General features: G+C 47.9%; 3 protein-coding genes, 1 long non-coding RNA gene, 1 other non-coding gene and 1 pseudogene across 8 annotated transcripts; 4 read left to right on the forward strand and 2 right to left on the reverse strand.

Moving 5' to 3' along the window:
• Positions 1 to 14,810: 14,810 nt before the first annotated feature.
• LOC109744022 (putative receptor protein kinase ZmPK1) lies at positions 14,811 to 17,597 on the forward strand. The gene has a single exon (XM_020303114.4). It carries the CDS (start codon positions 15,052 to 15,054, stop codon positions 17,464 to 17,466), a length of 2,415 nt encoding a protein of 804 aa, XP_020158703.1. The 5' UTR covers positions 14,811 to 15,051; the 3' UTR covers positions 17,467 to 17,597.
• An 816-nt stretch (positions 17,598 to 18,413) lies between these two features.
• On the reverse strand, positions 18,414 to 23,025 carry LOC109744020 (uncharacterized). 4 transcript variants are annotated; one of them, XR_012186987.1, is made up of 3 exons: positions 20,327 to 22,289; positions 19,815 to 19,879; positions 18,414 to 19,058 (listed from the first exon to the last, which is right to left on the reverse strand). It is a non-coding gene; the product is annotated as an uncharacterized lncRNA (long non-coding RNA). The 4 variants fall into 4 exon arrangements; XR_012186988.1 differs by lacking the exon at positions 19,815 to 19,879 and having other exon boundaries at positions 18,414 to 18,656; positions 18,752 to 19,058; positions 20,327 to 22,286; XR_005757222.3 differs by lacking the exon at positions 19,815 to 19,879 and having other exon boundaries at positions 18,414 to 18,656; positions 18,757 to 19,676; positions 20,327 to 22,264.
• Positions 23,026 to 39,773: 16,748 nt separating this feature from the next.
• Positions 39,774 to 39,845, forward strand: TRNAK-UUU (transfer RNA lysine (anticodon UUU)). The gene has a single exon. It is a non-coding gene; the product is annotated as a tRNA-Lys (tRNA).
• A 3,769-nt stretch (positions 39,846 to 43,614) lies between these two features.
• LOC109744025 (DNA damage-repair/toleration protein DRT102) lies at positions 43,615 to 44,903 on the reverse strand. Its single transcript, XM_020303117.4, has one exon. The coding sequence runs from the start codon at positions 44,740 to 44,742 to the stop codon at positions 43,792 to 43,794; it is 951 nt and encodes a 316-aa protein (XP_020158706.3). The 5' UTR covers positions 44,743 to 44,903; the 3' UTR covers positions 43,615 to 43,791.
• A 1,018-nt stretch (positions 44,904 to 45,921) lies between these two features.
• On the forward strand, positions 45,922 to 47,622 carry LOC109744012 (putative receptor protein kinase ZmPK1; annotated as a pseudogene).
• A 14,741-nt stretch (positions 47,623 to 62,363) lies between these two features.
• On the forward strand, positions 62,364 to 64,314 carry LOC109744009 (pentatricopeptide repeat-containing protein At3g26782, mitochondrial-like). Its single transcript, XM_020303103.3, has one exon. The coding sequence runs from the start codon at positions 62,432 to 62,434 to the stop codon at positions 64,031 to 64,033; it is 1,602 nt and encodes a 533-aa protein (XP_020158692.2). The 5' UTR covers positions 62,364 to 62,431; the 3' UTR covers positions 64,034 to 64,314.
• The last annotated feature ends 7,582 nt before the right edge of the window (positions 64,315 to 71,896 follow it).

Here is a 71,896-nt window from a genome sequence, read left to right on the forward strand (position 1 = left end):
TTAACTAAGGTGGCTACTGCTTATCCGAAACTTCAGCTATTAACTTCTCAAGATGAGCAATCTGAGATTTCAAACCATCAAATTCTTTAGACGTATCATCGAGCTCTTTGTTAATATAACCCATAAAGCTTTTTTGTTCTTTAAGCTCGTTTCTAAAGAAATTATTATGCTCAAATTGTAAGGCCATAAAACTCCTAACGTTGCTTTTGATCTCTTCTAACCTTTTAAGGTGAAGATCACCAAATCTAGGTAGGGTCATCGTGACAAGCAAGCGATCCAACACGCGAGCAAACAAGAAGCAAGCGAGAAAAAAGGCGAACGGAAAAGAGAGGGCGAATAAAACGGCAAGGGTGGAGTGGGGGAGAGGAAAACGAGAGGCAAATGGCAAATAATGTAGTGCAGGAGATAAGGGTTTGTGATGGGTACTTGGTATGTTGACTTGTGTGTAGACTCCCCGGCAACGGCGCCAGAAATCCTTCTTCCTACCTCTTGAGCACTGCGTTGATTTTCCCTTGAAGAGGAAAGGGTGATGCAGCAAAGTAGCGTAAGTATTTCCCTCAGTTTTTGAGAACCAAGGTATCAATCCAGTAGAAGGCCACGCACGAGTCCCTCGCACCTACACAAAAAAATAAATCCTCACAACCAACGCAATAAAGGGATTGTCAATCCCTTCATGGTCACTTACGAGAGTGAGATCTGATAGATATGATAAGATAATATTTTTGGTATTTTTATGATAAAGATGTAAAGTAAAGAAAGCAAAATAAAGACGGCGCCTGAAATAGCTTGTTGACGGGAGATTAATATGATGGAAAATAGACCCGGGGGCCATAGGTTTCACTAGTGGCTTCTCTCAAGAGCATAAGTATTTACGGTGGGTGAACAAATTACTGTTGAGCAATTGACAAAATTGAACATAGTTATGAGAATATCTAGGTATGATCATGTATATAGGCATCACGTCCGAGACAAGTAGACCGACTCCTGCCTGCATCTACTACTATTACTCCACACATCGACCGCTATCCAGCATGCATCTAGAGTATTAAGTTCATAAGAACAGAGTAACGCTTTAAGCAAGATGACATGATGTAGAGGGATAAACTCATGCAATATGATATAAACCCCATCTTGTTATCCTCGATGGCAACAATACAATACGTGCCTTGCTGCCCCTACTGTCACTGGGAAAGGACACCGCAAGATTGAACGCAAAGCTAAGCACTTCTCCCATTGCAAGAAATATCAATCTAGTAGGCCAAACCAAACTGATAATTCGAAGAGACTTGCAAAGATAACAAATCATACATAAAAGAATTCAGAGAAGATTCAAATATTGTTCATAGATAAACTTGATATAAACCCACAATTCATCGGTCTCAACAAACACACCGTAAAAGAAGATTACATCGAATAGATCTCCACAAGAGAGGGGGAGAACATTGTATTTTGATCCAAAAAGAGAGAAGAAGCCATCTAGCTAATAACTATGGACCCGAAGGTCTGAGGTAAACTACTCACACATCATCGGAGAGGCTATGCCCCCTCCGACGGAGCGCCGGAAAAGGCCCCAAGATGGGATCTCACGGGTACAGAAGGTTGCGGCGGTGGAATTAGGTTTTTGGCTCCATATCTGGTAGTTTGGGGGTACGTAGGTATATATAGGAGGAAGAAGTACGTCGGTGGAGCAACGTGGGGCCCACGAGGGTGGAGGGCGCGCCCAGGGGGGTAGGCGCGCCCCCCTACCTCGTGCCCTCCTGGTTGATGTCTTGACGTAGGGTCCAAGTCGTCTGGATCACGTTCGTTCCGAAAATCACGTTCCCGAAGGTTTCATTCCGTTTGGACTCCGTTTGATATTCTTTTTCTGCGAAACTCTGAAATAGGCAAAAAACAGCAATTCTGGGCTGGGCCTCCGGTTAATAGGTAGTCCCAAAAATAATATAAAAGTGCATAATAAAGCCCAATAATGTCCAAAACAGAATATAATATAGCATGGAGCAATCAAAAATTATAGATACGTTGGAGACGTATCAGTGTTTTACCAGACGAGCTATGATGGCGCAGAAGTGGCCATCATCGCCGACTACCCCGGTCTTCTTCGTGCTTCACAGGTAAGTAAACAAGAAACACCTCCTTTGAAAGGGTGCTCATACTCTGCCTTACCCACCGCATTGTCGCGCGTTTTACAGGGGAGGCGTTTGACGATACCGAGGAAATCGGTTCCTGCGCCGGGCAGGCCTTCGAAGAGGAGGACCGGTGAAGGCACCGCCGGGCCCTCGTCGAGGAGGTACGGATAAATATATTTTTCAGTGGCCGTGCCCAACTGTGACCTATGCGCCTGTTTGATTACAGTAAAAAGGTTCGCCGAACTGTGTCCGGGGATCCGGCCAGCGCGCTCCCAACAACCAAGATTTAGATCCAGTCGGGGAGACGGGAGCCGATGTAGGAACAAAGCCGGACTACCCCTTGGCCGAAGGTTCGGACAATATGTCTGTTACCAACTCGGAAGTAGAGAGCGCCATGAATCATCGGCGCTGCAGAGCTGTTTTACGAGACCCGAAGTTCTCGGACGAGGCATTTAATGCCTTTAGCTCGGGCGATGCATACATCCGAGCTGCTCGAGACGGGCTTAGAAAAGCCACGAGGCAATATCTGACAGATGTGCAGGTAAGTTTTCTTTGCCAAAAAAGGATAGCCATATACCCGTAGCCCCCGGGACTGAAAGCAGTTGGTACAACTGATTTAAGGACCATTGTATGACCAGGTTCTTACAGAGAAGAACAACCTGCTGACCCAAGAGCTGGAAAAATGTCGGGCGCAGCTAAATGCTGCTACCGCCGAACTAGAAAAGTCCAAAAAGGCGTCGCCTGGTAATTTTCCCCTCCATCAAGAAAATATAATCATATGCCATTAATGCGAACAGTCCTGCCTATATCATGACATGATTGTCAGAGGAACTCAAAGAGGCGCTGGAAGTCGCGCAAGCGAATGAACAAGAAGCCAAGAGGCTACATGCTACGGGCGACCGTGTGCTGAAGCAGGCCATTGTTGAGAAAAACCAGCTCCAGGATTGCAAAACCCAGCTAGGTGAAGAGTTGAAGGATGTGCGGGCCCAGCTAGCCAATTCCGTGAAGGAAAACAAGAAGCTACGGGGCGGCATATTCAGTATGTGTCTGAACTATTGTTAAAGTAGTTCGGAGATAGATAGAACTGATATAATTATGATTGCAGGTATATTGACGGGTCGTCCTGAAGAGGAGGTGTCTGGATCAGCTGATGATCTGCTGCAAAGACTGTCGCAGGTGCACGAGCATGCTCGGCTGGCCATGCGGAGCGTTGCCAAGGCCTTATGGCCATCCGCCTCCCCTCCAGGAAGTATGGAGGAGCTTGTAGAGCTGTTCAAAGGAGCGCGACGGCGTATCCGATTATGGAAGATATCGGCCTGTCGAGAGGGTGCGCGAGAAGCTTGGGCCATGGTGAAAACTCGGTATACCAAGCTTGATCCTAATCACATGGCGCGGGTCAGACCGCTAGGGTCGAATGGGGAAGAAATTCCCGTTAGTTTAGTGTATGACCAAGTAGAGGTGGCCGCCAAATATTCCCAACAGGATTGCAAGTTAGACCGCATGTTGGACGGTATAGAGAAGGAAGTGTTTGAGTCCCAATGACTATGTACTTTCCTTACCCTATGTAATTCTAGCTGAATTGTATAGCATTTGTCATGGCAGACCTTTTCGCTTCAACCTCCAGACTCGATAGTGCGGAGTGTTTCCAAATACCCTCGCGGCCGAATAGACCGGGGTATGCTTGGAAAACTAGGCGTAGGGGGTCATAGTTGCTTGAAGAGACAAGTTGTATCCGGCTAGTTATGTTATATTACATTGAGATTGTAAGAAACATCTTCCAGGGAGAATAGTTCCGTTAAGGGTTCCTTTCCCTGGGTGTGCATGCATTAGTAGACATGTCCGAATTGTGATGTAAAAATCACAGTGTGTATAGCTTCTGGGGGTTCACAATAGAGTGAGTGCAAAGAGTATTTTTCATCCACCGACCGAATATTCCCTTAAGAACGCTAGCTTTCGGCTTCACCCAGTCTGAGGTACACATCCGGATAACCCGGCAGTAACAATCGCAGAGGTTCTCCCTTTACCACCTAGCCGAACAATCGGGAACGTAGGGGTAAGCACAGGAGCCAGGCAACCTAGCTTGGCAAAAACTTAAGTCATATCGATGCATATAATGGTGAAGAAAAGACATACGGGAAGAACGCATATGTATGATGAGCTTGATGCTCGGAAAAATAGTATTAACAAGCTTCTGTTAAAGAAGCCCCCAGGTATGATGGGCGTACATATGTAAGAATGTGTACGTCAGCAGTGTTCGGTCGAGCCGAATGAGAGCTTTAAGGCGAAAAGAAGAATTGTGTAAAATGGAGAAAAAGTAATGGAAACTATAGGGGAGAAGGAGACTAACAAAGAGTTTGGCGCTAGGCATAGAACCTTCGGAGTCTGGCCGCGTTCCAGGGGTTCGGCTCTAGGCGATTGTCTGATGCGTCATGAAGACGGTACGCTCCTCCGGTAAGAACTTCGTCAATTATGAAGGGACCCTCCCATTTGGGCTTGAGTTTGTCCTTTTTCTTCTCCGGCAAGCGTAGAACGAGTTCGCCAACATTGTAAGTCTTGGCCCGTACTTCGAGCTCCTCCTCCAGGGCGTCTAGGCTGTCCTGCCGATCCAACTCGGCCTCTTTCTCTTCATACATACGCACTCGAGGTGAGTCATGTATAATATCGCAGGGCAATACAGCCTCTGCGCCGTACACCATGAAGAAAGGTGTGTATCCGGTAGTACGGTTGGGCGTGGTCCGCAGCCCCCAGAGTATGGAGTCAAGCTCCTCGACCCAGTGTTTGTCTGATTCTTTCAAAGACCGCACTAGCCTGGGTTTGATGCCGCTCATAATAAGACCGTTAGCTCGTTCGACTTGACCGTTTGTTTGCGGGTGGTAGACAGAGGCGTAATTGAGCTTAATGCCCAGATTAGCACACCAGGTTTTCACCTCATCAGCTGTGAAATTGGAACCGTTATCAGTGATGATGTTGTGCGGTACACCATAACGATGCACCACATCGGATATAAATGCGATCACTGGTCCGGACTCGGCCGTTTTGACTGGTCTAGCCTCTATCCACTTGGTGAATTTGTCCACCATGACCTGCAGATATTTTTTCTTATGGCTTCCCCCTTTAAGGGGTCCAACCATGTCCAAGCCCCAGACCGCAAAGGGCCATGTAATGGGGATTGTTTGTAGGGCGGTTGGGGGCATATGGCTTTGGTTGGCGAAGAGTTGGCATCCAACGCAGCGCTGGACGAGGTCCTGTGCGTCTGCCCGGGCCGTAGGCCAATAAAATCCTGTCCGGAAGGCCTTTCTGACAAGTGCCCGGGCTGCGGCGTGGTGCCCACCGAGACCGGCGTGAATTTCTTCCAAGAGTTGCCGCCCCTCTTCCTCGGAGATACACCTTTGAAGGACTCCGGTGGTGCTTTTCTTGTAGAGCTCTCCCTCGTGAACTTTATAGGCCTTCGAACGCCGGACGATGCGGCAAGCCTCGTTCTGATCTTCTGGGAGCTCCTTCCTATTAAGGTAGGCCAAGAATGGTTCGGTCCATGGGGCAATTACTGCCATGATGAGGTGGGCCGATGGTGTTATTTCAGTGGCTGAGCCTCCGATGATATCAGCGTGTTCGCTATCTGTGTTTGTGTTCGGAATGGGACTGTCGTTGCTGTCTCCCCCTTGCCACACCACGGATGGCTTAAAGAGCCTTCCGAGGAAGATGTTAGGTGGGACGGGGTCGCGCTTAGCGCCGATGTGAGCAAGGACGTCTGCCGCCTGATTACTTTCGCGGGCGACGTGATGAAATTCGAGTCCCTCGAATCGAGCTGACATCTTTAAGACGGCATTGCGATAAGCTGCCATCTTTGGATCTTTGGCATCAAAGTCTCCATTAATTTGGGATATTGCGAGGTTTGAGTCCCCGCGCACCTCTAGGCGTTGTATGCCCATTGATACGGCCATCCGAAGGCCATGTAGCAAGGCCTCATATTCGGCTGCGTTGTTGGAGTCTATGTATAATATTTGGAGTACGTACTGGACAATATCTCCTATGGGGGACGTTAATACGACGCCCGCCCCGAGCCCTGCCAACATTTTGGAGCCGTCAAAATGCATCACCCAGTTGGAATATGCGTCGTACTCTTTAGGGAGTTCGGCCTCTGTCCATTCAGCGACGAATTCAGCCAGTACCTGGGATTTGATGGCTCGACGTGGTTTGTACGTGATGTCGAATGGCAGGAGCTCAATGGCCCATTTGGCAATCCGGCCCGTTGCATCCCGGTTGTTGATTATATCATTGAGGGGCACTTCGGAAGCCACCGTGATCGAGCACTCCTGAAAGTAGTGTTGCAATTTTCGCGATGCCATGAAGACTGCATATGCTATCTTTTGATAGTGAGGGTACCGGGATTTGCATGGTGCGAGGACGGTGGATACGTAGTATACCGGCTTTTGGAGCGGAAATTTGTGTCCGTCATGTTCTCGTTCGACGACGAGCACGGCGCTCACCACTTGATGTGTTGCCGATATGTATAGCAACATGGGTTCTCCTGCATTTGGTGTAGCCAGGATTGGATTGCTTGCTAGGAGGGTCTTTATTTCCTCCAGTCCGGCAGTCGCCGCGTCTATCCATTCAAAGTTATCCGTGCGCCGTAAGAGGCGATAGAGCGGGAGTGACTTTTCTCCTAGTCTGGAGATAAAGCGGCTTAGTGCTGCCACGCATCCTGCCAGTTTTTGGACATGTTTGAGGTCTGTTGGTGTAGCTAACTGTGACAGAGCTCGGATTTTGGCCGGATTTGCTTCGATTCCTCTATTGGAAACTATGAAGCCCAGCAGTTTTCCAGCGGGGACGCCGAAGACACACTTCTCCGGGTTGAGCTTAATGTCATATGCCCGGAGGTTGTCAAACGTGAGACGTAAGTCGTCTATTAGTGTTTCGACGTGCCTAGTCTTAATGACGACGTCATCAACGTAAGCTTCTACCGTCTTGCCGATCTGTTTCTCAAGGCATGTTTGGATCATGCGCTGGTAGGTGGCGCCGGCGTTCCTGAGCCCGAAAGGCATGGTGTTGAAGCAGAATGGCCCGTATGGGGTAATAAATGCTGTTGCAGCTTGATCGGATTCCTTCATTTTTATTTGATGGTATCCGGAATATGCATCGAGGAAGCACAACGAGTCGTGTCCTGCGGTGGCGTCAATGATTTGATCAATGCGGGGAAGGGGAAAAGGATCCTTAGGGCAAGCCTTGTTGAGATCCTTCAAATCGACACACAGGCGCCAGGATTTATCTTTCTTTGGTACCATCACGAGGTTTGCCAGCCAGTCCGGATGCTTGATTTCTCTAATGAATCCGGCCTCGATGAGCTTGGCCAGCTCCTCCCCCATGGCTTGTCGCTTGGGTTCGGAAAAGCGCCGCAGTGTCTGCTTGACTGGTTTAAATCCTTTTAATATGTTGAGGCTATGTTCGGCCAACTTGCGTGGGATCCCTGGCATATCTGAAGGGTGCCAGGCAAATATGTCCCAGTTTTCGCGCAGGAACTCTCGTAGTGCGGCGTCAACTGTTGGTGTCAGTTGAGCTCCGATAGATGCTGTCTTCTTGGGGTCCGTTGGGTGGACCTGGAATTTGACTATTTCTTCTGCTGGTTTGAATGAGGTGGATTTGGGGCGTTTGTCGAGGATCACATCGTCCCTGTCCACTGTGGAGCGTAGTGCAGTTAATTCTTCGGCCGCGAGGGCTTCGGATAGCGCTTCCAGGGCCAGGGATGCGGTTTTGTTTTCAGCGCGCAGTGCTATGTCCGGATCACTGGCGAGAGTGATTATACCGTTTGGTCCGGGCATTTTGAGCTTCATATATCCGTAGTGAGGTATAGCTTGGATGCGTGTGAAAGCATCCCGCCCCAATAAGGCGTGATATCCGCTGCTGAAAGGGGCCACTTGGAAGGTTATTTCTTCGGACCGATAATTCTCTGGCGTGCCGAATACCATGTCAAGTGTGATTTTGCCCGCGCACCGCGCCTCCCGACTAGGAATAATTCCCCGGAAGGTTGTGTTACTTTGTTTGATGCGGCTCCTGTCTATTTCCATTTTATGGAGTGTGTCCTCATAAATGAGATTTAGTCCGCTGCCACCGTCCATGAGGACCTTGGTGAGTTGAAACCCATCCACGATGGGGCTGAGGACTAATGCGGCTGGTGCTCGTATTGTTCTGTACTTTGGTTCGTCACCGGCTTTGAATGTTATAGCCGTGTCGTTCCATGGGTTTATTACAGCAATTTGGCAAACTTCGTTGAGCTCGCGAAGTGCCCTTTTGCGCTTGCTATTTGAAGCGAATGTCTCACAAACTGTCAGTACTCTTGGGTCGTCATCTTCTGGGGGGTATTGTTCCGGGGCGTCCTTTATAAGGATGTCCTCGCCGCTCTTGGCTACCTCTCGTAGTATCCAACATGCTCTAAGGTTGTGGGTTGCCACGGTATCTGTTGTTGCATGTATTTTGCATGGGCCATCGAGCCACCCTTCCAGAACGGTGCCATGCCGTATGGCGGCTTTGTGTTTTTTGACTGTGGGACTAGGCGTGCCACGAGGGTACGCCCTTTTGCCTGTAGGGGGAGTTGGGTTGGGGCTGGTGGTTCCCAGCGAGTTGCCTGAGTTTCCCAGGCGCTTTCCATCGCGCAGTATTTTTGTACGATGATTGCTAAGTCAGCAAATTTCAGTATGCAGCCGCGATTGATGGCGTTGAGGATTCCTTCGTCCGCGCAATATTTGCAGAACGCCGATATTGCGTCCTCGTCACGGCAATCTTTTACCTTGTCCTTGACAAGGAGGAATCTGGCCCAGAAGTGGTGGACCTTTTCCTGAGACTGCTGTTTTATGCTCATGAGAGCCTCTGTGTCCGGGTGGGTGGGTGGAACGAAATCCGAACCCTGGCCCGATTTTGGATCCGGAGTTTGAAGATCTACCGGCCCTGGCAGTTCGGGTTCCGGGATATCGACTGATTCTTTAGGCTCATCGTCCAACTCCATGTTCGGGGGACGGGGCATGCCTTTCGGCCGGAGAATGTCCGGCCCTTCAAGATCGGAGATCCGGACATAGTTCGTCTTCAATATAGTAGAAGAGTTGCTCCGCTCCTCGACTACCGCTATTTGGTGGGTGATCGGCGGAGTTTTAATTTCTCTCTGGTCGGGTTTAAGCCCAACCCGATCGTAGTCTGTAGCGACCCCCAAGGCGGCCATGCGATCCAGGAGTTCGTTCAACGACGATAACTCCGTTGGTTCCATCCGGGCGGAGTATTCGGGATCAACACGGAGGCGATTTTCGATGACTTGAGAAGCCATCGTCGGCTTAAGGGCCGATCCGGCGGTCATGACGAAGCCGCCCAGCCGGAGGGTTTGGCCTGGGGCCAGGGTTCCTCCGGAGATGATATTATCCTTGAGAACAAGGCGAGCCATCAACCCTCTTGGCGACGGCACAGTGGAACTCTCAATGAAAGCACCAATGTCGATGTCAAAACCGGCGGATCTCGGGTAGGGGGTCCCGAACTGTGCATCTAGGATCGATGGTAACAGGAGACGGGAGACACGATGTTTACACAGGTTCGGGCCCTCTCTATGGAGGTAATACCCTACTTCCTGCTTGATTGATCTTGATGAATATGAGTATTACAAGAGTTGATCTACCACGAGATCGTAATGGCTAAACCCTAGAAGTCTAGCCTATGTGAATATGGTAATGAGTATCCCCTTTCCGGACTAACCCCTCCGGTTTATATAGACACCAGGGGAATCTAGGGTTTACATGGAGTCAGTTACATAAAAAGGAATCTTCATAGTTGGTCGCCAAGCTTGCCCTCCATGCCAAGTAGAGTCCAATCCGGACACGGTGCAGTCTTCGGCCTTCATGTCTTCACAGCCCATCAGTCCAGCCCACGGATAATAGGCCGGACGCCCGAGGACCCCTTAGTCCAGGACTCCCTCACCCCCCAAGCCCAATCCGAATTGGGGTGGGGGCCGGCCCCCCTTTCCTTCTCCCTCTCTCCTCCTTCCTTCCTCTCCTACTACAACTAGGGAAGGGGGAATCCTACTCCCACCGGGAGTAGGACTCCCCCCTTGGGCACGCCATGAGAGGGTCGGCCCTCCCCCTCCTCCACTCCACTCCTTTATATACGGGAGAGGGGGGCACCCCATAGACACACAAATTGATTGTTTAGCCATGTGCGGTGGCCCCCTCCACAGATTTCCACCTCGGTCATATCATTGCAGTGCTTAGGCGAAGCCCTCCGCCGGTAGCTTCATCATCACCGTCACCACGCCGTCATGCTGACGAAACTCTCCCTCGACCTCAGCTGGATCTAGAGTTCGTGCGATGTCACCGAGCTGAACGTGTGCAGATCGCGGAGGTGCCGTACCTTCGGTGCTAGGATCAGTCGGATCGTGAAGACGTACGACTATATCAACCGCGTTGTCATAACGCTTTCGTTTTCAGTCTACAAGGGTACGTTGACAACACTCTCCCCTCTCGTTGCTATGCATCACCTAGATGGATCTTGCATGTGCGTAGGAAAATTTTTGTAATTACTGCGTTCCCCAACAAAATGGCTAGTTGGCCGAGAGGATTGCATGTGCGTTGTATCTTCCTCCTCCATTCCCCTTCTCTCAAGCTTGTAGCTCGGATTTGAATTCCATGATGAAATAGAGAGATAGATCCCCTAACACATTGCCATTGTCATTTGGCGGTTAAACAAAGATACGCCGGTGCCAACAATCATCCATGCACGTCGGCAGGATCGGGCAAGTGTGCAAGATGACTTCTGGCTTGCACGGGCACGCGTTGAGCCTTTTGCAGTCACAGCGCATAGCTAGCTAGCCCGTGTCTCCAGTCTCTAGTTTCTTTGGTACATGGTGATCTTGCGGGATCTGAGCACGTACCTGAAAACCTTATTAGGGTAAGTAGTATGGTTACTACTGCTGCTGGATTAACAAATCAGTCCGGTGGTTCTGGACAAGCACATCTAGCATGTTTCATGTTATCTAGCACCTTCATGTTATCTTTGTTTTTACGTCCTGATCTATATCATCCCCATAGGAAAATCTCACATGTTGTACTCATATTACTTTCTCCGCATTATCTTTCCAGTACACATAGTTATACGGGACAATAAGACAACAGATGACCTACCTTTGGTACATTGACAGACCATCGATGAACAATGCGTGCATGCACGTTGTGTATGCATGGTTGATCAAGACTCGAGATCCATATGGTCGACAATAAGTATGGCCAGACAAGTAGCTGGAAGTTTTACCATGGACACATATGTGTAAGCATTAGAGCATCTCCAGCCGCGCCCCCCAACAGGCCCCCCAGGATGACTTTTTTCGCGCCGGCATCGAAAAAAACCCCACACACGCCCCAAGACGCCGAAATCCGCCGGCTCGGCCCGTTTTTGGGCCCGGCGATCCAAGGCTGAACCCAGCACACTGGGGGCGCTCGGGGGCTCCAGCGGAAGGAAAAACCACGCCTGGGCCACACTGTCAAGGCAGGATACCGGCCGTGCAGGGCGGGATACCGGCGGCTATGCGCCCACCACGCCCGTCAGGTGTTCGGCGATTTGTCTGCTCGGCGATGGACTCGGACGAGGAGGAGGCGCTCGAGGTGCTGCTGGAGGAGGAAGCCGATGTCAACGTCTATGACAAGGAGCATCTCATGGTCCTCGCCGGCCTGCTCGCGAGCAATGAAAAGCCGCGGCGAGGTGGCTCAGCGCCGGGGCGGATGAAAGCAAAGATCCGGCATCGTCTGGAAGGCTATTGCATGCTCTACTCCGACTACTTCGCCGATGCTCCATTGCACGGGGTCAAATTATTTCGGTGTCGTTATTGGATGAGCCGAAAGCTTTTCCTCAGGATTGTGAATTCCATCCGGGAGTTCGACAGCTACTTCAAGTGCAAGAAGGATTGCACCGGCAAACTTGGATTCACCTCAATCCAGAAGTGCACGACAACTATGAGGATGCTTGCATACGGAGCTCCCGGTGATTCACTCGATGACTATGGGCGCATGGCCGAGTCCACAACCATTGAGTGTTTCTACAAGTTCTACAGGGCAGTGGTGGCAGTGTTTGGACCACAATACTTGCGATCACCCAATGCTGAAGACACTGTTCGGATCCTAGCACAGAATGCAGCAAGAGGATTTCCTAGGATGCTTGGAAGCATCGACTGCATGCATTGGAAATGGAAAAACTGTCCATTTGCTTGGCAGGGGATGTACAAAGGCGCCAAAGGTGGTTGCAGTGTGGTACTTGAGGCAGTGGCCACACAGGACCTCTGGATTTGGCACTTCTTCTTTGGTATGCCAGGAACTCACAATGACATCAACGTGCTGCAGTGCTCCCCTGTCTTTGCCAAGCTTGTTGAAGGTCATTCTCCTCCGGTGAACTTCGAGGTCAATGGGCGGCACTACAACAAGGGATACTACCTAGCAGATGGCATCTATACGAGATGGTCTACATTTGTGAAGACTATCTCAAACCCTGTGCCATGAGGTAAGAACTCCCACTTTGCGAAGGTTCAGGAGGCTTGCAGGAAGGATGTCGAGCGGGCATTTAGTGTGCTCCAATCTTGATTTGATGTTGTCCGGTACCCCGCTCAGACCTGGTCAAAAGATCAAATGTGTGAGATCATAACTTGTTGTGTCATCTTGCATAACATGATCATTGAGAGCGAGCAGGAAGAGCCAGTGTTTGACACTAAACCATATTACAGGCAGGGTCCTCTAGCCCAAGTTGATCACCAGCCACCGGCAACCTGGACGGCCTTCCTCAATATGTGTCAGGAGATCCGAGACCCACAGGTGCATCAACAACTGCAGCAGGATCTGGTGGAGCACCTATGGAGGCTCAAGGGCAACACCTAGCTCGACGTGTGATGAAATATAAGTTTTTATTTGTTGAACTGTATAATTTGTATTGAACTATTTGTTGTTGAACTATTTGATTTTCTATGATGAATTATGTGATAAAAATTTACTTCTGTTGAATTTGCGCCGAAGCACGGCGAATATGGGCCGATAGCGGGCCGATTTTGTGCCGATAATGGGCTGAAAAGCGGGCAAATTTGCGCCATAACGGACCGATATCGGCGCCTAGGGGCGACATGGGGACGGCGACTGGAAACCCAATCGCCCCCAAGCCGATTTTAGCGCCGGTTCGCCAACAGGCGACGATTTTTCAAGCCCCCTGAGAGACGAACGGCCGGAGATGCTCTTATATGGCGATGCAGAGTTCAGTCGTGGGGGGCTTGCCGGGCTTGGGTTGTTTATAAGATAACTAAGGCCCAAAAAGTTCTGACTGAAGAGCTCCTATGGATAGCATGAAGATGCTTGATTTTAAGAAGGGTGTCCGTCGCCGCCTCACTGTCCTTTCCCTTCCCTAGAGGACGCGATTCTGAGATAATAGAGACCATTTAAATATATAGTTAGTTGGATGGCATGAAATGGTTTCCTCAATGGCAAGTTTGTTACGACTAGTCTGTAGCGCCCAAGATAAAGCATTAAATGTTCCCAATGCTAAGCCACGTTGCTACTCGCGTGCGTTGTTGAGCAACACAAGAATCTCTACCAGCGAATTAGGATTCCAATTTGACCAAAACAATCTCATACGCATCTCCACGGGAATTTTGCGGAAGCACATTGGAACAGAATGTTGTTGGTGTTTTTCGGAGCTCCACATAAAGCGCAACACCCATAGCCCGGCCGTGACATTTTGAAGCTTAGTAGGAGAGAGAAGAAGGTCCACTCCGCTTGCCAAATGAATATACACACTTTGAGGGGGCACGCGAGTAGCCCACAAAGCCTTGGCGTACCGAACTTTGGGCCCACAAACCAGCTTGGCGTAGGCAGATTTGACAGAGAATATGCCCGAGGGATCCAGCTCCTTATTGATTGCGTATTGGTCATCATCGAGGGTAATGTGCTCAATATAAGATTGTAGGATGTCTAGGGCTAAAATTCCGCCCTTGATGACAAACAGGGTAGGATATAAAGCGTAAAGTGGCTTGTCCAAAACCGACGCTGAGAGCCGGGATTTGGTATTTGTCCCGTAGTGAATTTACAAAATAATATGATTATATTAGCAACTTAGCGTAGTATTGTAGTAATACTGGATAATTGCGTATAAGGTCTAGTTCAGTATGTATGGTAGTAGAAGTTGGGCTAAATGATCCATTTTGCTCATTGTGTCATTGTGTATTGGTTGGTGGTTGAGCTACAAAGCATCCATATAAGCCTATAGTAAAAATGGAAATTCCATATTCATGGAAACGGAAAGTTTCAGTTCCACGTCTGTTCCGCCCGAAAACCTGTTCTGGTTTTTTCGCATAAAAAAATTCATTTCCATTTTTGTTTTGCAACTGTTTTCATTTTTTCTCTGGAAAAGCGGAAAGTTTGCACTCCGTTTTCACCTTACACCAATGATTATGTAAACTACTCTAGACGAGTAGGTGTAGCAAAGCTCGTAAGAAGGTGATGAGATGATTCCCAGCCCAAGTGGCTGAAATTAATTGAATTAAAGCAAGAAGAGACGTGTGCATCGGGGCTCTGCAGGCTCAACTTGCACCGGGGCAGACTCAACTTGCACTTGGATAGCCAATGCAAGCTCCCTCGTACAAGTTGCCATGGTATGATATGGTACTATGGTGCAGGAGTGAGTCACAACTCACAAGTCCATTACACAGTATGGAAACGATCGTAGCAGCAGTCTAGTCTCGGCTCCGCTCCGCTGGCGTATACACATACAGAGTTAGTTTAAGGAACACAAGTGGCCTGACGTAAAACAAATATAAATAGGACTAGTGGAACTACAGGTAGTATGAATGCATGCTTGATTCTTGGCGATTGCTTCCCATGCCGACCAGCTAAAATACCTCACATCCATCACAGCATCCACTTCATGAATCATGGCTAGATTCGTTAGTCTTCTTCTTCTTGTTCCGCTGCTGCGCTCCTGTGCTGCAGCATCGGCGGGAGTAGGACACACGCTGGGCGCCGGGTCCTCCCTGTCCGTGGAGGACCACGAGCGGCCCTTCCTGGTGTCGCCGGACGCCACCTTCTCCTGCGGCTTCCTCCCAGCCGGAGACGTCGTCGACAACGCCTTCTACTTCTCTGTCTGGTTCACCGCGGCCACGGACCGGACCGCCGCCTGGACGGCCAACCCCGGCGCCCCCGTGAACGGCCGGGTCTCCCGTGTATCCTTCGGCGACGGCGGCAAGCTGGCCCTCGCCGACGCCAACGGGACGACCGTGTGGGACAGCAAGAACGCCGGCAACAAGCACTTCACCGTCTCCCTCCTCGACACCGGCAATCTTCGGGTCCTGGACCCGTCCACCGGCCGTGCCGTGTGGCAGAGCTTCGACTGGCCGACGGACACCCTGCTCCCGTCGCAGCCGCTGACCAAGGACACGAGGCTCGTCGCTGGCTACTACTCCCTCTACTACGACAACGACAACGTGCTGCGTCTCTTGTATGACGGCCCGCAGATCGCCAGCATCTACTGGCCTGACCGGGATATAGGCGTGTTCGGGAGCGGCCGGACCAACTACAACAGCTCACGCATCGCCGTCCTCGACGACACCGGCGTGTTCCTCTCCAGCGACAACCTCCGGGTCGAGGCCTCCGACGTGGGCGCCGCCGGCGTCAAGAGGCGGCTAACCATCGAGCAGGACGGAAGCGTGAGGATGTACAGCCTGGACGCCGCCGGAGGATGGGCGGTCACGTGGGCTGCCGTGAAGCAGCCGTGCTCCGTCCACGGGCTGTGCGGCAAGAACGCCGTGTGCGAGTACCAGCCGTCCCTCCGGTGCTCCTGCGTGCCGGGGTACGAGATGGTGGACCGCCGGGACTGGAGGAAGGGCTGCAACCCCACCTTCAGCCTCCCCGCCGCCAACTGCAGCGCGTCGTCGGAAAAGCGGTTCACGTTCGTCAAGGTGGCCTCCACTGACTTCTACGGCTACGACGTCGGGTACAACAGCTCCGTCACGTTCGAATACTGCAAGAGCCTCTGCTTGAGCATGTGCTCCTGCGCCGCCTTCGCCTACAAGAAGGATGGCACGGGCCAGTGCTACCCCAAAGGGGTCCTCTTCAACGGTTACACGTCGCCCACCGCCCCCGGAAACATATACCTCAAGGTGCCTAGCGACCTCAACGCCGAGGCACCGCCGCCGTCCATGGCCCTCGACTGCACTCTTAATGGCTCTGATGCGGCCATCGACCCGCCAACATACGTCGACACGTATGGGGCACTAAGAAGCGGCCCGAACTTGTCCTACCTCTTCTGGTTCGCCGCGGTGTTGGGATTTCTCGAGCTACTCTTCGCCGCCACGGCATGGTGGTTCATGTCTGGCCAGGAGAGCATGCCCAGCTCGCTGGAGGCAGGCTACCGGCTCGTCATGGGGACCCAGTTCAGGAGGTTCACGTATCGAGAGCTCAAGAAAGTGACTGGGGACTTCAACGAGGTGCTCGGCCGCGGCGGCTCCGGCGTGGTGTACCGTGGCGTGCTTGACAAGACCACCGTGGTGGCGGTGAAGGAGCTGACAAACGTGCTGCAGGGCGAGGAGGAGTTTTGGGCGGAGATGACGGTGTTCGGGAGGATCAACCATATTAACCTGGTGAGAATCTGGGGGTTCTGCTCCGAGGGCAAGCACAAGTTGCTGGTGTACGAGTACGTGGAGAACGGGTCGCTCGACAGGCACCTGTTCGGCGAGGACAACAGCAAGGCGCTGGCATGGAGAGAGCGGTTCAAGATTGCGCTGGGCGCGGCCAAGGGCCTAGCCTACCTCCACCACGAGTGCCTCGAGTGGGTCATCCACTGCGACGTCAAGCCGGAGAACATCCTGCTCACTCGAGACCTCGACCCAAAGATCGCCGACTTCGGGCTGTCCAAGCTGTCTAGGAGGAAAGCCGTCGGCGACGGCGTGCAACTCTCCCAGATGAGGGGAACGACAGGGTACATGGCACCCGAGTGGGTGTTGGGCCTACCGATCGACGCCAAGGTCGACGTGTACAGCTATGGCATCGTGCTTCTGGAGATCTTGATGGGAAGCAGAATAACAGAACAGAGGACTGTGGACGGCAAGGAGCGGCTACAGATGAGCCAGATCGTGCAGGCACTGGAGCAGGTGGTGGCAAGCGGGGACGTCGTGTCATTGGTGGATAGCAGGTTGAACGGGCAGTTCAACCCGCGACAGGCCATGGAAATGTTGAAGATCTCCTTGTCGTGCATCATGGAGGAGAGGAGCAGCAGGCCGGCTATGGATGACATCTTCAAGGCTCTTATAGCTTGCGATGACGAGGACGAACACCCTGCGTACTTGTTGTGACTTGGATTCCTTGCTATATTTATTAATTTGTTTATTTGAATGAATGCTGAACATAAAAAATACCAGTGAGATGCTGAATATGGCCGTCCACATGCGTTATGTGAAAAGGAAAGATTTACAGTTAGCCTTGCACCACTTGACTACAACTGATGTATCGTTTGCACCTACCTATTGAAAAGGAAACATTTGTTTTCTTTAGCTACTTTTTCGCGAAGCAGAGACCAAGGGTACGTAGTAGGAGTAGTAAGTATTTAATTTGACTAGGATGCACGAATGTTGGCTGTCCATGTCACGCGAGCATTTGTTTTTGACGAGTCTCGCTTGGCAGGCGCTGGCATGGAGCGGACTCGATGGGGACGTGCCTACAAAGTAGTTTAACACGTACGGTGGCCGGTGGGTGTGGGTTTGGGCACGAGGCATGAAGAGCAGGCCTTCCTTGTACACGCCTTGGCTCGTTCCTGACCGCAATGTCGGACTTCTTTTCTTTCTTTTAGTTAGAGAGAGACGCAATGTTGGACTTGTATATCCTTGATTGATGATGTGACCGGTCATATGTATCTTCTCAACGAAACTCCTCCTCATCACGTCATACCTTTTCGATCGGCTTACAACTCTGCAGCCGAGTTAGCGTCACCACTTACCACCGATAGCAAGAGTCCCGATCGTTCAAGAAGAAGAGTTGTGACACGTTCAGATCAGGGCGCCGACTCCTAACAGTCCGGGAATTGCAACACGGGCCGGCCGTGCAAATATAAGGTGGAAAAGATAACCTCACGCAAAAGGTATACATATATGAGCACATATGTCCGTGCGTTGCAACAGGAGATAAAAATTTAGTGTCACCAGAGCACCTGATATATGTCACAAAAACTATCTCAACTTAAGGTGCATTTCTTTCACAAAATAATGAAGTGTGATCTATCTTACTGTCTTGAATCAACGTTCACTTTGAAAGTTTGAATTGAACTCTGTATAAGTGTAGCTAAACTGTTTGAAACAATGAAAATGCAGTCTGACATTGAATTGTTCTTGCAGAAGTTAAGTTCATGCTTTTTGAACAAACAACAGCTGATGATTTCTACTATGAGCCGTCTCCCACTTTTGGCAACAGTTTTTGGCTGGAAAAAAAATACTAAAACAAAGACCATTACATCCAAATATCCATTTCTGAGCCCAGGCTCATCGCACCCCTGTGAAAAGTAAATTAGAAAAAACACTAAAGAATTAAAAAGAACCAAGTTTTTTTTGCATGGAAGATGCTTTAGTGCATGAGGTAGTACAATACATTACTTGTGGTAGTGGTAGCGGCACAAGGATGCGATGAACAGATAGATCTCCACTTAATCTTGATGCTGAATCCACCACTTGTCTTTTGTGCAGTTCTAAGGCAACTCTGACAACAAAGATTTTATCCCAACTTCCTCACAACCCTTCAGTTTAAATCCCACATGGGATTGAGAGTCCCTTCTATCGCCTACCAATACAATAGCTAATCCAGGAACATGTGCAACTGCCTTTTTCATTCGGCGAAATTGTTCAGCAATCTGTAACTTTATGTCCTCTGAAATTGACTTGCCATCAATAATGGTGCCCTGGATGCGCAATCAACTTTTAAGCAATAAAAGTGCAACTCAGAATCACAGATCATTAGCATGAGATTCAGAACTACACTGGGAAACAACCGTGAATTCAACATATGCTTGTCATGGATGGTACGCTTGCTTTTAATCTATATACTACACATCACAATATGCATCATACCAGTTGATCAGATATGTGAGGCTTGACATCAAAATTCTACATACTATTAATCTAAGATCATCTTAAGAACTGGTTGAAAAATAAACTAAAAGGACAATTATCGAGTTTTTTACCATACAGGGAGGCTTGCAGTACTTTGTGCCACGTTGTTCTATACAGAGCATGAAGGAAGGGGAGCAAATCAAACAAATATATATACAAAGAAAGGAGCAATTATTGTACGGATACATATTGTCCAGTCAAGAAAATCATTCAGAATTTCTCAACCCTACCGAACAAAGTTATAGGCCAAACATCATGCTATTCGTCGTGCAAAGCTATAACTACATTATCACACCCTTTTTTCTACCATCTTGTATATGCACTGAACCAAGTGCAGTACTTGCCCCTCCAACGTCTCATCAGTGCAGACCACACATTGCATACATGTCATCTTCAAACCATAAAGTCTGTAGTATGGCAGGAAGTTTTACAATTAGGATATGTAATTATACAAACAACGACTGGGCAGGCAAGTACATGTTGATCAATAATTCAAATTGTTATAAGCTAGAAAAACATCTATTCAGTAGCAGCAGGGAACATACTGATAGTTCGGATCACCATATGTTTAAAATGTGCATTATTCACCCTCACTTCAAGTCGTCTAAACCTGGTAGCAAGTCCAGATACATTGGTTCATATTGTGGCACTGCCCTGACCTTGTAAAATAATTTTCTACTTTCATGACTCATAACTCATGACTGTGAAAGGTAAAATCAGTAATTACAATTATATGGCACTCCTTTCGGTGCATTCAGAGAGAAAGGGGGGCGAGAGTAGCTACCCCCCCCCCCCAGTATTAACCAAATAAATACGCAATAAGATATCCTCTAATAACATACTCCCTCCGTCCGAAAATACTTGTCATCAAAATAGATAAAAAAGGATGTATCTAGAATTAAAATACGTCTAACTAATGTATATGGACACAAAACACACTCTTCAGACAAAAATCTTGTTCCTGGACCATTCAAAGTGTATTTGAAAGACATACATATCAGTGGACTCCCACGTCCATATGTATCTTAAATTTTTGAAGCCTAAGATGTGGTAGTACCTGCTTTTGTTAGACAGCTCCATATTTTGGATCTGATTGCAAGCTCCATATGCATCAGCCTAGTAAAGGTATCAGGGTGATTGGTTCATATCTCCAGACCTGATAAACACAAGCGGTGAAAGGATGAGAAAATTGTGAATCAACCAAACATTTGCACAGTTAGATTATAAATAAATTGGACGACAAATATTTGAACAATCTGGCTAACCCATAAAACTGACAAATCTAAGCTGGAACTGCAAGCTAAGCTGAGACAATCAAAAGTGTGAAGATGGACTGATGAAGGTAAAGTAACCACTTGAGTAAGAAAAGAATAAAGCAACAGGGACAACAACGATGCCGCTCTACAATCGTCTCTCTAATTCCATTCCCCTAGCTTGCCCTCTCATCTCCTTGCACATCAACCAGAACATCTGACCAAGATCAGAGAGAAGCAGTGGTGGGAGGGCGATGCAAGGTGATGAGCTGCGACACGATCGATCAAGCGTCGCTGTACTGACGGCGAGGGAGCTCCGCGGTGAAACCACCTATCAGCCGTACCTTGATAAGGACCGGAAGAAGCCTTCGGTTCAGGGTCCGAAGAAGAATACATGTACATGGAAGGTGGAGCATAGGGTGGTGTCTGCTCTTTTGCGATTTATTGCCTCATGGCAAGGGATTAAGAAGGATGCGAAACCATTGACCACAACAAAGGCGAACAAAGAAATCAGCCATCAACCTTATCCTCTCCAACCACGTTGGGTGTCCCATGGTGCCGAGTGCAGCTGCCGTCCCCCTTATCCTCTCCAACCACTGAACCCCGCGATGCCCAGCCGCTATCTCACTCCTACTCCCGAACAGCCGCCGTCGCGCTACTGCTCCCGAACGGCCGTCGTCGCTGGACTGTGCTCCAAGTCACCGCCGCCACCGCCACCGCCACCTGACTGCTCTCTCCTCGTCAACCCCCTCTCACTCGATCTCAATCTAGAAGCCCCCCTCAAAATCAGCACCCAAGGAATTGGTAGTATCGAACCAGCCAAGTCCCTTTGAAATCCGGGTTGGGCACTCCATGGATTTGTGTTCAGAAGGACACCAACGTTCAGTGGGCATCCCCAACGTGTCCCATCGCAGCCTCCCCCTCCTCCTCCCTTCCTCCCTCTCTCCCTCCACCGTCTTCTCCTTCAATCACCGCATTCCCGGCGACCCCAAGAATCCGAGGCGTGATCCCCCCAAATCGCACCCCATCTCCCTCGCCCAAAATCCCAACGAATCTCGCGTCACATCATGGGATGCAAGAATCATGAATCCCCAAGTATATTCATCAACAATCCGGGAAGAAACCCCTGTCCGCGGTGGTCCGGCCATGGACACAGATCTGCAGCTCCCCATCACCGCGCCATAGCCCTTGCACCCGCTGCCGGACCCCACCACCCGCCGCCGCTGCTCCCAACGCCGCCACCGCCGCCGAACCACTACCACCGCGACCTCGATCCAAATCAGAGGCACGGGAGCAGGAAGAACGGCCGCCGACGACGGATGGCCGGAGAAGAAGACCGCCGGCGGCGCCCTACCCGGACGGATCGAGCGAACCCGTGCTCGTGTGTGGGCCTCCAAGCCGATGCTCGACCTGGCACGGGGGAGGGGCTGGCCCCGAGGAGCGGGGAGCCGGCGAATCTGTCGGCCAGGTGCTGGGCGCCGCCCTCCATCATCGTCGTCGTTTGGGGAGGGGCGCGGTCCCGGTCGAGGCGGCGCGGGGCAGGAGGTGGCGGCGGGATGGAGGTGGAGATGGGATCGAGGAGGCAGGATCGTGCGGGGCGCTGGGCTTTTTTTTCTTCTTTTCTCCTCTGTGCCGGTTCGGGTCTGACTTATGAGGGGACTGCGGGTGCAATGTCTAGAAAATAGGAGGGTCTATTTGCAAAAAGGTCGCGACGGTGAACCGACAGGCTCACTCCGTGCTTTATTATTAATTAGCGAGAGAGGGAGAGATATACTCCGATCCAACCTGCGCTTGCCTCCAAATCCCACGTCGAACCGTACGTACGTCGATCCTCACGTCGCGAGCCGGCCGGACGAGGTCGTCGTCGAGATCCTGCTGCGCGTGCCGGGCGTCCCGGACCTCTTCCGCTGCGCGGTGACGTGCAAGCGATGGCACCGCATCATTGGCGACCCTTCGTTCCACCTCCGCCGCTAGCCGGAGGGCGTGCGCCGCCCGTCCTTGGCTTCAATTCTTCGCCGTGCAACGACCCAATGGCCGGAGACAAGACGTATATGCGTGAGTGAAGTTAGCGGGTGCACGTTGTTGATCTCCAAACTGGGGTGAGGCCGTGAGGGGGATTATCACGCGTTGATTTTTACCAGGGAGTTCCCGTTGAAGATGATGGACTGGACGGCCTTCCTCATGTCCCGCTTGGCGGGTAGTAGTAGCATATGGAGCGAACTAGATTGGGAGGAGCTATGTTGGACTTTGTTTTTAGAAAGCTATATGTTGGACTCTTTTTGAAAATCATATGTTCGACTTCGTTGGGAAGAATTGTCGAGTCAGTTATTTTTGGGCCTAATTGCTATCAGTTGTGCAGTGTCTCGGAAGAGCTACGAAAGTCTTCAAGCTTTGCGTGTGAGAAAAGCTTTGGGAAAAATTATATTTTGGTTCACCCAAGTTACAAAAGTTAGACTTCTAGTTGCGCAAATTTTCAGCCTGACATTTAGTCCCTTGTTTTCTAAAAGCAACGCGTTTTATATACAACCAAAAACGAGTGGGGAACCGTCACGGTACATCACTTTTCTCTCTCCTCACTTGCCACTGCCCCAAGACGGCGACCTCACCGGTCTCTGGCGCCGTCGCCGCATGCACTCGAGAGAAGTTTTTTGATGTGGACGAATGATGATATATACAAGCATCTCAACTTAGCAATAGATAAGTTGCGATTTGAGAATTAGGGTTTTCGGATTTAGGAATTAGGGTTCTTCGCAATTGTTAATTGTGGTTTTTTTAACACGGTGCAGATGCAAGCGCTCATGCACCCATCCCTATGAATGCACACACGCACACCCTATCACTATGAGCACCTTCGAGAGACTGAGCCGACATATCATCTTGAGATTTACGAAGCCACTGTAGGTGCCTCATCGTCGACGGGAACGTCTCCTCCCAGTTAGCACCAGGACTTGAACACTAGTGGGCTGGGGATACCTCTAACCATCCAACCACAGATTGGTTCGCATTAATTAGGGTTTTTAATTTGTGATTTTGAACTTAACTAGGATTCTTCGGTCTTAACTGCCTACAATGGCTCTGCCGTCCCAAAAAATAGGGAGGCAGCGTAGCTGGGCTTGCGGGCCGGCCTTCTTGTGCGCCTCGTCCCAAGCGGCATACCAATTGACATGTTCGAGGGGCACATTTATGTCTCGCTTCATGTCCACCAGTAGACCGCATCGCCTACAAGGAACCAGTAGTGGGCCAGCTCACTAACCACGAGGTCCCATCACACTGACATTGCATGCTTGTTTTTATTTTATTATTTTTATTTTTCCAGAAATACATATATTATGAAAAATAATTTCGCTAATTTCTTAACAATGTTCATCGCACATTTAAAAAATGTAAATGGGTGTAAAAAATGTTCGCTCAACATTTAGAAAATGTTTGTGCCAGTCAAAAACAATTATGTGACATTTGCAAAAATGCTCACGTGTTTCAAACAAATGTACATCACATTTTATTAAAACATTTTATTAAAATTTTATACGATGTAAACAATTTTTGTGTAACTAAAAAAATGTTTCATACCATTAAAAAATGTTTACATTTAGAAAAATGTTCATGAGTTTCAAACAAAATGTTTGTGACATCTTTGAAAAATTTATCCAATGTAAAAAATGTTTGTATGTTGAAAAAAATGTTTGTATCATAAAAACATGTTTCAATATGTATTTGAAAAATGTGTAACATGTATTCAATTTTTAAAGTACTTTAAAGAACCATATATTTAAGAATATTAAATATGTATGAAAATGTTTTAGATGTATACAAAAAATATACAATGTGAATGACAAGAAGTAGACATCAAAACATATATTTCAAAAAATGTAAATTGTGTATTTGAAAATATTAAATGTGTATAAAAAATAGTTCTGGTAATAAGAAACATGCACAATGCGTATGAAAAATATAAACATGTGCTTAAAAAGAAAGGAAAAAAGGGAAAGAATAATAGAAGAAAATCAAATAAAGAACAAAAAACCGAGACAGAAACAGTGAAACCGAGAGAAAAAGGAAACGAGAAAGGGAAACTAAAGAAAACCAAAGAAAAAAACAAAAGAAAATAATGGAAATCAAAAAAAAACATGCTACAGTAAAGTCACAAAGTTTGGTGTTTTGAGCTGAAGTAGACAATATAACAAGCTGAAACAAAAAGTGCGTAGATGATGTTTTAATATATTTTTTGAATATTTTATCAAGCAAATAAGCAAACAAACATTAAATAAAAAGTAACTACGCAAAATAGATAACAAGAAATTCTCCTACAACGACGTCAGAAATCTTGCTTGCTCTCTCGTAAGAGAGGTTCGGTAACCCCAAGTGTAAGGATGAAGTAACCTAGCAATAAGTATTTCCCTCGATGAAGTAGGTTTATCGAACCAGTAAAAATCTCTTTTGCAACCGAAATCCTTGGTACCGCACACCAAAAACGGAACATTCTTCCCCCAACATTTCAAGAAGGTTTGCAAGCTTCTTGTCCCGCTAGTTACAGGGGTAAATTGTATGGTATAGTAGGAAGTGATAAATAGAACAAAATAATAATAAAACAGAACAACGAGAAAAGTAAATTGTAACGATTCATGCAATTAAAGGAGATAGATAGGGGACATACCATTACTAGAGGCATCTCTCCAGGCAAAATAAATGTGTTGTGGTGAACAAATTAAAATTGGGCAGCGACTAAATTGTTTATATTTATGACTATGATCACTCATGACATAATCTTGCATAGGCATTTCGTCCGTGATATGTAGACCCCTATCCAACATGCATCTCGAGTTACTAAGTTTCTAACAAACCGAGCACTGCAATAAACATGATGACATGATGTAGATAGTAAACTATCATCCAAGTGCGGTAAAGAAATCATTGTTTATACTTAGAAGCAAAAATACAATTGTTTGGAATATGCCCTAGAGGCACTAATAAAGATGTTATTATCATATTTCTTTGTTCATGATAAATGTTTATTATCCATGCTAGAAATGTATTGATCGGAGACCTAAATACATGTGTGGATACATAAACGAAAATGGTGTCCCTAGTAAGCCTCTACTAGACTAGCTTGTTGAACAAAGATGGTTAAGGTTTACTAACCATAAACATGAGTTGTCATTTGATAACGGATCACATCATTAGAAGAATGATGTGATGGGTAGACCCAATCGTTAGCTTAGCATCAAATCGTATCACTTAGTTTATTTGCTACAACTTTGTTCTTGTCAAGTATCTGTTTCTTCACCCGATCCGCCCATCGCCGCGCCCCTCACCCGATTTAAGGACTTCCTGGAGCTCCTTCCGCCGCGGCCGCCGATGAGGACCTACCTCGGTGTTCGGCAGTGGTCGTTGGGGACGTGGGTGGCGGAAATCACCGACCGGGAGACCCACCAACGGCCGTGGATCGGGTCGTTCCACAAGGTTGAGCTTGCCGCCATGGAGTACGACCGGTGGCAGGTGACGTACCACGGCCGCGATTTGAGGCTCAACTTCCCCTTCGGTACGACTCCAGTCCACCTCGTCCCACCGGAGCCGGGGGTGGTGAGCGCTCGGATGCCACATGAGGACTGAGAGGCGAGGGAGCGCCTCGAGGTGGAGGCCGCCGCCGAGGCCTACATGGATGACCTCCGGCGGCAGTACCCAGAGCTCGTGGAGGCGGAGCTGGCGATATTCGCCGTCAATGACGGCGAAGTCATCGTCATCTCCGACGATGAGGAGGGCGGCGAGAAGGAGATCGACGTCGAGGAGTGGCGGAGCATCTTCCCCGGCGACGACGACAACGGCACCGGCCCGGACCCGGCTCTCACCGAGGGTTGTCTCACGAGGAAGGACTGGCTCGACCTTCACTTTGACCGACTTTAGTTTAACTTTTTAGTGTAGTTTAGTTTTGGTTTAAAATTTATGTTTAATATATGTTCGATTGCAAAGACTATCTACGTTAAACTTATGTTTAAATGCATGCATCTTTTGGTTTAAATTTGATTGAATTTATGCAAAATATTTTTACTCCGCTAACTTTAAGGGATCGGCTAGGTCCGGCGAAATTGTAGTGAAGTATATCAGTTTTGCTAAAGCACATCTAGATGTGCCATAAGTATTGCACACCTAAGTCATATATCATTGATCTTAAGTGAAGATTCGTGTGGGTATTTTCTTTTTTCTTTTTCTTTTCCTTTCTATGCTTGCTTGTGTCACTTAGATGTGCAATAACTAAGGCACATCTAGATGTGCCCTGACAAACCCTATATATACTTCAGTAAGCTATACTAGGCCGGATACTCCACTATTTTTTAAGGATCGGTTAGAAATGCCCTAACAAGCACTAGTAGAAAAAGGGTCAAATGTCAAGCACATTAGTGCTGGTTTGTTTTTGAGCCGGCACTAATGTGTGCATTAGTGCCGGTTCCAACGGCTAGCCAGCCACTTTCATTAGTACCGGTTCGTGGCCGACCTTTAGCACCGGTTCGTGCCACGGACAGGTACTAAAGTGAGTGGTGGCAGGATGTTGTCAGTCCGGGGCCCCTCCAGCACCTTTAGTACCGGTTCATGGCACGAACCGGTGCTAAAGGTCGTCCTACATAAGCCCTTCGTCCACCCGAGCTCGCTCTGTTCTTCCCCTTTCCCCTCTCCTCTCTGTTCTTCCCCTCTTCCTCTCAAGCTCATCACACATTTTGCCCAAAATTTGTTAAGATTTGAAGGCCCCCATCCATTCAAATGATCACAAAGGTTAGCAACTTTGTCCTTTCATCTCTCATTGCTAGATTAGCTCTTGCAATGCTTTGTATAGTGATTAATTTATGAGTTTAGTAATTTGGTAGAAAATATATGTGCTAGTATTTGATTTATATGCAATTTGTGGTCAAAACTAACACTTAGTTTGCATATGTAGGTGTGGTTTACTTAGTGCCTTCTAAATCTAAGTCGTAACCACAGTCGATCGCCCGCACCGTTCCGTCGCCGGCACCACCTTGTGGTGAGCCTCTTGTTCATGAATGTTTTACATTACCAAATTGATGTTTGTGTGATTTGGATATATAGTTACTCGTATAATTATCTTACCCGTATGTTGTTTGTTATACATAGTGCCATGGTTTTGATATCCGTCCCCGTCGGCCCTCGTCCTTGTTATGATTCGGATGTGGTATATTCTCTTTTAAAACTAGTTGTTGCATTTCGTGTTTATGACAAATTATGCCCATCAAGTTGACATAGATATTTTTGTCTAGGAGGTTTGTGGACCGGAAATTCCAACCGACCCTATTGTCGAGAGGTTAAATTTAGTTGAAAGAGAAAACGAGTATTTGAAAGAAAAATTGAAAAGAATTGAGGGGGAGAAGATGGAATTGGAGTTGCATGTTGCCGATGTCGTCGATGATCACAAGATCAAGATGGAGAAAATGCGCTTGAAGATTAGAAAGATTAGAAAATATGCCATTGATAGTGAGGCTTGGTATCATTATGCTGTTGGATCAATTGTTACCTTAGTTGCGATCTTGATCGCATTTGTTGTTGCATTTAAATTCTTTAGTTAGAGAGTTATTTGTTTGTTGCATTTAAGTCTTGTATGAACTTCATGTATGAACTTTATGTATGAACTTGTATTAATTTGGTCTATTCGGTGTTGTGTAATAAAGATGAGCCGACAATGGATGTACGATGACCGATGCTCTCCCGAGTTCATTAATGGCGTCCAAACTTTTCTGCTTGCGGCTGAGGCAAACAAGTGGGCGGATGGTTTTATGCCTTGTCCATGTTTAGTATGTAAGAATGATCACAATTACTCTACGTCAAGAACCATTCATGTCCACCTGTTTAAGTCCGGTTTCATGCCCCACTATAATGTTTGGACCAAGCACGGAGAAAGAGGGGTTATGATAGAAGACAATGAAGAAGAAGAGGACGATGACAACTATCCTGGCCATGGGTTCCCTGAATACGATGATACAACAATGGGGGAAGAAGCTGAGCCGGCAATGCGGGAAGAAGCTGAAGAAGAGGCATCAGATGAGCCCGCTGATGATCTAGGTCGGGCCATTGCCGATGCAAAGAGAAACTGCGCAAGTGATTTGGAGAAGAAGAAGTTGCAGCGCATGTTAGAGGATCACAAGAAATTGTTGTACCCGAATTGCGAAGCTGACAAGAAAAAGTTGGGCACCACACTGGAATTGCTGCAATGGAAGGCAGAGAATGGTGTACTGACAAGGGATTTGGAAAGTTGCTGGTAATGATAAAGAATATGCTTCCAAAGGACAACGAATTGCCCGAGAGTACGTACGAAGCAAAGAAGGCTGTCTGCCCTCTAGGGTTAGAGGTGCAGAAGATACATGCATGCCCTAATGACTGCATCCTCTACCGCGGTGAGTACGAGGATTTGAACGCTTGCCCGGTATGCGGTGCATTGCGCTATAAGATCAGGCGCGATGACCCTGGTGATGTCGAGGGCGAGCGCCCCAGGAATAAGATTCCTGCCAAGGTGATGTGGTATGCTCCTATAATACCACGGTTGAAACGTTTGTTCCAAAACAAAGAGCATGCCAAGGCGATGCGATGGCACAGAGAAGACCGTAAGAAAGACAGAAAGTTGATAGTACCCGCTGACGGGTCGCAGTGGAGAAAAATTGAGAGAAAGTACGGGAAGGAGTTTGCAGATGACGCAAGGAACGTATGGTTTGGTCTAAGCGCAGATGGCATTAATCCTTTTGGGGAGCAGAGCAGCAACCATAGCACCTAGCCTGTGACTCTATGTTTGTATAACCTTCCTCCTTGGTTGTGCATGAAGCGGAAGTTCATTATGATGCCAGTGCTCACCCAAGGCCCTAAGCAACCCGGCAACGACATTGATGTGTACCTAAGGCCATTAGTTGAAGAACTCTTACAGCTGTGGAATGGAACAGGTGCACGTGCGTGGGATGAGCACATGGGAGAAGAATTTGACCTAAAGGCCTTGCTGTTCGTGACCATCAATGATTGGCCTGCTCTCAGTAACCTTTCAGGACAGACAAACAAGGGATACCGCGCATGCACGCACTGTTTGGATGATACCGACAGTATATATTTGGACAATTGTAGGAAGAATGTGTACCTGGGACATCGTCGATTTCTTCCGAGCAGGCATCCCGTAAGAAAGAAAGGCAAGCATTTCAAAGGTGAGGTGGATCACCGGACGAAGCCTCGCCACCGTACTGGTGCTGATGTACATGATATGGTCAACGATTTGAAGGTAGTTTTTGGAAAGGGTCCTGGCGGACAACCTGTTCCGAATGACGCTGACGGACGCGCACCCATGTGGAAGAAGAAATCTATATTTTGGGACCTGCCCTATTGGAAAGATCTAGAGGTCCGCTCTGCAATCGACGTGATGCACGTGACGAAGAATCTTTGCGTGACCCTGCTTGGCTTCTTGGGCGTGTATGGGAAGACAAAAGATACACCTGAGGCACGGGAGGACCAGCAACGTATGCATGGAAAAGACGGCATACATCAGGGTCATGCCAGCTACGCTCTTACCAAAGAAGAGAAGGAAATCTTCTTTGAATGCCTGCTCAGTATTAAGGTACCATCTGGCTTCTTGTCGAATATAAAGGGAATAATAAACATGGCAGAGAAAAAGTTCCAGAACCTAAAGTCTCATGACTGCCACGTGATTATGACGCAACTGCTTCCGGTTGCATTGAGGGGGCTTCTACCGGATAACGTTCGATTAGCCATTGTGAAGCTATGTGCATTCCTCAATGCAATCTCTCAGAAGGTAATCAATCCAGAAATCATACCAAGGTTAGAGAATGATTTGGTGCAATGTCTTGTCAGTTTCGAGTTGGTGTTCCCACCATCCTTCTTCAACATCATGACACACGTCCTAGTTCACCTATGCGAAGAGATTAACGTTTTGGGTCCTGTATTTCTACACAATATGTTCCCCTTTGAGAGGTTCATGGGAGTCTTAAAGAAATATGTTCATAACCGTGCTAGGCCAGAAGGAAGCATCTCCAAGGGCCATGAAAATGAGGAGATCATTGAGTTTTGTATTGACTTTATTCCTGACCTTAAGCCGATTGGTGTTCCTGAATCACGGCATAAGGGCAGACTGGATGGAAAAGGCACGCTAGGAGGGAATCAAAAAATATGTATGGACGGACATTCTCTCACTGAAGCACACTACACAGTTATACAGAATTCCGCCTTGGTGGCTCCGTATATGGACGAACACAAGAATTTTCTACGCTCCAAACACCCGGAGCGATCTGATGACTGGATTACACGTGAACAAACCAGGAGTTTCACCGGCTGGTTGTAGACACGTACCATGCATGACGCCTCTATTGAAGATGACCTGTACTCGCTGTCCCAGTTACCATCTTCGAATATAATGACTTTCAAAGGGTACGAGATAAATGGTAATACATTTTACACGATCGCCCAAGATAAGAAGAGCACCAACCAAAACAGTGGTGTCCGCTTTGATGCAACAACCAAGACGGGAAAGGAAACATATTGTGGTTACATAGAGGAGATATGGGAACTTGACTATGGACGTGGTTTGAAGGTCCCTTTGTTTCGGTGCAAATGGGTCAATATGACACGATATGGGGTAACAGAAGACCCGCAGTACGGAATGACAACAGTGGATCTCAACAATCTTGCGTATGCAGACGAACCATTCGTCCTAGCTAATTATGTGGCACAGGTTTTCTATGTGAAGGATATGTCTACCAAGCCGAGAAAAAGAAAAGATAAGGAAGCGAATGCATCATACGATGAGCCAAAGCGCCACATAGTTCTTTCTTGGAAGAGAAACATCGTGGGAGTGGATGACAAGACAGACATGTCAGAAGATTATGAAAAGTTTGATGAAATTGCTCCATTCACAGTGAATATTGACCCGAGCATCCAATTAAATGATGAAGATTTTCCATGGCTACGGCGCAAAGGGACACACGCGAAGAAAAAGTTTCACACCCAAAGATCTGGGAAGTGATCGGCTTCACTATCATCACTTTTTTCTGTGTTTCACACCCAAGAGGGAATCTCTGTAATAGTTAGGGTAGTTATGTGTTTTGGCATTTGAAACGCGAAGAAATTTTATGTGCAAACAAATTATTTCATGCATTTACTGATTTTTTCAGCTAAATGACCCTGAAATTGAAACGCATTTCAAATGAACTCAGAAAAGGTTGAAAGTTGGCATGGTATCATAATTTCACCCACATAGCATGTGCAAAAAAGTAGAGAGGGTTACCGCAAAAACTGGATGCACTTCGTGTACAAAATGGACAATCTCTTTCGTAGTATCAGGGTTTCGGACGAAAACTCATCCGTTACAATGGCATTTCATTTTTTAAATAACCTAAGCATTGCTAAATTGAATATAATGATAAAACACACTAATATTAAACATAAGATAAAAGAATCACTGAAAAATCTATTTTCAAAGTTAAGTTATTCACAAACTAGTGATTCACATAAATTTCAAATAATTCAAAATGTAAACTATTCAAATTTGTAAACTACCGGCACTAATAGAAAGTTTGTACTTTTTTGTACCTAAAGCAAAAATATTCACAAAGAAACTCTAAATACAGCAAAAAACAACTCAAAAATAAATAAAGCAAAAATAAATAAAGCAAAAAAATAAGAAAATAAAAAAGCCCGCCTACTGCGCCACAGCGACCTGCATACGACTAGAAACCCAACCTGTTGTTGGGCCAGGATGCAGGCCCGCAAAGGCCCAGTAGGCCCACAGGGCAGCACAAAACATTTAGGCCCAGTAGGCCTGCTTTGGAGAGGAGCTCGAGAGAGCTACCGCACTGGGGCTTATAAACCAGTGCGGGCGCCCCTCGGCTAGCGAGGTGGGACTAAACTTGCCGCACCGCACCTGCGCCAGCGCACCCCCTTTAGTACCGGGTGGTGGCTCCAACCGGTACTAAAGGGGGGGCCTTTAGTACCGGTTGCAGCCACCACCCGATACTAAAGGGGTGCGCTTCCCGCCGCTTGGCCTGGCCAAAGTCGACCTTTAGTACCGGTTGGTGGCTCCAACCGGTACTAAAGGCCCCTCCTATATAAACAACACTTACGAAAATTTCGTCAGTTTCCTCCCACTTCTCTCTGCTTCATCGCCGCCGCCCCGTCCCATGCCGTCGCCGCCGCCGTCGCGTCGTCCCCGTCGACTCCGCTCCGCCACCATCCTCGTCGCGCCGTCCGCGTCGCCGGCCCGTCCCCATCCCCGCACCGGCCCGCGTCCCCGTCCCTGCACCGGCCCGCGTCGCCGTCGCCGTCGCCTCGACCTCGCCTGCGCTGTGAGCCTCTGTCCCCCTCTCCTCTCCCTCCAATCGAAGCCGCCGCGCGCGCCGCCGGCGCCGTCGCCGTCGCCTGCACACACAACACATACACACGCACACACACACACACACACACCATACACACACACACATACACAATTTTTGTTCTATTTTTAGTTTTTAGTTTTTTTGTTTTTAGTTTTTCTGTTATTAGTTATTAGTTTTTAGTTTTTTCAGTTTTTTCCGTATTAATGTTATAGAAATGTTAGTTATATATAGAAATGTTAGTTTTTTCTGTATTAATGTTATAGAAATGTTTGTTATATAGAAATGTTAAAGAAAAATTAGTTATACAATTTTAGTTATAGAAATGTTAGTTTTAGATATGGTCGATATTTTTTTAGTTTATTATATTTTTAGTTATAAAATTTAGAATTTGCATATAAGAAATCACAATCCAATCATTTAAAAAATGTTACTTTACTTTTGCGGCATATAGTATTTGTTGTCGATGATGCCTGGCCCGCATCCTCGCCGTCGACCCGTTCGCGACGACGTCCTGCTTCAGAGGACCCATGTCCGGGATTGGGCTCCACCGGGCTGGCACTGGGAGGTGCTACCTGGAGGGGCGCGACGCTTGGTGAGGAACCCGGCCTCGGGTCCCGTCGTCGACCCTGATCTCCTTTGGTGGCGTTCGCGTGGGCCACATGTGGTGCAGAGGGAGCCGGCCCCGCAGGAGGTGGTGCGTCGTCGTGTCAGGGAGGAGGATGAGCACGTCCATCGCTACATGGCTGCTATGGACGTCAGGTTCTCCAATACCTGGCAGGTTCTTTGGGCAGATGACCGGAGATATGATCCTGTGATGGTTCCTTGTCTTTGGGTGTCCACCTTCCGCGCCTCAGGAACCGCGAATGGCCTAGATTCTTCTATAGTATTCGATCTTTATTAGCTACCTAGCCAGTGATGTATTCAAGATTATATATTATTCGAGACGATGTATTCGAGATTATATATTATTCGAGACGATGTATTCGAGATTATATATTATTCGAGACGATGTATTCGAGATTATATATTATTTGAGACGATGCATATTATGTACTATATGATTCAGTTTTTCCTTATTGATTGCATCCATGCATTGTAATTTGAATACTAAATTGTTTTATATTTCTTCGGTATTAGTTAAATAAAAGCTATGGTGGACAATACCGGCAGAGAGGGAGAAGAGGCCCTGTTCGAGATCATACGCAGCCCTAGCAGGCCAGATGATCTGAATGAAGCAAATGACGGCTCCCAATATCTGAACAATACCGGGGAGGGTGATGATAAGATATTCGATCTCGACGATCGAGCTGATGAAGTCATGAACTATGATTATGATTATGATGACGCAGACAATGATTATGATGACGAATACAATGTTGATCTTGAAATAACAAAGACTACCAGCGAGGTATATTTATATAAGCAGGCATCTAGTGATCATCACATGTTTTTTTATTTGAAGATATATTAACGAATCGATCTTTCTTCTTTCAGCCCTCCGGATCGAGCAAATCTGCTTCTACAGACAGCAGGACAAAGCGCGGACCGGCAAAAAGTTGAAGGAGGGTGTAAAGTACAACATCGATTCCATCAAAGCTAGTGGCGAACCCCTCATGCCTAAGAACATTGCGAACAAGTTTGTCCGTCAGTGTGGAGTTCTTGTGAAGGACCAACTCCCGATCTCCATTCAAGAATGGAAAGAGCCAAAAACTAAACGCCCAGATGTTACTTGGGTCGACGATAGAGCAAAACAAAAGCTTTGGGAATCTCTGATGGAACATTTCACCCTACCAGATTATTTCACTGATGCAGATGTGCAGAAAGTCAAGGACGCTGCTCTTAAGAAGATGGCAATTGCATTCAACACCCACAAGAAAACTGTATGGGCCAACTACCTCGCTGCAGAAAGGAAGACTCCAGAATTCAAGGGAACACTGGAGAAGCAAAGAGAACACTGGCCCGCTTTCGTGAAATTCAAGGAATCAGAATTATCTAAGGAACGGTCGAGAAAAAACAAGGCCAATGCCGCAAAAAAAGACGCAGTTTCATAGGCTAGGTCCAGGTGGCTACGCGGTGGCAATGCCTAAGTGGGATAAGTCTGAGCAAGAGATGGAGGATGCAGGGGTCACTCCGGTTACTAGGAGCTGGCCCCCCAGGTGCAGAACTTGGTTCTATGCGCATGGGGGGGGGGGCGTTGGACCCGAAGACAGGCCTGGTTTCGAAGAAGGCAAGTCTAAAAGGAGCAGAACAAAAGTTACTTGACGCAATAGAAGATGCTCGAAAGGGGGTGTTCACGCCCAACAGAGAGAACGACGAGCTTACGCGCGCCCTGGGAAATCTTGAACACCCGGGAAGAACACGAGGCAAGGGCGTTATTCCCTGGTATGAGGGCTTTTCGGAATGGAACGATGACTACAGGACCCGTGCAAGAAAGAAGATGGAGGAGGAGAAGAAGAGGAAGCTGGAGGAGGAGCAGAGGAAGCAGGACGCGGAACGCCTTCAAGGCCTAAAAGCAAGGCACGCGGACTTGGCACTCAAATTCCAGCAGCAGCAGCAGCAGATCGACTCACTTAGCCAGGAAAGGGGGTCTCAGCAGCGGCAGCAGCAAGCGGATGATCATCCAGCATTGGATAGCACCGCCCCATCCATGCCGAGAAGCAGCGTTGGTTCCGCCCCGGGCGACGCACTGCTGGATACATACCCTGTGGATGACATCATAGAGAACACTAACTGTGAGCTACACTTCAAAATGAAGAACATATCCATGAAGGTGGCGGACGCCGTTGCTTTTACAATTACCCCCGAAGCAACCTTCCATTGCGCCCCGATTCCAGAGGGCTATGCTCGTGTCTTGGTTGATGAGATGGTGGACCCATATTCGGGGCTAGATCTTGACATTCCTGGAGGTGACGACGAGCACACACTGGGAGAGGTCATACATCGTATCATCCTATGGAGAAAGGATTGCATCATCTTTCGAAGTCCACCGACACCGCGTCTGCCGACTCCTCCTCGAAGTCCGCCACCGTGTCAGCAGACTCCCGCTCCTCCAAGTCCATGAACGCGTGAGCAGACTCCTGCTTCAAGTCCGGCACAGCGTCAGGCCACTCCTCCTGTTTCAAGTCTGACACCGTGTCAGGCCACACCTCCTGCTTCAAGTCTGGCACAGCGTCAGGCCACACCTCCTGCTTCAAGTCCGACACCGCGTCAGGCCACACCTCCTGCTTCAAGTCCGGCACAATGTCAGACCACTCCTCCTGCTCCAACTAAGCCACGTCAGCCGTCTCCGCCGCCTAAGCAATCGCAGAAGAGACACGCCGTAGCTATGGTGCGTAGCGGTACGAGTCGGGGTAGTACAGAAAGTACAGGCGGAGACAAGCGATATAAATATGGTCCAAGCAGCCTCGCTCCTCTTCCTCAGAGGCCTTACGACATGACCGAGGAGCAAAATGATGCAATAGTGCGGGCCGAAGTGGATGCTCATTTTCGACCGAAACCGGCAACGCCGCCGAGGGAGAAAGTGCCTGAGGAAAAGATTGACCACTTCATTCGTATGGCTAGACCACCAGACCACCAGCTCCCAAGCCTGTTGACTCAGACTATGAGCGCCAAATCAGGAAGGCACATCGAGCACGACTACAGAAAGAAGCGAGCTCGAGCTCGAGCCAACAAGCAACTGTCAAAAAATGCGGGAAAACCGTTCCCCAGCTGGGAGAACTGGCGGCGCAATCGACCCCCCCCCCCGCGCATGTTGTGCCAACAACACATGAGAGTACGCGCGCCCAATATTATTGTGGGCAAACCGTTTACGTTCCCGAGCTGGGCGATGTGGTAATAACCGAGGAGCATATAATGCAGGCTGAAATGCTCAAAATCACTGTTGGACAACTCCTCGAGATCGAGCTCATGTCTCCGCTTAGAGAGGAGGAAATAAAACGGAAATATGTCCGGGGCCAACCTTTGGTCGAGCCAGACGAGGTCAAGAACCTCCCAACGAGAATGTATGAATTGCATCAGTGGTACATGAACATTACCAAGATTTCCAATCGAGGGTCCCTCATGGTGAATGTCAAGGAGGAGCATTACTTCCATGAGAAAGCTATGTCCGTTGAGTATTCAGAACTATTTCAGTTATTCAATCAAGATGCACTCGACAAATCTATCGTCAGTTGCTATTGTCTGTAAGTGATTTCTTTCTGTAATTTAAGTCTCAAGCTAGCTCTAGTGCTCATTGATTGATCATTAATTACCTGTAATTATATATCCTCACTATATATTCTTTTCTGTGGTATTATGCAGGATGAAGATGTATGAAATGAAAAAAGCTGGACGCTATGACATTGGGTTCATTGACCCAAATACCGTTAATGAATACACATGGAAATTGGAATGGTGTAGACAAGATGTAGAGAAATGCATGCTAGAGTTCTTGAAGCGCCTCAATAGTAATGAAGATATACTACTTCCTTACAACTTCGAGTGAGTCACACTCTCTTGTACTACAAATTCTGTTTTTGCTTACTAGCTAGATGTTAATAAGTGTATAGGGTTTAGGGTTATAGTTGATTGGTGTTATGCACATGCCCGCTTAATTTATACATGCAAACATATGCGCATGCAGCTTCCACTGGATCTTGTTAGACATTAAAGTTGACGAAGGAAAAGTTGAAGTACTGGACTCACTACTTAAAAAAGATAGTGACTACAGTATCGTGAAGGGGATAGTCGACATGTTATTTCAATCATTATTAACTATATCTCGGCCTATTTAGTTCGTCATTTCCTGATATGAACTATTTTTAATAACCCCTTTATTAATTTTCTTTGCCGGCGGACAGAGCTTGGGCAAAGTACATCAAGGTGACTCCAGGAAAATGGCGACAAAAGCTATGTTGGTATCGACCCAAGGTAAGTAATTAAGTAGTACTAGCTAGCTAGCTACCATCTCTTTAATTCTTGATTCAATACCATTAATTAATTAACATGCTTGATTAATAATTATCTGATTAAATTCTATTCTCGTAAAGGCCCTGAAGCAGGCGACGGGGACTGAAGTGTGTGCATACTACGTTTGCGAGAACATTCGCATGATGGCGTCCGAAAGGAGCAGATCTGATAGACAGGACTGGGTACGTTTGCCAGAACACTATTCACAAATCTTACATGATTGTCGATATCTAGTCACACAACTAATAAACATGCATATTGATCTCCTTCTTAACAGTTCAAAGAGGTGCGGGACCAGCTCCTATCAACAGAGCGAATACGAGCACTGCAAGAGGAAATAGCGGGATTTTTGCTCGACCAGGTCATAGATCCGAAAGGAGAATACTATTACCCGCTACCGCCCCATGAACCACTTGTCATCGTGCTCCGAAGGCACCAAGGCAACATGTAGGAGAAATTGTATATATATACATGTGTATGTGTGAATAATTAATGATGGTTGTGAGACATTCGATTATATATATATATATGATCGGTTCTACGAGAAAATCTATTTATATATATGCATAACGTGTACAATATGTAGTATCGTAAAATACCAGCAAACAAAAAAGAATTAAATGGAAAACACAAAATTAATGAAAGAATAAAAATTAAAACCAACCCCCCCCACCCCCCAAACATTTAGTACCGGTTGGTGCTACCAACCGGTACTAATGGTCTACCAGCACCCGGGCCTGGTTCGTGCCACGTGGTGGCACTTTAGCGCCGGTTCGTGCCGAACCGGTAGTGGGGGGGGGGGGGGGGGGGGTGCGCGCATTTAGTCTCCACTCTTTAGTGCCGGTTGCAGAACCGGCACTAAAGGCCCTTACGAACCGGCGCTAAAGCCCGGTTCTGCACTAGTGAAGCATACACCATACACCATACATAAGCTGCATGCACGATCGAGCTAGCTAGGTTTTACTTGAGGGCGTACACCATCTTATGTCTAGCTTCCTTCCTCGGTCAATTTCAAATTAAGTAGACTGTAGACTTCTTTTTTGCGGGGTGCAAATTAAGTAGACTACAACATGCCAAAACTAAAAGGACCCGTTTCTTTCCTTTTCAAGTCGTTTTAGTGTGGTCTCTTCCAATCTTCCGTCGACGGATGCCTAACTAACACCTGGAAGAACAAGACAGACAAAACATCGCGACAGAAATGTGATCGAATGTACTTACTGATTAGATTTTGATGTCTGCATTTGACTATTTGATTTACACACTTGCCATCACCGGCAACCTAGCTTATACGACACTCACAACACATTTGACTCGCCACGAACACGCCTAGCCTGGTTGACATGAACTCCATCAAGTAGTGCTTCTCTAGAGCCTTCTCCGGAGGAACTAGATGGTCATCGGTTACGTATTTTAGTGATGAAGGGGACGATATGTATCAATGAACAATGTTTACATGGAGGAGAATTGGGTCTCTAAAGAATATGTAGGCACCAACTTCATTTTTGTATTAAATTATGTGTAGGCAACGAAAAAGGTATGTGTAGTACAGATATAAAATTTTCTTGCTACAAAACCTTTAGATATGCTTTGAGCACTTTTAAAACTATTTGAAAGCACTATTATTTGTGGATCAATAATATTTAGAATCAGTCAAGAAGACTTATAGAAATTATTAGCCTAATTTCTCGGTTGCATTGGGCCTTTGCGGCATTGATGCAATTACAATTTCAAGCAACAGCAAATAGCCATGAGGCAAACAAAGGTAACGTTTTTTGGACAACCCACCCTAGCGGAGAACGCAGCTCGCATCTTCGTGTCCTCTAGGGATGAGAAATCTATTGGAGAACTATTTTTGCCCAAAGTGCCCCGAATGAACGGCTCATAGTTTTTGGCATCTGTTATAGCCTGTGTTATTCAACTAATTTCTATTTTTGTCGCAAATGCCGACCTAGCTCAGTGGTAGAGCGCGTGGCTTTTAACCACGTGGCCGTGGGTTCGATCCCCACGGTCGGCGTTCCCTTGTTGTACAATTTTTTTTTCCGCAAAAACAAAAGAATTATATTAACACCGGCCACCGTTTGTTCAGGCTGTCTCTAGTCAATACTTTGTTATAACCCAGGAGCCAGAGGAAAACAGGAATTTTTTGAGGGCATAGTACTCTCCAGAATCTATCCCCAACCCTTGAAACCACCCCCCCAAAGTTGATGACGTTATAGAAGGATTTAACTGAGTACTACCATTTGGCTCCAAGAGTCCAAATAGGTACTATGTTAGATTTATCACTTAATTGGACCGACCTCATCACCTCCAACATTTGGTGCCACAGCTCTAGACCAGATTGGTCTACATTTCTCCAAAACGACAGTTCTAGTTCCTCACCATGCCAGACTTGTGCTAAGTAGCAGTCTGGTTGATTGCATATAACAAATAATTTCCAAAATTGTACTTTAAGGGAACAATCCCCCACCAATATGTCGTGCCAGAAACTGGTGTTCCTACCATTCCCAACTTTCCATCGATATATGTTTTTTGAAGCCGAAAGAGCCCATGTAACTCCTTTCCAAAAAGGTGAACCCACATTACTTCTAGACCACAGCACATTGGGATTGTTGGTATTATATTTCTCTTATATTTATAATCTATAATAGTCCTCCAGCACAGAGAGCCGGTTGTTTTCCGCAAAATAGAAAGAGAGCGTCGGTTTTTGCTGAAAGAGGAGGATCCATCTACCAAACAATGTGTCATATCAGTGTTGTGAGGTGGTCTCTTCAAATCAAAAACAGAAAGGATCACTTGCCATACAAACCCAGCTAAAGTCTAAAGAACAGCAAAATAGCAAGCGATTCAGTCTCCTTGGCCAGACAACAGTGACACTAATCGCAGTTAGCGATTCAAATGTAATTTTCTTGCCTACAAACGATTTACACGAAGCAACGTGGAGCACTAGTTTGAATAACAGTACTGGTACCTCATTCCAGATGAACCAGAGAGGTGGTTAACCATGATAGAGCTAAGTTCCGACATCTCCACCGTTAAAAACCTCATCACTTCACCCGGAAAAAAAAATTCCGCATCTCTTCACAAATCATAACTGAATGAGAATATACAGCAAAGCGATCTCCATTTTTCTTTCTTTCTGATTCTATACAGCAAAGGGATCCCCATTTTCTGGTTATATATTACTCCATCCGTCCGGAATTACATGACACTCAAACGGACGTATCCAGCCCTAAACACGAGGTAGTATTTAGTATTACTGAACAAATAGAAAGCTGCTCAGGGAACTTTCTGCTAATCTTAACTAAACCTGCGCAATCACTAAAGGTAGGACTCACTCAATCCAAATGTAAATCCTATTGGGAATTGCCTCGGTTTCCAAGGTGGGACTTCGACCATGAGTTTTTACAAACATGAAAGCTTAATATAGAAATATACATACATTATGGAAAGCATGTTTACTAAAGATTTACATTTGAAATCAGAGGAGCTGTTCTTTAACAGCCAAGTATCTTAGAGAGCGAATTGCGAATTTGTGATGGCCTATACATGGTTTTCGAGTCTAAAAGTAACAAGAAAAAACAGCCAGTCACTTGGTTGTATTAGTATTATTCTTGAACTTCAATCATTGTACTTTTCTATATATAACTCCCTATCGATGAGCCTCACAGCCCTCGATCTTCCTGTCGTTGAGAGAACGGAAGAGCCCTGCCCTATGCATGGAAAATGTATCCCATGCAAGAGTGTACTTCAGCCGAGAAGACTGCCAAAGTCATGAGACTTCTCAAAGGCCTGGGTGAGGCAATATAAAAAATCATGGATGATGTGGCTTTACAAAAGAGCAGTGCATTGTACAAGTTATGTCAAAAGCCCAGTCATTGTTGAGAACCTGCCAAATGAGGCTGAGATCTTGTTCGGCCTTCAGAAGCTGCAGGATACATCTGCATTGAGTTACAGAGAACCATCTATGTGCACAGCAGCCAAACTGCATATGCAGGAGGACCTAAGTTCTTCGCTCATAGCCAAGCGCTAGCCCAGCTGCGGGATTCTCAACAACATCAGCATTATGCGTTGATCACAACCAAACTGCATATGCAGGACCTAAGTTCTTCTTTACAGGTATTATCCCTGTGATATTCCGTATAGCTTATACCAGCAAATATGAGTATATGACAGACCATCTTTGTGCACAGCAGCCCCATCCTGCTTCTAATCTGACAATGTTTTTTTGAGTTCGATGAATAGTAGAATAGTAGCATAGAATAGTAGAACCTACTATCCATGAGAAGCCGCCTAGAAATCTTTTATACCAAAAGTACTGCAAGCATGGGAAATTGGGAATCCTAGCAAATTTGCAATTCCATACAGTTATAAGTACCTTTGATGGAGTTTATCTTTGAAGCTCAGCATTCCATGAGATGGATGGCCAGATTGGAGCCTGAAGGCAGGATAAGCAGCTTGATCCACATTGCAAAGGTCCAAAGCTCCAGTTTCACAAACTCTTATTCCAGGTTCTTTAATCTCAGTCCTGAATGCTAGCATTTCGGCACTAGCAAGGTTTGTCTTCCAGTTCTTTAACACCAGTAAGGGTTTTTCAACCAACATTCTTTCTTAGATTACTAAAAAAAATCTGAAGTTTCTGTTCTTGATTGTTCACTTTACTCGATTCGGTGGTCAAATGCAAAAACTTTCTGGTTTTATACTAAAGGTAGTCAAAGATTTTTGGTACCTCCATGGAATAACAAAACTACCCTAATTGGATACAGTTGGAGATCTAAACAGACTTGCAAACATTCGAGTTTACAATTTCATATGCTGAAAAATGGTTTAGGCATTATAGCAGCAAATTGGCCAGTTTAGCCAACATCACCTGCTATTAAAACTGTACCAACCAATCCAGTAATTTACTCATGACCTCCTCGGTGCAGGCGTACAAACACACATATGTGATTTTAGAGCTTTAGAACCTATATTAGTACATCATGTTAATATACTACTTTGGTCCATGGCGTACTAGCAATCATGTATTGAACGCAAATACATGAAAATCAGCTGAGGGATATACATGGATAATAACTAATAAGATGTTTTATTTTGAGTGCCCTGAGATTTTAGCAGGTATTTGGAAATAATAAAAAGGGAAAACTGCCACTAAATACATCACCTTCAATGAACTTTCTGCCGTATGCTTTACCTGATTTTTCATATAAGAGTATAAGACCAGTCTGTTACAAAATTTATGTGACATCAACATCACCGAGCATGCAGAACAACAGCTTCTCCTATGTTATTTGCAGAACAGAAAGCACATCATAAAGTGTTTACAAAACTGGAACCATCAAACAGAAACATGGAACAAGCAAGTGGCAACCGCTATCATAAGCTTGTTTCCAACAGAAAAACAAATACCAGAATGATAAGCTACAAAATGGGGACAATTTTAATAAAGACAGAAAATAGATAGTGCTCAGGGCCAAACAGTATTGCAAACGTTGTGGTCAGATAAACATTTTCTTTTTGCTCTCCACCCGAAAAATGTACAGCTTTTGAATGCAGACCAGAAGATTAATATGTCCATGGATAAGAGTCACAAAACAAATCTAGCCAAGCGTGTTTGCCGATAGCCTAAAACATCTTGTGTGTCACTTAACATTGACACAGAATATAATTGTTAACTTGTTATATTTGTTGAGATCATTAAACTTGAGTCTGAATAAAATATAGCAATCCTTGCATCTGCATTTTATTCAGCAAACACAGATTATAATTGTATAAACATATCAAGGTAGCATTCCAACCAGTATCACCATTTTATTCGACAAAGCATGGCACAGCATCCAGCAAACATACATATTTGAAAAGATGTCACCAGAACCAGCACCAGCAACAAACATTGTACACTGAACTCTGCATCGATGGAGAAAAAAAGGTGGAAGCACAAGATAGAACCTTCACAAACCTCCTCACTTCTCACTGTCAACCACACCGAGCTCTGCATCGATGGCATTGCGTGCGGTCTCGAGGTCTTCATCGAGGAATATGTCCCAGTGCCCATCCCAGCGGATGAAGAACTCCGTGTCCTCCAAGTACTTGACGCGGTGCACGTCCCCAGCAGGCGTGAACAGGAAGTCCCCATCGACCAGGCCATAGCTCTCCTTCTTGGTCAAGTTCCACACCTTCTTCTTGCCCTTGATCACCACCAGGTCGTGGCCGAAGGTGTGGTGGTGGGCCGGCTCCACGCTTCCAGCTTTGAACCGGACGTAGGCCGAAGTGGGGCTCTCGCGCACAATCCGCATCTCGCCGCCGGGCATGATGTCCACCGGCTCGAACTCCATCCCCTTCCTCAGGCAACAGATGGCGCAGGCGGAGTCAGGCGCAGGAGGGGCTGCCGGTCCCTCGGGGATGGAGGCCATCTCACCGGGGGCAGCATCGAGGAACTTCTGAATGTCCTCCGGCCAAGGGGCGTCGCCGGACGCGGGGCAGGGGGCGCGGAAGGGGGTGGCGAGCCAGGCGTCGGCGATGGCGAACGCGGCCTCGGGCGGGGTGGCCATGCCGGAGAGGGCGAGGACGTTGCAGGCGTTGATGGAGCGGGTGTTGACGGCGTCGGCGGCGGAGCTGCAGTGGGTGGCGTACACGCCGGGGTACTTGTTGGCGAAGATGGTGACGCCGGCGCCGGTGCCGCAGACGACGACGCCGCGGGACTCGAGCGCGGGGTCGGGGGCCGAGGAGGAGACGCCGCGGGCGACGGCCGCGGCGGCGGCGTAGTACTTGTCGACGCCGAGGTCGACGACGTCGGCGACGGAGGGGTGGGCGCGGAGGTGCGCGACGACTGCGTCCTTGAGCGGCTCGCCGAAGCCGTCGGCGGCCGCGAAGATCTTGAAATGGCGGCTGCCGGCGGAGGCAGAGGCGGCCATCGGCGATAGCGGTTGACTTGCGATGTTCGATCTGAGATTTGGGAGCTCGAGATTTGGATGCGGAGCAGAAGACTACAGTGGCGAGCGGCGACAGCGAGCAAAGGCAGCCGGGCCGAACTAAGCAAGACGACGACCGCAAGTGGACCTTTTTCTTTCTTGATGAGATGGACACGAATGAGAAATGAGAACTCGATCGGCCCATCAGTCTCTGTGTATCAGACTGTTTGGCAGAGATAAGAACATAAAGTTTTTTTTAAGACAATTTTGCTCATAAAGGTAGGGATGCAAATTTGGAACCACGCCAGGTTTCATGTTTCTCGTAACTCATTTGCATTTTCTAGAACTATTAAAGAAGCAATAAGCGCCATGTTCGGATTTTGACGCCTGAATGTTTGGAATGTCTCCTTTTCTTGTCTTGGATAAGACCTTAGGATAGACTAAAGAACGGAAATAAGATTTTAAACTCATTTTGCCAACTTTTTCACGCACATGTTGTTCAAATTTGAATTATATTCATTAATCTTTTAGTGACTTAAAAATAGCAAACAAGCCACAAAGATGGCAAATTTGGAGTGACAACGAGTAGATTCGCGCTGCAACATGCAGTGGCAGAGACAGGGGGACCACCAGGGCCCTGCCCCCCCCCCCCCCCCCTAACATCACTGATTTACTCCTAATATAGAGATGAACAGTGCGGAATTTAGAAAAGAATACATGCATTAGTGTAGTTTGGGCCCTGTAATCAAAAGTTTGTGTCATTTGCCCCCCCCCCACCCTATCTTTAATTTCTGACACCGCCACTGGCAACATGGGCAGTCCCCGAGCGGCTTGGGTAGGCGTCCCACCCATCCGCAAGAACAACTATGTTCTACGGTGGATTACTGGCTGGGGTGACTTCAAAAGATCTATCTTCAAGATGATGTTTGAAACATCGCTTCATGTCCAAATGAAAACTTGTTCTAGCCTTTGTGGGTCGGGTTGAACAGCGAAAGAACTTGCGTCCTTACCTTGTTAAAGATGTTGTCTCGTTGTTTGATGCACTGGTCTTAAGTGATTGGTTTCAGCAATCAAGATGAAAATCCTTGTCCTACCACTCACTAGACAACGACGACCCAAGGACGTGTGTACTCCTTCTTGAAAGAGCTGCTGCGGAAGAAATCAACTTAATGTGTTATTCATTATTTTTTCTTGTATTGGTATTGCCGGTGTTAGTCTCAGTCAATGTTATATTCGTGAGATCTTATATTAAGATTTTTGTTTCTTTCTTATTATACATGTTATGTCACTTGACTGATAGGTCTTAGTCCACGGCGACATAATCACAGCTAACTGAATATTTGTAACCACAGCTAACTTTAATCTTTCCTTTTCACATCGTATGGACAGGACGACCTTATCCAGCATCTCACTACTTTTTTCTTCAGCCTCTAAAAGAACACCACTGGCCTGACGACGTAACTAGCACGTACTCACAGCATTCCTCTACACAATTCGTGATGGCTAGATTCTTCAGTCCAGCTCTCGTTCCACCCGTCTCTCTCGTTCTGCTTCTGCATGCGCTCCGGTGCATCATCGGCACAGCACACGCTGAGCGCCGGGTCATCCCTGTCGGTGGAAGACCACGAGCGGCCCTTCCTGGTGTCACCGGACGGCACCTTCTCCTGCGGCTTCCTCCCAGCCGGGGAGAACGCCTTCTACTTCTCCGTCTGGTTCACCGCGGCCAAGAACAGGACCGCCGTCTGGACGGCAAACCCTGGCGCCCCTGTGAACGGCCGGGCATCCAGCATATCGTTCCGGCACGACGGCGTGCTGGCCCTCGCTGACGCCAACGGGACGACCGTGTGGGACAGCAAGACCGGCGGCAACAAGCGCCTCGCCGTCTCCCTTCTCGACGCCGGCAACCTTCTCATCACGGACCCGGAAGATTCCACCGGCGTTGCCGCGTGGCAGAGCTTCGACTGGCCGGCGGACACCTTGCTCCCGTCGCAGACGCTCTCCAAGGACAAGAAGCTCGTCGCCGGCTACTACACCCTCTACTACGACAACGACAACGTGCTGCGCCTCCTCTACGACGGCCCGGAGATCGCCAGCATCTACTGGCCGGACCCGGACCTCGGCGTGTTCGGGAGCGGCCGGACCAACTATAACAGCTCAAGAGTCGGCGTCCTCGACGACGCCGGGGTGTTCCTCTCCAGCGACAACCTGCGAGCCGAGGCCACCGACCTGGGCGTCGCCGGCGCCAAGAGACGGCTGACCGTCGAGCAGGACGGGAACCTGAGGATGTACAGCCTGGACGCGGACGGAGGATGGACGGTCACGTGGGCGGCGCTGAAGCAGCCGTGCTCCGTCCACGGGCTGTGCGGCAAGAACGCCATCTGCGAGTACCAGCCGTCCCTCCGATGCTCCTGCACGCCGGGGTACGAGAGGGTGGACCGCCGGGACTGGACAAAGGGCTGCAAGCCGACCTTCACCGTCAACTGCAGCGAAGCTGCGACGCCGGAGCGGTTCAAGTTCGTCAAAGGTGGCGTACACCGACTTCTACGGCTACGACCTCTGGTTCAACCAGTCCGTGACGTTCCAATACTGCCGTAGCATATGCTTGAATACATGCTCCTGCATCGCCTTTAATACCAGACGGATGGCCAGGGCAGGCGCTACCCGAAACGCGTCCTGTTTAACGGCCACACCTCGCCGGCGTTCCCAGAAGCATATACCTCAAGGTGCCTAGAGGTCTCAACGCCTCGGCACCGGAACCGGATCCTCTAACATCCAGGAGGGATGTCACGAAGCTACAGTAACCGTGACATTCCTTCTTCACATCCATATGGTTAAGCCTAAAATGATTATAATTAATTTGCAAATTACAAATCTACTGTATACATTTACAAAAATAACATACAAACAAAATTATGATGCAATAAAATTATGTTTTGATTTATTTTTATACATGCTACAGTAAATTCGTATAGTAGTTGCTACATTAACCCTGACATCCCTTCTTCGCTTTATACACGCATTTCGCTGTAGCTTCGTGACATCCCTTGAGAATGTTAGAGGATCCGCTTCCCTCGGCACCGACGCCGTCCGCGGGCCTCGACTGCAATCATATAATGGTTCCGGTGCTGCCATCACATACGCGAACACATGCCCAACAGCCAGACAAACGCAGGGGTGGGGCACGCGGAACGTGTTCCGTCGCGCGCTCGAAGAGTCGGCCTGTATCTAATCTCTGGATACTGTACATGAAATGAAATGTACTGTCATTAAACGTTTAACGCTTGGTCTGACTCATCTTAATAACCAAGGTAACTCCATGAAGAGGGTTTACGGTTGGACAACTGACTTTTAATGCAGGGCGCGTTCCGGTCAATACATAATTTAGACACATCCTTCATTATGATATGTTGCAAACACATCTTAACGGTTGTCTTCAGAGCATAAATTAAGATCATGATGATCACAAATATATGGTTGTAAGAGTCAAGTCCTCATACCCGTATCTATTTTTATTATAAGTGTTTTTCCTTGCAACTTGTTTACTTGGTAGAAACCTTTGTCACAAGTGCACGTCATCTCGTGGGTTTGATAACTCATGGCCGCTCCATGAGGAAAGAGGCTGGGAACCTTTTTGCTATCCGTACCGGATCACCGAAGGGACTCATCAGCGGGCGTTACCGAAAGACCAGATGACAGTGACCCTGACCACGCCCCCAGTTCACCATTCATGGACCCTCGAGGCAATCCGCCAAGGTCCGCGCCGTCTGTCCAGATCAGACGACATAGAGAGTTCTACAGAGGCACCCACAACACGCCCGCACGAAACAGACGGCGTAGAGGCCCTCCTCGCTACGGAGGCGGCCAGTACAGGCACACCCGACTCGAGAGGCCGGGCATGCCATGCTGAATCTGGGGCCGGCGGATGCTAACAGGCGGCGCCGGCCTCCCATCGTGCGCGTGGCAGCATGTGAGAGGGCGCACACGGGCACGACCGAAAAGATCACATGACGATGGCCCTAGCCGCGCCCGCGGTCCACCCTTGATGGACCCTGAGGCCATCTGCCTGGGTGTGCGCCAGCTAGACCGAATGGACGACGAGAGAGCCCGAGGGAGGCGCACGGCGCACCAACGCGAAATGGACGACGCGTAGGCCGTCCTCGCCCGTGGATGCTCCCATGAGAGGACGTAATCATAATTTTGGCCCTTTGGGGTAACTTTAGCACAAAATAAACCTAGCTCAAAATTTTAGCACGATCTGAGTTTTTTATTGCAACGTCAAGCTGCCCGATGTTGCCACAACACTAAGAAACGCCACAATTTCATCTTGGTAAACGCCACAACCCATGGTGTTTCACCTTGGAAAACGTAGATAAATTTGTAATTTATATGTGGAGAAGAAACACCAGAAGGTTGGTCGTTTATCAAAAAGGTAAGATCGTGCTAAAAATTCTCAAAATAGTCAAATCGTGTTAAAGTTTCCCCAAAGGGTCAAAACAGGGATTTTGTTCCCACATACTTTATAGGAGTATATAATACCGAAAATATATCAAAATAATTTGATACATACCGAATTCAAACCATATCTTAATTTTATACCGTATTTTTAACCAAAATATTAATATCATATAAACCGAACCATCTAAACTGAATAGAATGCACAATGTTACTCCTCGCGTGCCCCGATCGAATATTTTTTTTCCAACCGGGCTCACAACCCCTTTCCATTAATTTTGCAATCAACGGAAATACATCAGTCTGTTTTTCAAATTATGTATCGAGCATCCACTTGCTAAAGATAACTAGACCGAAAGATAGGACTAACCGCAAGCAAAATGAGACTGAAAGGGGAGAGCGGGTTGGTGCATCATTAGGAAACCCACCGCAGGACGATCCTGGAACGGACCATCCGTCATGGGGCGAAAACCTGATGACACTTACATGCCACAGCCCAACCAAAAAACACCCAGGGAGTTCCCAGGATGAAACTGCCAATAAACCTCTACGACTAGGCGAACCACTACCAGGAAGCACAATTGCCAGCGAGCATCAAACCCCGGTGGACAACAGAGCGCAAAAGGAAAGATCCAAGCGCCGATCCCATCTAACCAATCTGGATCCCATCTCTGTCTCCCAAGAGAAGTCTGCCACGCGGAAAGGACCTGTCCGCCAGCGCAGCAGCCGCGTGTGCTAACCTCTTCACTCCAGCTTGGAACTTCACCTTCTCTTCCTCCTTAAGCAAACCTGCCCAATATAACATAAACGAGCAGGCAGTGAAGACAGCCTCCAGAGGGGTACGAGCAACATAATTTTCAAATGTAACTTTATTGCGGAGATTTCAGATCCCCCAACATATGGCAGCAATGATCATCATATAAAAGCGCTTCCCTCCTGGGAAAAACTTATAGAGCCAAGCGAAACTTTGCTAAAGTGATCGAGGACAGTGAGAAGTCCCAGCCGTCACACCCAGCACCCCCCCAAACTGAACGAGCAAGTGGGCAAGTAAAGAATAAGTGATTTGCTGTTTCTATATCCGTACAAAAAGAACACACAGGATTGCCAGGCCAATTCCTAATACACATATTATCCCGAGTCAGCACGGCATTCTGAAACAGTTGCCATAAGAAGATTTTAATTTTCAGCGGAATAGGTGCTTTCCACACCATTTTATAGTTGGGGCCTGATAAGTTTCTTTCCAACCATTCATAGATAGATTTAGTAGTAAATTTGCCTTTACTACTAAGAGCCCATGCAATTTTATCTGGAGAATCATTCAGCAACAACTTTTTTGCTTCCATTACCATCCAAGCCCACTGCTCACCCAACATGCCAACCAGTCTGCGTCTAAAGCCTAGTTCATAGTTATTCGCAACCCAGGATGCAACAGTGCACTCCTGGTCTTGACAGATACTAAACAGATCAGGGAAACGATCTTTCAATGTGATATTCTCAACCCAAGGATCGTACCAGATTCTAGTCAGGTTTCCACTTTCGATAATGATTTTTCTGCCAGCCATATACGACTCTTTGACTTTCATGATAGCCTTCCAGCAAGGAGAATCAGAGAAACGACTCCGAATATTAGCTACAGTCTTATTTTTGAAATATCTTGCCCTTACTATACGCTGCCATAACCCATCACTCGTTTCTAGTTTCCACCACCATTTAACGAGTAGGGCAATATTCTGCTTATGAAGATCTTTGATACCCAGACCCCCAATCTTCTTAGAACGACATATTCTTGTCCACTTAACCATATGGTATCCATGTTTCTTGTTTTTCTTCCTCCAAAAGAAACGTCTACGGTGCTTATCCATCCTCTCAATAAATGTTTTATTGAAGAGGAACATCGACATGAGGTACGAGGGAATCCCATCTAGGCTGGAACCCAACAAAGTGAGCCTGGCCCCGGAGGAAGCCGCATAGGCGACCCAGGCATCAAGCTTTTTGACCATTTTTCCATCAAGGAAGTCTAAATCCGCATTCTTGAGAGTGGAGTATGTAACTGGGAGTCCAAGATATTTCATAGGTAAGGAGCCCACTTGGCATCCAAACATGTCAGCATAAGCTAGATCAATATCATTGTCACCTCCAATACTAAAGACCTCACTCTTCTCAAAATTGATTTTTAATCCTGACATAATCTCAAAAAGATAGAGCAAAAGTTTGACGTTGATGGCTTTGTCTATATCATGTTCGAAACAAAGCACCGTATCATCAGCATATTGCAGGATGCAAACCCCCTCCTCAATAAGATCAGCAGCTAACCCTTTGATAAGATCGTTTTTTGGGGCCGTAAGCACCATTTTGGTCAGGCAGTCAGCAGCAAGATTGAATAGGAAAGGGGAGTGAGGATCACCTTGCCTCACCCCCGTAGCACTTTGGATGTATGGTCCTACCTCATCATTGATCTTGACACTTACTGTGCCGTTTCTAAGAATTTGAGAGACCCACCCGCACCATTTAGAGTTAAACCCTCGTTTCACATGGCAATCGAGTAAAAAGTCCCAATTGACTTTGTCATAAGCTTTCTCGAAATCAAGTTTAAGAATCACCCCCACTCGCTTTTTAATATGAGTATAATGCAAAATTTCATGTAAAGATAGGATGCCATCAACAATATGCCTCCCTTTAATGAAAGCATTCTGTTGAATACTAAACAGCTTATGAGCGTATTTGCTGGCCCTAATATCCATGGCTTTGGTAAGTAATTTGTAGGGGCAACGTAACAAGAAAATGGGCCTATATTGCTGGATTCTATTAGCATCTGTCAACTTAGGCAACAGAGTTATGGTGCCATAGTTTAATCGTTGCACATTCAACTTGCCTTCATGAAACCACTCAAACAGGTGCAATAGATCTTGAGCTACCACCTCCCAGTAATGTTGATAGAATTCAACAGGGATATCGTCTGGCCCAGGGGCACGATTAGATTTCATGTCAAACAAAGTCTTTTTGATCTCATCAAGAGAAAAGGGTCGAGTCAAGTCATCATTGTCATCAGGAGTAATTTTCTCATCCTGAGACCATAATGTTGCATCAATCTGGCAAAGATTGCCAGGGGCCGGTCCAAATAGGGCTTTGTAATAGTCAGTAGCATGGGCAAGTAGGTTTTTGGTACCTTCTATAGTTATAGACCCACATTCTAGAGAAATCATGGAGTTTTTCCTACGTCGCCCGTTAGCTACTTTATGAAAAAAATCAGTGTTATTGTCTCCTTTCAATAACCACCTCTCGTTAGAAAACTGGTGCCAATGAAGCTCTTCTGCAACATACATGTCATTGAGCTCTACTAGAATCTCCAGCTTCCTAGTATAAGCTTCCCCACACAGCCCATCAGCCTCTTCCAGCTTTTCAAGGTCCTGAAGCTCGAGCTTGATGAGTCTTTTTCTGATTTTGTTGTGACCAAAAAGGTTAGAACCCCATCCTTTAAAGAATTTCTTAAACCTCTTCAGCTTAATGTTCAAGGAGTCAATGGGGTTGATAGTGTACACCGGCCTTGACCAAATCTCAGATACCAGAGGGAGGAACCCTGGATTGTTAAGCCATGCATTATCAAATTTGAAGCACCTGTTACCTGGTGCTCTAGAAGAAGCCCTCCCACTGTCTAACAACAAGGGGTTGTGGTCTGATAGCTCTTTGACCAGCTTATGAACAGAGGCAAGAGGATATAAATCCTCCCAATCAGGGGACATAAGAACCCTATCTAGTTTTTCTAGAGTTGGGTTGTCCTGTTTATTGGACCAAGTATAACAGCCACCTGTCATACAGATCTCTCTCAACCCAAGTAGGTGAATGGCAGAATTAAACACATCAGAGAAGTGAGACATAGGTGTGTTTTTATTCTTCTCCCCACTATGACGGATGATGTTAAAATCCCCCCCCCCAACCAGATATGGCTTGCTAGTATTATGACACATAGCAGATAGTTCAGCAATGAATTCAGGTTTCTGCTCATCGTGGGCAGCACCATATACAGTCATCAAGACCCAACTACAGCTTTTGTTCTTATCGAACAGGTCTAGCTGTAGGACATATTTACCATGTTTAGTCATAAGGATATCGAAATTGTCTTTACTAAGCCCACAAAGAATACCACCTGATTTCCCCCGAGAAGGAGCCCATTCCCAATGAAACTTTTGGTTCGGGTCAATCTTCCTAAAAAAGGAAGGTTTATAGGTTTCTTTCATAGTCTCTTGTAGACCAATAAAATCCAACTCATTAGCATTTATCATGTCAGTGAGACAGGTAGACATGCCCTTTTTACCTGCCCCCCTACAATTCCAAAAGATGCCTTTCATTTATATCTTTCGGGCTTATCCCTTACTCTGGTAGGTCTGCCAGGATCCATAGCAGCCCTACCCACTTCTTTATTCTTTTGACTTCTTGTCGTAGGTCTAACAGACTTATTAGGAGATAACACCATCACCGTTTTCCTGCGTTGGTTCTTTTTTTTTCTTTTGCTTAGACTGTACAAGGATAAAAGAGTCCTCATCACCCATATTATCATCGTCCCAAGTTAAGGAAAGAGGCACATCATTACCTAACCCATCATTGATGGTTATTTTAGGGAGATTAGCATCCTTATTTTTATCATGCAACAAATTTCTAGATAGTTCTAATTCGCGCAAGATATCTACAGTAGCAAAATCATCATCCGGAATTTGCACTCCCATCAAAGAAGCATGTAATATAATGGCAGTATCAGACAAAGCAGAAAACTGATTTTTTGAGTTGGGCATTTTCATACCTTCCGAGTCACGTTTCCTCATCCTGTTGGTAGCCACATCTCCCACTTTTTCCAGCTTCTGCATCTGCCTGCGCGGAGCAAATTCCTCGCAGATCCCATTATCATGAATTGGCGACCCAGATGGAGACTCAACTGTATAGGCACTACAGTTATCTCCCCCTTCCATGGACCCCTCCTCCAGTGGCACAATATGAGGTAATGAAGGCTAGACCACATAATCTGACAAAGGAGGAAATGTGTTTCCATGAGTGTTTTCATCCTGACAGAGATACAGAGGTGAGGGTGGAATAGGAGTGATAAACCCCCAAGCACCTTTATGTATATTAACATCATTTGTGGGAGATCCAGACATCTCATCCACCTCCAGCTCCTCAGAGACTGTTCCATATGATGTATTACCAGTTTGCGAACCACAATAAGACACTTTTCCAGCAGCATGTTCTCTGGCCATGGTTTCAATCAACAGCTCCGTATGGTTACCTTCATCACTTTCCTCTTCCTCTTCACTTTCAGCAATTGTAGTCAACCGTTGCATCCCTTTGTCATAGTTCTGTGATGAGAAAGTGCCGGCCATGGATGCACTTGTCTCCCCTTGCCCAGTAGAAGAAGCAGGATATGATTCCATCCTCACTTTTTTGGGGAAGGAAGGAGATGCACTACTGTCAACAGCAATGGAAGACTGGCTTTTATCAAACCCTACTGTCACAACTTTTTCCACTTCATAAAAAAAGTCATAGTATTGTTCCCCCAGCATCCCTTCAGCTGAGGGGGGAATTTTCTCAACTTCTCTGCACCCAAGAAGGATTCTAGCATATTCAGGCTTATGAACAGTAGCTTCATCAACTTCTAATGTTATCCCAACCAAGCCCCCAACATATGCCACATGTTCAGTGCATCTCTTTTCTATAGGAATGTTACGAACCCTAACCCAGGCTTTCTCCATGATTCCTTTAGCTCCTATCGAAGCAGTCCAAGGAGTAATACAAACCACAATAGTCCCCTCCTTCAGAGGCATGCGTTTCCCATAACAACATGCTCTCTCAACTTCACTAGCATTAGGAAATCGCATCACAAACTGGGCAGGGCCAATGGAACGGGCCGTACAGCGCCATTTCTTTTTACCAGTTTTTTTTGCAAAGATGGCATTGAATTCCTGCTCAATCTCTTTCACAGTAGCACACCCCTCCACAATAGTAATCACCACGTTGTTAGTTTTTTCTACACTCTGCTTGGCAGCACACATATCAGGAATATAGAAAAAACCCTGGCCAGGCGACTGAAAGCCGCACATGAATGGAACACACTCCCAAGGCCTCAGAATCTGACATAATTGAGCCATATGACCTAACTTGTTGCATTTCTCGCAACGGATAGTAGGGCAGCGAGGACCGAATGACCTGGGAGAGAGCAGTTCATGCAGAGCTCGGTGGAGCTTTTGGTCGTCGCTTGCCCAGAAGGTGGAGGCAGAGGCGGCTCCTTGGTGCTCGTCATCGATTCCTTGGCCGCACCGCTCATGGCTTGCGCGGCGGCTTCCCATCTGTCCCCGACTTCGCCTCCACCAGATCTCGCGTCGCCCGTCGCCGGCGGTGGTGGATCTGGCCGCTGCCAGACCATGTGGCGAGTCTGGTTTGGCAGCGAGGCCTTGCGCCCTCCGCTGAATCCTCCCCGCGCCGTGTTGTCGCGCCCTCCGCCGAATCCGCCCCGCGCCGTGTTGTCTCGCCATCCTCCAGATCTCCCTCCGCCACGATCCCCCATCGCAGCGCGTGGCGTCACCCCCGCCTGCTTCGCCGCGGCTACCTGGGCGAAGGAGCGGTCGTCGCCGCCGGCCTTGCCGCGCCACTAGCCGAAGGAATCACGGGAGGGGAGATTGGGAGGGCAAACCCTATCACGCTCCCACAGGTGCTCGAAGAGATGTGCGAGATGTGCGTCTCGCGCACGCGTAGTGGTGGTAGGTGGGGGAAATGGTGCGGCTCTCCCCGCCTCCCTAGCTCTAGAAGGCACCACGCCAGGATCAGGGCTGGGTCCCTCATGGCGGTCAGGCGGCCATGGGATTGGACCTACACGTCCATCCGCCATTGGTGGGCGGTGGGTGGGGCTCGGGGCCACCCCAACACGATCCGCCCCGCACGCCTGGTGCCCCGCACGTCTCCCGTGCACCGCGCCTCGTGTCGGGCCATACGTCGCGCCCGCTGGAGACGACCACGTCGCCGGTAGTCGGTCCCGAATCTTCGCGAAGTGGCACGGCAGCGAGACGATTTCGTCGATGTCGATGTGTTCCCCCACACAGAGAAACCGGGCGTCAACCGTGACCCCGCTCCCGTCAATCAGGACGAGACGGAGTGCGTCTCGTCGGAGAACCGGCACGCCGTCGTGGAACGCGAGCGTACGCGTCTGCAAATCGGTGGCGAAGAACACGCGCCATCGCTCGTCAGGCATATCGCTTATCTGGAGCTCTCTCGCTGGGGACACTAGCACCTGTTCGTTTTCTCTAATCTGGATGTAGCTCTGCCCCGATCGAATATGAATCGTCAATCTGTTGTTCTCGAGCCTAGTTGTCCAAAAGTACTGACCAAGACAATACGCTTCCGGTAAAAAGTGTCATTGAGCCCCTAAAATCCTCAGGCATCTTCATTAAGTCTGTTAGAGATCCTGTGGTTGGGTCATAAAGTTGTAGGCTGCACCGAACATCATATAGATCTTCCTCTTCTATCTCGAACGCGTTCAACAATAGTATCCTTCCGTCAACGAAGATCTCCAGTACTTTAAAAAAGCACCAATTTTTAGTCATTTGTATCGTGCACTCTCTTTTCCATGCGCACCGGACGGAGTGGCGCGGCCCAAGCTGGAGTGGCAAAACTCGTCGTGCATGAAATCGTATGGGATTCCATTACAGTCAGCTTTGGGATATTCTATGGATGCCTCTCCACCGACGGTGACCACCCGCCCGGTCGCCGGATCGATCACCCTAGCGCCATGCACGCCTTGGTCGACAAAGACAAGGTTGAGGCCTGTGCGCATCAGCTTTGCACTCTTGACGTCTTTCACCACTCTGAGGACGTTGCCGTCGGCCGTGTCAATCACCCGCAGCTCGAGAGATGCCTGAGGAAAGCGTGGCGGTCTGGACGGATGAAATTTCTCGAGCGAGGGCGTGGTTTTCCGAACACGCCGACGATGAGGGGAGCGGCGGCGGCGGCGGCACGGGATCGCTGTGCGGCGGCGAAGACTAGGTCGGAGAGGAGGGCGCGCCAGTCCTTGGACACGCACTGGAACCGGCGCAGGGTCTTCACCGGGAGCCTGGTTAGCACCTCCAAGATGATGTCCACCGGCAGCGAGGTCGAGGTGACGACGGCATCGGGAATGTGTTCCTCTGAGTTCACCTCTGTCGTTGTTTCCTCGTTGCAGGTGCGGCCGAAAGGAGAAAAACACGAACTCGGCTGCTCAAGCGCCCAAGGATTGCCCATGTCGATTGCGGTTGCCCTTCTTTTTTGTTTATTTCGTCTCTTTTTTCTCCTTTTCTTTTTGTCTCAAATTGTCCACAGTATTACAAATCTCACGCGGGCACATGTATATGTACTCAGCCGGCTACCTAAACCGACTTAGACACGTACTTGCTATTTTCACGGCAAAAGCTACACGGACAGGACAAACGAAGCCAAGACCACATACGTATCTTCTTGATACTTGGACTCCTAATCTATTATACTTTCGGAATCAATAACTCCCGGACGTGCTGTGTTTTGAAGTATCGTCCCGAACACTGCTATCACCGTCCATTTCTGTCCTCCAATGGTGGAAAGCAAACCTTAGAGAATCTCCAGCAGCGCCCCCAACAAACACTCCTCAGGCCATTTTTTACGGCGACGCTGAAAAAACGTCCCAGTCGAGAAGCCTAATTTTCATCGGTAGGGCCGAAACTGGCGCCGGCGGACTTAGGCCGAACCCGGCGCGCCGGAGGGCGCCCAGGGACATCGGGGAAATCGTTTTTGGTGCGAAAGAACGGCGGGCCTGCCGAGTTAGTGACCCCCGCGCATCGTCGTCCTCATCGCCTCGGTTTCCCGCGGGGAATCAATGCCAAGGCTGCCGCTAGTCAACCTCCCATTGATTCCTCACGGACGGCGCAGTGCGGTGACACGCCCTCTCCCGCCACGCATACACACATTTGCCGCTCCCCGGCCGCTATAAAAGCCGCGCCCTCCCTCGCCGGTGGATGCACTCGCCCTGCAACCCCTCTCTCTCACCGCCGACGATCTCTCTTTTCCTCTCTCCCCGTCTAGCCACCGCGCAAGCCTCGCTGATGGGAGAGCGGTTCCTCGACGATGGAGCGGCGGCCAACGGCTTCGGCCGCCGCCACCTGCATGAGTGGGAAGCCAACCTCCTCCACGAGGCGAACTACCCAGCACCGCCCGACATGCGCGTGCCGGGGCGGTGGAGGCTCAGCGCCGGGGTGTCCCAGTCCCCCCGCAGCCCGACGTCGACCACTCCGGCTACTTCCACGCCGAGATCGACCGGGTTCGGGCCTCGCTGACGGAGGAGGAGTGGGACCTCCCGGAGTACGCCACTGACGACCACGCGCATTGGGTGGCGTACTTCCAACGCTGGCAGGAGGAGCAGCTCGCCTCCACCAATAACACGCCGGTGGTGAGGGGGCGCAACAACAGCGACGGCCGCCGCCTGTGGTGGGGCGCCCCCGGCCACACACTCCACGCCGTCCTCGAGTACCTCGTGGGCGGCAACGATACGTCGCTCCAGTACCCGGCGGCCCCGGCCCCGGCCCCCCGCCGGAGTGGCGGCCCGTGGCTGCCGAGGCGCATGCTGGGTGGGTCCTCCTCCTCCTCGCCGGCGCTGTACAGAACCGATGGGCAATTGTCACCACATTCATTTTGGATATACAACCTGGGACAAGATAGCACAAGGGAAATTCACTGCCCGAAGGCTCCAGGCTCCCTAGCAGCTCTTGACAGGCTGCTCCAACAGCATCCACCAGCCATCCAAGAGCCAGCAGTATCTGTCTGTGGAACGATTTACTGGTTATTACATTTAGAAGCACCATCCAGTAAGAACCACCTATTAGCATTCAGTAAAGGTAATGAAGAGTTCTGGTTGATGAGTCCACCTGATGTGAGCGGTATATATTCACATCAACTGCTTCAGGTGAAAGGACAGCTTGCATTGTCAGTTTTCAATGAAGGTATGGCAGAATTGGATCTGTGGTTGCATCCAGGAGGTCCTGAAGCGCCCTGGTTTCACTGGAAGAAGATTGTTCTGCCAATGGATGAGATTGACGCCAACCATGGATTAGAGAGGTTTGGCGAGCCTACTGTTCATATTGTTTCAGAGGAGATGGAGTTTCTGGTAGACTGCCCACATATTCTCCTACAGGGAAATACAGAAGGAGGCATAGTACAGCAACATGGGCATACCCAACATTGGTGTATGACATTGCCTCAAAGTCTTGAGGCTCGCTTGAATGTTCCTGCATTTCTGGATAAAAAGTCTACACCTCCTTTCTTCAGATTTGTTGATACTTAGGAGCAGTGGCAAGCGTTCAGGGGGAAGCTTTGAGTTCAACTGATGCGTCGGTTATTGCGAGCAGAAGAGCATTATTGATTGAGGTGAAACTGATGATAGATTGCCAGATAGCCATGGTTGTAGATTCTTTCTTCTCGTGGCACAAACTGCTGCTGCCAAATGGATGATCAGTGTCAGTATCTGAAGACTGTGACAGGGAAGAGGTCCTTGTAGCTTAAGTCTTGGACCAGATATGTTGTTTCCTTTTGTGAGTTGTGATCAAACTCTGCTGTATCCTTGTATACATTTCCATTTGTATGACAATCCCCAGATGTTGTTTGCCTGTGATTCTTGACTTCACAATGGAAATGAACCTGTACAGTTTTCATGTGTCAAACTTTGCTTAACAGTAGTTTTGTCTTGTCGATCCTCTGCCGCCGTGCCCATTTCGCGCCAATTCGTTTTGTAGATTGTGGATGCAGTCGATTCTTATATGTCTAATCAGTCTACTGGATTGCATGTGTGCTGTGGACGATATTGGTGCTCTTAGTCTGCATGGTTCGACACTGAAGAGATGTATAGTTTTAGTATGCAAATCTTGTCAGTGTTTTAGTATGCAGCAGAGATGCAGTTATGGATCCTTTCAGTTTCTGCACAGACCGTCGGAGCCCTCTGCTACGCTTGGCGGTGGCGCTGGCGCTGGCGTGGCCAGGGTGCCGGGGTCGCGTTGCCGAGCGCGAGGGGGATCGGTCAGTCTGACAAAGGCAGGGGCTTGGTGTTTATACGGCGTTGCCAGTGTTATACGTCGACGGAGCGCCTGAAGAGCAACTAAGATGATTAAAGGTACCAGTTTGCTGGATTGTATGACTTTTTTGGAACTGTATTCCTAAATATCTGAGCCTCTTTTTCACTTTTTGAACATTAAACTGATACAGTATAATCTACTAGCAAATAATAGTTTTTTTTAAATGCACTTCAACCACATTTAGAGTACCAAAGGGTTCGGCGCTTCTTAAACTTGTTTGGGGACATCATAACACCTAGGTCCATGAATGAAGTAACCATGTGATACATGTGATAAGCAATCCAAACAATTTAAAAAAATCCATGAATGAAGTATACAAATGTAATTTTAGGCTGCTAAACATTGAAATATACGCAATGGTAAATGCTCCATGGCAGAAGTCCTGAACAGTAACATTGTAATTTTAGGTTTCTCTAGCACTTATTGCGCGGGTTGTAATGGACAAATGAAGATGTTTCTTCAGGGGAGACTTTGCTTGGCACAAGAGAGGGTTTTTTTTTTCGTTTAGCCTATTTTAGTCTAACATATTAAAAATGGCACGAGCGTAACTAAATGTCTAAAACCTAGCCCCTTTGCCCCCGAGTGTCGTGTCGTCTCCTTGGCGACTCGGGGGGAGAAACCCTGATCGGCCGCCTCCTCCTCCGCCTCCCTCCCTTCTCTCGCCGCCGCGCCTAAGGTGCTTGCGGACAAAGCTCGGCCGATTCCGGGGAAGGCGGCGGCGGGCATTTTCTTTGGCTGTGTGGCGGCTCTCAGAGGCACGACTTTGCAAGACAATAGGCGGGTGGACCTCAGATGGCTTCTTCCGAGGCTCGTGGCGATGGGGGTTAGCCGAGGTGGGGCGGTGGAGCTCCAAGCCGCGTCGCATCGACCTCCCTCCTGTGGGTGCATGACTGCGGATTGAGGGGGGGGGGGGGGTCCTCCCACACGGGTAGAACTGAAAGAGACACTCATGTGTGAGGTCATGCGCCGATTGCTGACCACAGTGGACACAGTCGCGGGGCACCTCCGATGCAAGAACGCGAAGGCGCTTCGGCTCGGCATTGAGTAGTCGGATTGTGAAGCGGTGGACAAGGCTTCGCGTTGCCGGGCCGCAAAGAAGCAGACCGCGCAGCCCGGCATCTCACGTGCTTTGTCTCATCCTCCTCCGACGACAGCGGTACGACGAGCATGGACAACGACGATGACCTTCGGCTATGGACGCCCACCGTCGATCCGGTGACCGCAAGGGCAAGCGCCTGGCGTGAAAATGGTGAAGTCTGGCACCCCCTCTGTTTATTTCTAGTATCTATGTAGTGCCCAGGTCGAGTGATGAACTGCCTCTTTTGGTTCGTTTGTACATGTCTGGTGATGAATTTTTTGTTCTTATGACTTATGTTCTTAAATTGTATGTCTGTTTCTTTCTATATTGTTGATGATCTACGTAGTTTATCTCGCGGCGCATGCATTGCATGGATTTGGGAAGAGGGGGAGGGGAATGAAGATAACGATTGCGAACGCTAAGATCCGTGGACACGTTCGCGGACCTATAGAAAGTCAATTTTGTGAAGTCGAGTTGTAAATGCTCTAACGACCAAAACATTTTTTTACTCAAAGTGGCCAAAATGGCAGAGGAGTGATCGAGCTGTAGGGCATTTTGAATCTGACCTTTTGCGGCATGATACATATATACCACATCTAGGTGCTAAATCATTTCATTTTTTTAATGGAGCCTTTTAGCAATCTCAGGTGCACCGGTTATACCCAGTAGATTATCCTTGAGGGCGAACTAACCTGTGGTTGGATGGTTAGAGGGACAGTAGTATCCTCAGCCCAGCAGGGTTCAAAACCTGGTGCTTGCATTATTTCTAGATTTATTTCAGAATTTTCGACGATGCCTTTTCAATGAGAGAAGACAGCGATAGGATGTGCCTGTACCAGCGTTTGCGTCTTTACTGTGTTAAAAAAAAATCATCCTTACGGTGTTGGACTGTTGGCACATCTCCGCGCTGCGGTGCTTCCAAAAATATAGCAGGCGACGTGGATCCCGTCCAAGTCAGCACGTCGGAATTTTCCAAGCTCTACGTACAGATATCACTACTGACTGGATGTCTGGATGACATTTTCTCTTCACGACCGGGGGAGAGGCCATCGCCATGGGCGCACCTCGTCCACCCGCGCGGCAAGCCAGCAAGAAGCCTGCGGCTGCTCCACTCTACTCCCCTGGACGCGGCTACAAGCCCGGTACCGCGCCTCCACACGCGGCGTCACTCCGTCGCGGCGGCGCACCTCACGACGCCGGCGAGCTCCGGGTCCTTCTGAAGCGCTTGGCCGACGCGTCCCCGGCACCCAGCGAGGCCGCGCCGGCGCTGCACGCCCACGCCGCAAAGCTCGGCCTCGGCAGCCGCCACCGCGGCGTCCGCGACGCCCTCGTCGCGCTCTACCTCGCGTGCGGCCGGCGCGGCATTGCGCGCGCCTTGCTGTCCGCCGGTGGCGGCCCAGCGCCCGACGTGGTTTCTTGGACGGTCCTGGTGACCGGCCACGCGCGGCTGGGGCTGTTCCGCGAGGCCGCGGCGCTGTTCCTTGCCATGGCGGACGACGGCGCGCTCGTCATCGACGCCGTGGCCGCCGCCGCGGCGTTCGCGGCCTGCGCCGGTGCCGCGGACCTCGCGCTGGCCAGGGAGGTGCACCGGCGCGTCCTAGAAGCGGGAGTGGCTCTCGACGTCGTCGCGTGCAACGCGCTGGTCGACATGTACGCCAAGTGCGGCGACGCGGCGGCCGCGCTCCGTTGCTTCCGTGCGATGGTGCCGGCCAAGAACGTGGTGACCTGGAACACGATGATCTCCGCGCACGCGCGCGCGGGCGAGGTCCAGGAGGCGCTGGAGCTGTTCCGGGGGATGCTGCAGCAGCAAGGCTGCGCGCCCTCGCCGCTTCCCGACGACGCCACGTTCGTCGCGGTCCTCGGCGCGTGCGCGCGGCTCGGCGCACTGGACGCCGGCAGGTGGGTGCACGCCTACATGGGCAGGACCGGACGGGATGCCGCCGACGGCGTCGTGGGCAACGCGCTGATCGACATGTACGCCAAGTGCGGGGCCGTCGAGCAGGCCGCGGACGTGTTCGACGCAATGACGCGGCGAGACGTGTACACCTACACGTCCATGATCTGGGGGCTTGCGATGCACGGCCGGGGCGAGGAGGCGCTGGCGCTCTTCGGCGACATGCGACGGGCCGGCGTGAGGCCGAACGAGGTGACCTTCCTCAGCGTCCTCTCCGCCTGCTGCCACGCCGGAAACATCGAAGACGGTCTCCGGCATTTCGACGCCATGGTGGAGCTGCACGGCGTTGCGCCAGGCATCGCGCACTACGGATGCGTCGTCGACATGCTCGGCCGCGCCGGGAGGCTGGACGAGGCGGAGGATCTCGTCTCCGCGATGCCGATCCGGCCCGACGCGCTCATCTGGGGCTCGCTGCTCGCGGCCTGCCGGGCGCACGGCCATGTCAACCGCGCCGAGCGCGTGATGCGGCGGATGGCCGAGGACGAGGCCGACGCCGGGGACTACGTGCTCATGTCGAACATGTACGCACACGAGGGCCGACACGGGAAGGCGGTGCAGGTGAGGCGGCAGATGAGGAGAGGCAAGGTGGACAAGGTACCCGGCTGCAGCCTCATCGAGATCGACGGCGTGGTGCACGAGTTCCAAGCAGTTCCGGCGAACTCCCTCGAAATCTCCGATGACGCATCAGACTTTTTTAGCTGACTGCATATCCTGCTTACGCTAACGAACACTGTAAATTCCACTGACTAGTGAACTATGTACTTCACATGTACTCTAGTAGCTTCCTGGAGATATCTTACCGATGGCGTGCAGATTTTTATAGTTGTGCACAATTAAGCTGGCCGTTTTGTAGAGAAGAAACAAGGGGTGGGTGCTATGGAGTTGCATTGTTACCGTTCTCAGTATACTTGCAACACTCCGGTCTAAAATGTTGTGCAAAGTTCAGGTCAAGAATGTAGCTCTCCTGGAACTATCCGGTCAAATTTAGCATTTTCATCAACGTTACTTATGTGCTCAGGCACAACACGTTCGCCGCATACAAAGACATGCTGCATACGAAGATTGACACATGAAAATGGGCAGTGTGAATAAATTCCATGTTAGTGACTCAGTGTTGGTATATCCAGGATGTGCTTCTTGACTCTTGTTCACAATTGGGAATAGACACAACCAAATTACCATATACTACTCCCTTCGTGCCAAAATAATTAAAGTTCTGATTTTGTTTTAAGTCAAACTTGCTTAAGTTTGATCAACTTTATAGAAAAATGTGTTAAGATTTACAACATAAAAAATATATTTAATAAAGAACCTTATGAGACTGATTTGATGGTCTAGATGTCAATCTTAAACAAATTTGACTTGGGGCAAACCCAGAGCTCCAATTATTTTGAAAGAACGTAGTACACTTGAAGCCGATAAATCAAAGCAACACTAGCACTAAACTACCATTTCTTATTTATTTTTCTAACTGACAGTTGCAGCAATTTGTGTGTGTCTGGCTTCGAAGAAGGACCTCAATAGCGTTGCGGCGTACCTCGACTACCCTTGATCCAGTTCCTGTTGCCAGTCACAACCACATGGATGCACTAGTGCAGAACCGGGCTTTAGCGCCTGTTCGTAAGGACCTTTAGTGCCGGTTCTGCAACCGGCACTAAAGAGTGGAGACTAAAGCCCCCCCCCCCCCCCCCTAGTACCAGTTCATCATGAACCGGCGCTAAAGTGCCACCACGTGGCACGAGCCAGGCCCGGGTGCGTGCAGGACATTAGTACCGGTTGGTAACACCAACCGGTACTAAATGTTTGGGTGTGTTTTGGTATTATTTTTTATTTTTCCTTTAATTTTGTGTTTTTAATTTAATTTAGTGATTATTTTAGTTGTTAAATCATAGGTGAAAGTACCGCAGATTAGTTTCGACTGGATGCATGTGGATCCTAGCTAAGTGATCAAGTATATGCCATATCCATATTATACTTGATCACCTATAATTAAGCGATCAAGTATAATATGGATATGGCATATACTTGATCACTTAGCTAGGATCCATCCAGCTGAAACTAATCTGCGGTTTCTTTTATAAATGATATAATAACTCATCATCATCATCATCATATTAATATAAAAACTCTTGCATCATATCATCAACAACAGTAAATTAGCTAGCTAAAAATCATCATAGTCGTCATTACCACTGTTTAATCATCATAGTCATTACCGCTATCTAATCAGCACCAACACTAGCTTAAAGAAAAAACATTCACTTGTACCAGAAGCAAAGATATCATCGAGTTCAACATGGTCATCATATTATAAGCGTTCATAACACCACAAAAGCAAATCACCCTTTGAGATTAAGTTCAGGACGAAGAACACGGACATGAGAGGACAAAAGTACTAAGAGCATGAAGTAGCTAAATCACTCCTGCTGCCCTCTCTCAGGTAAAATAGCATAGAACATGTATAGCTCTCCGGATTCATCATACTGGAGCATGCAGATGAACCTGTCTCCTAATCGTGGGCTGCACTTCTCATTGCTGCCCCCTAGTACTTCTCTGCTGGGGTCGTTAACAATTTTGCTCCAATCTTTCACTATTAAGCATTCATCGCTATTAGAAATCCTGAATGCACTCTTGTGCAATGTAGGATATCTTGGCCGTAAGCTAACCATTGACATGTGACCTTTAGTCTCGATCCACTGAGGCACAACTGTCATCGGGAGTCCCTGTTGAAGAACATCGTATAGTAATTAATATACTTAGCAATGAAAGTTTAGCAAAAAAATAATGTATGCAAAAGATGCACTGAGGACAAATAGTAAAAATCTTACCATCTTTCGTAAATAGATGTGACCGTAGTTCAATACGATCACTATTGGTCGCACGTTTTGAGTACTAACATTTCTAAGTGCAGGAAGAAAATTTGTCTTAACAGTATGAAGATCCTCAAGCCATGAAACATAATGACTTATCTCCTCGCAGTTTAGTTCAGCTCCGGGACAGTAGTAGGTCCTGTCTACCAAGCGCCGGACATGTTTGCTTGAATGGAAATAAGCTGTCAATAGAAATTAGTTATCAACTATTTTTGAATAAACAATATCAAAGACATAAATATGGTTGAGAAACTCACATAATGGTAGAACGGAGGCGTCTGCACATCGACCCAGATGTCGATATTACCTTCAATATCATCTTCCGGACGAATATCAAAGGTGATAACCATATCAGGCTCAAATGCATAAGCCTTGCGTAGTGCTTGCCAAGGTTTTGCATTCAAAATAGGTGTACGTGTCTGCATTGTATAATTTGACGTTGAAAGTATAACCATGCTCGGTCTTCAGGTAAACTCTCTTTACCTCCATAGTTTCCATAGCACTGAAACCTATCTTATCGAAGACAAAAATTCTTGCATGGCAGGGGATGCGCTAGTAGAATAGTGAAAATTTAAAATTATAAGTTGAACCAAATGAAGCATATATAAGTCATGCTTAATTACGAAAAAAGACTTGTCGTTGTGACTTACTGTATCCACTTCGAAGGTCTCATCCAGCTTGATGCTGAAGCGCCTATCATCAACAAGGAAATTTCTGTCACACAGGCCGCGCTGGTCTTCACAGTATTCGCACTTAATGAAATCTTTTTCGTTGTCAGACGACATTTCCTATGTTCATATCGGTGAAACATTAAACACTTACTAGTTCTATTAATTCAACTAATTCAACTACTTCTATTAGTTCAACTAGTTCTATTAATTCAACTAAGCATTTAATAAAAATAAACTTGTTCTATTAATTTTCTTACTAAAATAAAGTAGCTAGTTCTATATAGTAATATTTTAATTAGATCATCAAATCTCAGATATCTAAATTTTCTTACTAAAAATAAACTAGTTCTATTAATTCAACTAATTCAACTAAGAATTTACTAAAAATAAACTAGTTCTATTAATTTTCTTACTAAAATATATAAAGTAGCTATATATATAGTAATATTTTAATTAGATCATCAAATCTCATATACCTAAATTTGTTGGGGATCGTTGCAGAAATTAAAATTTTCTACGCATCACCAAGATCAATCTATGGAGTTTATTAGCAACGAGAGGGGAGGAGTGCATCTACATACACTTGTAGATCGTGAGCGGAAGCGTTCAAGAGAACGGGGTTGATGGAGTCGTACTCGTCGTGATCCAAATCACCGATGATCCAAGCGCCGAACGGACGGCACCTCTGCGTTCAACACACGTACGGAGCGGTGACGTCTCCCACACCTTGATCCAGCAAGGAGGAGGGAGAGGTTGAGGAAGAAGGCTCCCACAGCAGCACGATGGCGTGCTGGTGGTGGAGTGACAGTTCTCCGGCAGGGCTTCGCCAAGCACACGCGAAGGAGGAGAGGTGTTGGGGAGGGGAGGGGCTGCGCCTTGGGAAAGGTGTGGCTGCCCTCCCACCCCTCCACTATATATAGGGGCAAGGGAGAGGGGGGCCGGCCTCCTTAGATCCCATCTGGTGGGAGGGGCGGCGGCCAGGGGAGGTGGCTTGCCCCCCAAGCAAGGGGGGCGCCCCCCTTTAGGGTTCCCCCCAAACCCTAGGCGCATGGGCCCTAGGGGGGGTTGGCGCCCATCCCACTTAGGGCCGGTTCCCTTCCACCTACAGCCCATAAGGCCCTCCGGGGCAGGTGGACCCTCCGGTGGACCCCCGGAACCCGTCCGGTGGTCCCGGTACAATACCGGTATACCCCCGAATATTTTCGGTGACCGTATGGTGACTTCCCATATATAAATCTTTACCTTCGGACCATTCCGGAACTCCTCGTGACGTCCGGGATCTCATCCGGGACTCCGAACAACATTCGGTAATCACATACAAACCTTCCTTATAACCCTAGCGTCATCGAACCTTAAGTGTGTAGACCCTACGGGTTCGGGAATCATGCAGACATGACCGAGACACCTCTCTAGCCAATAACCAACAGCAGGATCTGGATACCCATGTTGGCTCCCACATGTTCCACGATGATCTCATCGGATGAACCACGATGTCGAGGATTCAAGCAATCCCGTCTACAATTCCCTTTGTCAATCGGTACTTTACTTGCCCGAGATTCGATCGTTGGTATCCCAATACCTCGTTCAATCTCGTTACCGGAAAGTCACTTTACTCGTTCCGTAATGCATGATCCCGTGACTAACTACTTAGTCACATTGAGCTCATTATGATGATGCATTACCGAGTGGGCCCAGAGATACCTCTCCGTCATACGGAGTGACAAATCCCAGTCTCGATCCGAGCCAACCCAACAGACACTTTCGGAGATACCTGTAGTGCACCTTCATAGCCACCCAGTTACGTTGTGACGTTTAGTACACCCAAAGCATTCCTACGGTATCCGGGAGTTGCACGATCTCATGGTCTAAGGAAATGATACTTGACATTAGAAAAGCTTCAGCAAACGAATTACACGATCTAGTGCTATGCTTAGGATTGGGTCTTGTCCATCACATCATTCTCCTAATGATGTGATCCCGTTATCAATGACATCCAATGTCCATGGTGAGGAAACCGTAACCATCTATTGATCAACGAGCTAGTCAACTAGAGGCTCACTAGGGACATGTTATGGTCTATGTGTTCACACATGTATTACGATTTCCGGATAACACGATTATAGCATGAACAATAGACAATTATCATGAAGAAGGAAATATAATAATAACCATTTTATTATTGCCTCTAGGGCATATTTCCAACAGTCTCCCACTTGCACTAGAGCCAATAATCTAGTTACATTGTGCTGAATCGTACACCCATAGAGTTCTGGTGTTGATCATGTTTTGCCCGTGGAAGAGGTTTAGTCAACGGATCTGCGACATTCAAATCCGTATGTACTTTACAAATATCTATGTCTCCATTTTGAACATTTTCACGAATGGAGTTGAAGCGACGCTTGATGTGCCTGGTCTTCTTGTGAAACCTGGGCTCCTTGGCAAGGGCAATAGCTCCAGTGTTGTCACAGAAGAGAGTCATCGGCCCCGATGCATTGGGAATAACTCCTAGGTCGGCAATGAACTCCTTCATCCAGATTGCTTCATGTGCTGCCTCCGAGGCTGCCATGTACTCCGCTTCACATGTAGATCCCGCCACGACGCTTTGCTTGCAACTGCACCAGCTGACTGCCCCACCATTCAAAATATACACGTATCCGGTTTGTGACTTAGAGTCATCCAGATCTGTGTCGAAGCTAGCATCGACGTAACCCTTTACGACGAGCTCTTCGTCACCTCCATAAACGAGAAACATATCCTTAGTCCTTTTCAGGTACTTCAGGATGTTCTTGACCGCTGTCCAGTGTTCCATGCCGGGATTACTTTGGTACCTTCCTACCAAACTTACGGCAAGGTTTACATCAGGTTTGGTACACAGCATGGCATACATAATAGACCCTATGGCCGAGGCATAGGGGACGACACTCATCTGTTCTCTATCTTCTGCCGTGGTCGGGCATTGAGCCGTGCTCAATCTCACACCTTGCAATACAGGCAAGAACCCCTTCTTGGACTGATCCATATTGAACTTCTTCAATATCTTGTCAAGGTATGTGCTTTGTGAAAGACCTATGAGGCGTCTCGATCTATCTCTATAGATCTTGATGCCTAATATGTAAGCAGCTTCTCCAAGGTCCTTCATTGAAAAACACTTATTCAAGTAGGCCTTTATACTTTCCAAGAATTCTATATCATTTCCCATCAATAGTATGTCATCCACATATAATATGAGAAATGCTACAGAGCTCCCACTCACTTTCTTGTAAACACAGGCTTCTCCATAAGTCTGTGTAAACCCAAACGCTTTGATCATCTCATCAAAGCGAATGTTCCAACTCCGAGATGCCTGCACCAGCCCATAGATTGAGCGCTGGAGCTTGCATACTTTGTCAGCATTCTTAGGATCGACAAAACCTTTCGGCTGCATCATATACAATTCTTCCTTAAGGAAGCCGCTAAGGAATGCCGTTTTGACGTCCATTTGCCATATTTCATAATCGTAGAATGCGGCAATTGCTAACATGATTCGGACGGACTTCAGCTTCGCTACGGGTGAGAAGGTATCATCGTAGTCAACTCCTTGAACTTGTCGATAACCCTTAGCGACAAGTCGAGCTTTATAGATGGTAACATTTCCATCCGCGTCCGTCTTCTTCTTAAAGATCCATTTATTTTCTATCGCTCGCCGATCATCGGGCAAGTCTGTCAAAGTCCATACTTTGTTTTCATACATGGATCCTATCTCGGATTGCATGGCTTCAAGCCATTTGTTGGAATCTGGACCCGCCATTGCCTCTTCATAGTTTGAAGGTTCACCGTTGTCCAACAACATGATTTCCAGGACAGGGTTGCCATACCACTCTGGTGCGGAACGTGTCCTTGTGGACCTACGAAGTTCAGTGGTAACTTGATCATGATCGTCATCATTAACTTCCTCTCTAGTCGGTGCAGGCACTACATAAACATTTTCTTGTGCTGCGCTACTTTCTAGTTCGAGAGGGGTCATCTCATCAAGTTCCACTTTCCTCCCACTTACTTCTTTCGAGAGAAACTCTTTCTCCAGAAAGGACCCGTTCTTGGCAATGAAGATCTTGCCTTCGGATCTGAGTTAGAAGGTATACCCAATGGTTTCCTTAGGGTATCCTATGAAGACGCATTTTTCCGACTTGGGTTCGAGCTTTTCAGGTTGAAGTTTCTTGACATAAGCATCGCATCCCCAAACTTTAAGAAACGACAGCTTAGGTTTCTTTCCAAACCATAATTCATACGGTGTCGTCTCAACGGATTTCGACGGAGCCCTATTTAAAGTGAATGCGGCAGTCTCTAAAGCATAACCCCAGAATGATAGCGGTAGATCGGTAAGAGACATCATAGATCGCACCATATCCAATAGAGTGCGATTACGACGTTCGGACACACCATTACGCTGAGGTGTTCCAGGCGGTGTGAGTTGTGAAACAATTCCACATTTCCTTAAGTGTGTGCCAAATTCGTGACTCAAATATTCCCCTCCACGATCTGATCGTAAGAACTTTATTTTCCTGTCACGTTGATTCTCAACCTCACTCTGAAATTCCTTGAACTTTTCAAAGGTCTCAGACTTGTGTTTCATTAAGTAGACATACCCATATCTACTCATGTCATCAGTGAGGGTGAGAACGTAACGATAGCCACTGCGAGCCTCAACGCTCATTGGACCGCACACATCAGTATGTATGATTTCCAATAAGTTGGTTGCTCGCTCCATTGTTCCGGAGAACGGAGTCTTGGTGATTTTTCCCATGAGGCATGGTTCGCACGTGTCAAATGATTCAAAATCAAGAGACTCCAAAAGTCCATCTGCATGGAGTTTCTTCATGCGTTTGACACCAATGTGACCAAGGTGGCAGTGCCACAAGTATGTGGGACTATCATTATCAACCTTACATTTCTTTGCATTCACACTATGAATGTGTGTAACATCACGTTCGAGATTCATTAAGAATAAACCATTGACCAACGGGGCATGACCATAAAACATATCTCTC

This window comes from Aegilops tauschii, chromosome 1 (assembly GCF_002575655.3).
Source record: "Aegilops tauschii subsp. strangulata cultivar AL8/78 chromosome 1, Aet v6.0, whole genome shotgun sequence".
Taxonomy (NCBI): Eukaryota; Viridiplantae; Streptophyta; class Magnoliopsida; order Poales; family Poaceae; genus Aegilops; species Aegilops tauschii.

What these genes read in the sequence shown, in the direction of transcription:
- LOC109744022 (XM_020303114.4), top strand. Translation starts at nt 15,052, where the DNA reads ATGGCTAGATTCGTTAGTCTTCTTCTTCTTGTTCCGCTGCTGCGCTCC.
- LOC109744025 (XM_020303117.4), bottom strand. Translation starts at nt 44,742, where the DNA reads ATGGCCGCCTCTGCCTCCGCCGGCAGCCGCCATTTCAAGATCTTCGCG.
- LOC109744009 (XM_020303103.3), top strand. Translation starts at nt 62,432, where the DNA reads ATGGGCGCACCTCGTCCACCCGCGCGGCAAGCCAGCAAGAAGCCTGCG.